Source organism: Urocampus carinirostris, chromosome 7, assembly GCF_059441175.1.
Source record: "Urocampus carinirostris isolate Australia breed hairy pipefish chromosome 7, RoL_Ucar_1.0, whole genome shotgun sequence".
NCBI lineage: Eukaryota > Metazoa > Chordata > Actinopteri > Syngnathiformes > Syngnathidae > Urocampus > Urocampus carinirostris.
In genome coordinates, this window is record NC_142355.1 from 34260139 (window position 1) to 34316080 (window position 55942).

General features: G+C 40.8%; 3 protein-coding genes across 10 annotated transcripts; 1 reads left to right on the forward strand and 2 right to left on the reverse strand.

Moving 5' to 3' along the window:
- Positions 1 to 2051: 2051 nt before the first annotated feature.
- On the reverse strand, positions 2052 to 17213 carry cat (catalase). Its single transcript, XM_088340666.1, has 13 exons — positions 17042 to 17213; positions 14950 to 15121; positions 13669 to 13779; positions 13327 to 13457; positions 11130 to 11234; positions 10846 to 10971; positions 9681 to 9872; positions 9032 to 9184; positions 7902 to 8040; positions 6911 to 7041; positions 6738 to 6845; positions 2655 to 2738; positions 2052 to 2545 (listed from the first exon to the last, which is right to left on the reverse strand). Exons 1-13 carry the CDS (start codon positions 17105 to 17107, stop codon positions 2483 to 2485), a joined length of 1581 nt encoding a protein of 526 aa, XP_088196792.1. The 5' UTR covers positions 17108 to 17213; the 3' UTR covers positions 2052 to 2482.
- Positions 17214 to 19147: 1934 nt separating this feature from the next.
- syt12 (synaptotagmin XII) lies at positions 19148 to 41983 on the reverse strand. 3 transcript variants are annotated; one of them, XM_088340670.1, is made up of 9 exons: positions 41921 to 41983; positions 41577 to 41775; positions 34374 to 34436; positions 32514 to 32707; positions 30078 to 30470; positions 27878 to 28093; positions 24562 to 24682; positions 23187 to 23320; positions 19148 to 21156 (listed from the first exon to the last, which is right to left on the reverse strand). In XM_088340670.1, the coding sequence occupies exons 3-9, from the start codon at positions 34417 to 34419 to the stop codon at positions 20983 to 20985; spliced, it is 1278 nt and encodes a 425-aa protein (XP_088196796.1). In that variant the 5' UTR covers positions 34420 to 34436; positions 41577 to 41775; positions 41921 to 41983; the 3' UTR covers positions 19148 to 20982. The 3 variants fall into 3 exon arrangements, with proteins under 3 accessions (XP_088196796.1, XP_088196794.1, XP_088196795.1); XM_088340668.1 differs by lacking the exon at positions 41921 to 41983 and having other exon boundaries at positions 41577 to 41892; XM_088340669.1 differs by lacking the exons at positions 34374 to 34436; positions 41921 to 41983 and having other exon boundaries at positions 41577 to 41892.
- A 2583-nt stretch (positions 41984 to 44566) lies between these two features.
- LOC148363124 (uncharacterized) lies at positions 44567 to 53137 on the forward strand. Of its 6 annotated transcripts, none has more exons than XM_088340677.1 (4): positions 44567 to 44717; positions 48235 to 48320; positions 48853 to 49007; positions 50568 to 53137. In XM_088340677.1, exons 3-4 carry the CDS (start codon positions 48884 to 48886, stop codon positions 52613 to 52615), a joined length of 2172 nt encoding a protein of 723 aa, XP_088196803.1. In that variant the 5' UTR covers positions 44567 to 44717; positions 48235 to 48320; positions 48853 to 48883; the 3' UTR covers positions 52616 to 53137. The 6 variants fall into 6 exon arrangements, with proteins under 6 accessions (XP_088196803.1, XP_088196799.1, XP_088196800.1 ...); XM_088340674.1 differs by lacking the exon at positions 44567 to 44717 and adding an exon at positions 46459 to 46782; XM_088340672.1 differs by lacking the exon at positions 44567 to 44717 and adding an exon at positions 46459 to 46771.
- The last annotated feature ends 2805 nt before the right edge of the window (positions 53138 to 55942 follow it).

Sequence of the window (55942 nt, forward strand, 5' to 3'; positions counted from 1 at the left end):
TTGAAAAGTTAATTTCAATATAAAGTAGTAAAACATTGTTTTGGAAAATAAAACATTTAAGTGTCTAACTTTAAAACATCACAACATTTAATTACAAAGTAAAATATGTATTGACAGGGGTGGTTGAAGGGGGAAGTAATGCATCTCTAGCTCCTCCCACAATTTCTTGACTTGGGCCAATGAGAAATTAAATGGGCGGGGCCAACCCTATTGTTGGTGTCGTGTTTTTTGAGAAAAAAATTAATTAAAAGCTTAAAAAATTCACCATTTAGCTGGAGTTTAAATTGGTATTTAATGGTTCAATACGGTATAATTTAGTGAAATAGTCGAAAAAAGACAATTTTAGTGTTTATTTCTCATTCAACATTTAAGTATTTATAGCTCAGCCCCCGTTTTGTCTACATGGACCAATGGGAGGCTAACTGGGCGGGGCCAATAATGTTCCGTGTGAGTTGAGTTTTAGTTTATGTATTTCAGATGTCAAATGCTAAATAATGTATAATGTAGTGAAATAATATAATAAATGGCCGAAAAAAAGACATTTTAGTTTTTTGTTCTAAAATTTTAAAATATCTGAAAATTTGATTAAAAAAATAACCACCCCTTTATCAACACATATTTTAATATATTTGTATTGTGTCAATTTCAATGTGACATAGTAGAAAGTCTTTTTTAAACTATAATTACAAAACCTTAAAAAATGTATTAAAAAAATGTATATGTAGCAAGGGGAGTGGTTGCCTGGAGACTGTGAAGCGTTTGTTCCTAACCTCGCCCCCAATTTGTCGACATGGGCCTATCGGGGCTTAAGTGGGCAGGGCTAACCATATTTTGGGCGAGTCAAGTTTAGTTTTTTGAGCTAAGGAAGCATTTTAAGTAAAAAAAAATTGAAAATTGACCATTAGCTCAAGTTTATTTGGCATGTAGCCGTCAGCACACTTCGTTAGCATGAAGCCATTAGCATGACTCGTAAGCATGTAGCCATTTAGCATGACTCATTAACATGTAGCCGTTAGCATTACTTGGTACCACTTTACTGTTAGCATGTTACTGTTAGCATGACTCATTAGAAAGACTCTTGAGCAAGTTGTCGTAAGAAAGTAGCTCTCGGCATAACTTGTTAGCATGTAGCCGTAAGCATATAGCAGCAGGCATAATGGATTAACATGTTTATTTTTTTTTAATATGCAAAGTTCAACACTGTATGATGTGGCGAAATAATATTACAATTATCCGAAGCAAAGATATTTTAGTGTTTTGTTTACTATGATTTTAAAATATCCCAAAATCTGATAAAAAAAAAAATGAAATATGTGTTGACAAAGGAGTGGATGCTGTGGGTAGGGCCAATGATGATTTGGGTGAATTCTATTTTTTAATGCTGTCTGAGCCAAAAAATAAATTGAAATTGATTGAAATATATTGAAAAAAAGTTAAACAATTGACAACATAGCTCAATTTTATTTGTGATTTTGTGTGTGTGTCAATTTTATGAAATTTGTGTTTTTTCAAACAATTATTCCTCATGCCATGAGGCTCTTTAACTCCACCTTGGGGAGTAAAAGCCCAAATTCAACCCCACCCCACCATTTGCATATTAACGTAGCACTCTTTAAATACTCTATAGCAAAACGTTATATTGGGTATTTTTTAATTCTATATCTTTACTTTATCATTTTATTTTTCAACACAAGGATACTGCTGGAAATGTGAATTTCCCTGCGGGGATGAATAAAGTATATATCTAGCTAAAAAAGAAAAAAATTCTCATTGGGTCATATTTTCAAATAAAAAATACTTAAATTGAGCAAAAATGTATCTATTATACACAATTCTTTCTTTATTTTTCCTAGCTTTGATAAGTTTTAACTTTTTTATTGAAATCAAATAATATTTATTATATTAGATTTAGGAAAAAAAAATGATATCTGCAGCCACCCAGTGGACCGGGGAAGAATTACAGCTACTCTAATCACTGAAAGACAATAGCTACTAGAAACAACAGTAGGCTCGATCCTTCTTTTTTTTGAATAAAAAAAATAAGACAATAATTTGCTGCTACGTATTTTAATATTAAAAACATCCCCGATCAAAGAGAGTTAACAAACAAAAAGTCAGAAAATTGCGTAACACCTCAAAAATCGATTACAACACATACAAGGCACAGTGTTTTCCCGAAAAGATTTATGACAAAAAGTTTTATGGCCAAATGTTTTCAGTCAAGCTTTGAGGCTAGCGCTTCAGTCGGTTAGGAAATCAAAACAATAGGTATTATTTGATATCTCTGAATAGCATTTTTTCCAATCGGGGGAGCGGTGGCTTCCCGTCAAATGGGGCGGCTAATGTTAGCACTGCTAGCACGCATGACAATTAGATACAATCGAAAATGTTCTTACAAGCGGACGGAAGGCACAAATCGAAATAGATTTTCTTAGTTGATTCCAAAGTTTAGTTAGCCAGAGTTTTGTTAGCTTTAGCGCGTTTACATCTTGGACGAGGCGGCCATGGCTGACGCTCCAGGACGGCTGTACACGTGGATGTTGTTCTAATACACAAAAGAAAATATAGATATAGATATATATATATTCATATGAGCGATCGGATGTTTAAAGTATGAAATAAAGATCTGTTTCCCGATTTCAGTCCGAATTTACCTTGTTGGCCTCAGCGTTGTACTTGTTGAGGAAGCTCTGGACTCGGTTTGCGTAGTCCGGATGGACGGCTCGCAGGTTCTCCACCTGAGTGCACGAATACGATTTTAAGACGAAGCAACAAAAGAAAATTATAAAGCGACCCTAAATGATGTGCAATAATCTTCATTTGTTTAAATAAAACCTTATTGATTCAAATAATAGGCAAAAACACATGTACTATCTGGGCAGCACGGCGGCGCAGCGGTTAGCGCTTGTGCGGCACAGTTCATGTCATGGGAACCTCCTGCGTGGGTTCAAATCCAGCTCCAGACTTCCTGTGCAGAGTTTGTATGTTCTCCCCGTGCTTGCGAGGGTTTTCTCCGGGCACTCTGGTTTCCTCCCACATTCCAAAAACATGCATTTCAGGTGAATTGGCCGGTCCAAATTTTCCCTGGGTGTAAATGAGCGAGTGAGTAGTCTGTCCCCGTGTGCCCTGCGATTGGCTGGCAACCAGTTCAGGGTGTCCCCTGCCCACTGCCCGGAGATGGCTGGGATGGGCTCCAGACCCTACTGAGGATAAGCGGTACGGCTAATGAGATGAGATGAGACATGTACTATCTATCTCATTAACTTGATTTTAGGTTTAGAAATTTGTCTTTATACTACACAACTTGAAGTTTGGCGGCTATCTCACTACTACGGAAGCCCAAAGGACCATTTTGTTAAGCTAGCTGGTACCAGTGGTGCTTTTGGCCAATGTTCCCTCTAAGCTGCGTGTGTGCGCAATTGCGCACTACCCAGAGCTTTTCCGCGCACAAGAAAATCTAACCAGCTCACAAAAATCAGGGCTCGAAATTGCTAATTAAGATGCGAAATAAGTCAAAGTTACAGTGCATGAAAGTAACAATACAAGGGTTCCCCTGACGTTGTGTTTTAAATGCGGTATTTGGAAGTCAAGGTCGAAGTAGAACGAAGTTGAGTAAAGTCAGTAGAGTTTTTCCGAGAACCGGCTTCTTCGGCTCGGCTCACTAAAAAGAACCGGCTCTTTAGGTTGTTTTTGCCGCTTTAATCCCTACACGACCAAATATTATGTAAAATTGTGCACAAAATTACTTAAAGGAAGGGGGGGAAATAGAACAAAAAAGAAAAAAAATACCAAAATGGAAAAGTAGTGAAAAGCTGAGAAAAAAAACTAAACAAAGGGAGAGAAAAAGAGAAAAAAGGAGAAGGAAAAATTCGGAAAAAAAGCCAGAAGAAAAGAAAGAATAGAATAGAATATGCCTTTATTGTCATTGTTACAACCTGGGATATATTGTGACAATGGAATTGGTCGACTCCAGTTCCACATTTTACAGTGAGGATAAGGAAACAAAGAGATAAAAGAACATAGAGGATGTTTTAACTGTCTTTGTTGTAAATAGGCTTTGTTTCCTCCGGAAGGGGGGTTGTATGAGGGGGGTGAGGGACAAACAGAGGTAATGGATAACCAAAAAGCAAGAGATAAGTAACAGCTAGGAAAAAATAAACACAATGGGATTTTTTTTAAAAGGAATGTAAAAGGAAGGTGAAAAAACAGGGAAAAAGAGAAAAAAGTTTGTGTTGCATTCAAATAATTTCCAATTATATCAAGTTAATCTTGTTGCCAACATTGTACTTCCACTAAAAAATGTAATTAAATACAGTTGTGTGTGCAACCGACTAAATAAGCCCCCCAAAATGTTAGTATTATGCGACAAAAGATACCAGGAAAAAAAAAGAAATGGATATCTTGTGAAAGAATTGCAAAAACAAATGACGTTTGAAGGCAGTACAACTCTTGCAATAGTACATAAGTCAATTCATTCAAAAGAGAAAAATAATTTTGCATTTCCGGAAACTCCGAAAAATGTAACTTGATGTCAAGTTTTGGACATGTTTGATAATTAATTATCTTGCCACACTTGGGATTATGGTTGCTCACTGTTGTTTCAAGCGTTGCTCACCGACTTTGTGTGAACGCTCAGACCCGTGGAAAATTAAAGGTAACATTGCTTTTGGCAGAGTTTAATAGCCATTACGACACACAGATGAACCTTACATGTGATGTTTGCAGAGTCCCAGGCATCTGATGCTTTTTTTCCTAGTTTCTTTCTACAGCTACTCAATTTAGCCAAGTGGCTAAAGGCTAAGCCTCAGTGCTAGCCACTTTTGTTTGCTGCTTCTGCTTCGTCCTTTAGTGCCATTCACGTTCGACAGCTGCTCATGCAAATGAACGTCGATAAGTTCCATCAGACATCGTAGAGTTTTTCTTTCACCGTTTCCTTCTCAAGCCACTCATTTTAGTCACTAGACTGCAGGTCAAGCCGCTATTAATATTGTTAGCCACTTTGCCCTTTAATGTCACTCACCTTCTACAACATCCTTCCATCCATTTACAGCACAGTTTATCCTCAGAAGGGTCTCTGGGGTGCTGGAGCCCACCCCAGCTATCTTCGGGCAGAGGACAGGGGACACCCTGAACTGGTTGCTAGCCAGTCGCAGGGCACACAGAGATAGACAACTCATTCGCTCATTCACACCTAGAGACAAATTGGACCAGCCAATTAACCTGAAACGCATGTTTTTGGAATATGGGAGGAAACCAGAGATCCCTGAGGAAACCCATGAAAACACAGGGAAACATGCAAACTCCAAACAGGAAGGTTCGATCTCATGAGCTCAGAACTGTGCTGCACACGTGATAACCACTGCGCTGCCGTACTGCCCCCTTCTACAACAGACATCGCTAATTTCTGTGATGAAGGCATCTTTTTCTTCCACTCTTACCTTCTCGAGCCACTCATGTTAGCTACTTGACAGCAGGCTATAGCTCGACACTAGCCAATATTGTTATTGTCGGTTGCTTTGTCCTTCTGTTATTTGAATATCACTGAGTTTTGTGATTCAGAGTCCCAATGCTTGATAACTTCTGGTTCGTTCTTGCAATATTTTTCTGACCTTTTTAGTAGCTTCTCCAGCTAGCCGCTAGAGTTAGCCACATAAACCAGCTCTGAACAACACCAGCTATTCATTCTTTTCAGCCGCTCCATTAAAACGACTCAGCTCCCATGTGAACTACAACAACCTACTGTGGTGAAAAAAAAATGTTTATGAGGATAGTACATGAGTGTTTGCTTATTATTTCAATCTATAGAGCTATAGTTGAATGACTAGGGGTCGCTATATGATACACACTGGCCCATTAAAGCATTTATACCACAATGTGAACAATTTCTGTGTTACGTTGTAATCCATGACGGTAATGACAATTCTTTTCTATTCCATTGTATTGTTGTTTTTGTTTTATAGACATATCTAATTGCATGGATACTGTGAATCACAACAAATATACAGTGGTACCTCTACTTACAAATTGAATCCGTTCTGAGAGTAGCTTTGTAACCTGAAAATTTTGTTGTATGGAAATGCGCTAATTCCTTCTAAGCCCCATAAAAGTACAGTATATTTTCTTCAATAAATCATGAAAGAGCATCAGAACATGAAACAAATACAGGATAAAATTAGATTACCGCACAATAAACAAACGACAGACACATAATGTAAAAAAAAAAAAAAAGATTAAAGGAAATAATAAAAATATTATTTTACCTTTGTGCCTAGCGTTTATTGAAAAACTGATCCAATGACGGCTGCTTTTGCTGAATTCGGACAATTTGACGAAAATGCTCGAGGCAGATAGCCTGACTTGTCAACTCTTTTTCCGGGTGATTCGACAAATTCTGAGACTTAATGGAATTTTTCTAAAATATCTTTTATTTGGGCTGATTGAATAATGGCTGTGTGTTGTCTGTTACACAAAGAGCATAATAGGAGCACGCATGCGCACTGGTTGCCAGGCAGATTTGAAGCGATAGCCAGTTTGTTAATGTGGGGCAGTTAGTGAAAAGCGTCACTAGTAGGTGCACTTGCACTGTCTTTTGTTAGGGAAAATCTGGGAGCGTGTACTGTACTGTATTTTTGACTTTGTAACTAGAGGCAATATTTTCACGTAGGGGTACTTCGTAACCTGAAACTTTCATATGTAGAGAAATTCGTAAGTAGAGGCAACACTGTCCACGCACTTACCATGCGCTTCTGTATGAAAAGCTGAGCCCCCTTGAGGGCACCCGCCATATTCTGACAAAGCCTCTGCCTCTCTTCCTCATTTAGCACCTCTGTGTAGAAGGTGCGAACCTGCAAAGGAACATACCACTTGTTAGCATCGTACCACTTCATCCATCCATTTTGGTTCGTTTTACCTGAGTAACATTATCCTCATCTTCACTGTTGTAACGTGCCACATCGGTGGTCACTTGAAAGGCAGATTCCACGCAGTGAGGCTGAGCGTCCGGTGCACTGAAGCTGTTGGGATAGTAGTTTGGAGCGCCACCTGGAGGACGGATCGGGTATGTGCGTTGAGTTCTTTTGTCAAGTCATGTTTATTTGTATAGCCCTTTATCACAAGGAGTCTCAAAGGGCTGAACAGACCACTGACTGCTACAGACTACTGACTATTATTAAACCATCCCCTGATCTAAAACCTACATGAGGGCAAGGAAAAACTCAAAAACCTTAACATGTTTGTTTATACAGGGTTCATACACCCTTTTCATGCTTAAATTCAAGCACTTTTTAAGGACCTTCAAAGGCAATTTTCCCAAATTTAAAAGAAAAATCCAGTGTGAATCGTGTATTTTGCAGAACCACATATACATTTGCAATTTACATATGCCATTCTTAATATTGTGTGTGCATTTATCAACACATGACTTTTAAATCTTGTGTAAATCGCAAATATATTTGTCTTTGAGACAAAATATAAGTCTTGGATAAAATGACAGTAATGTAGTTTACAGTTTTAGTTAAAAGAAGATGTTCCCATTACAATTTACCACTGGGAAACACTACCTCTTTTTGCATGGCTTATAATAACTATTCATAAAAAAAGCTCTGTCAGTACATAACGATATATTTGCTTCTCTGACACACTTCACTACCTACTCGCCATATGGGGCTGTCTACACACTTGATACAGGAACCAACACTAGGAAGTAGGGGCTCCCATAATGTGTGGACAAAGATATGATCAAAGTCACTCCTGACTAATGGTGAAATCATTACAGAGGCTTGATATTTACTGATGAACTTCCTCAAAGCCTTTATAATGCTTTCTAAAAAATAAAAATCGTAACTTATTTTTATGTTTTGGCACTGAATGACTTTATAGAAAAGATTGGAGAAAAGCTGGACCTTGGTTGTCATGCATGCACATAGGGCCGTCCCGCTGGTAGTTGGCCACTCGGGCCCTGTAGGGGCAGTTGACAGGAAGCTGCAGGTAGTTGGCACCCAGGCGGTGTCGGTGTGTGTCCGGGTAGGAGAAAAGGCGACCCTGAGGGCGGACACCAACCATAATGAGCAAGTGAAAATGGTTTATTATTTTTGTTTTTTTCTCTTTCAAAATGCACAGAAAAAAAAAATTAAAAGAAACGATAATAAAAAAAATAATAACAAAAAAAAACTAGTGAAAAAATGTAACACAAAAAAAAGATAACTATTGAGACTCAAAGTGAGCAAACCACACAATTTTCCCCTCCAGCCTTTTACAAGGTTTTTGTTTTTTCAGGGTACCCGTAGCAGCAAGATAGCCAGCAATCATGTCAGGATCCTCTTGGCGCGCCTCATGTTGTAAAAAAAATTGCAAATTTCTCGACCAAAGTATCAAAACAAAAAAGTTTGTATGCTTTGTACGATACATTTTTGCTAATTATTCAAATAAATTCCTAAATTTCTAAGGGATGGGCAGGGCACCCGTATGATGCGGCAGGGGTAAACCAGTGAAAGCTGTCAGGCCCTGCTGTTGAACAGAAGAGTGTGTTGTGTCACCTTGATCTGAGTGACATGGCCGCTTTCTCGTGTCCCGTTTCATCTGGAGGGACGAAAGCATGATCAACTTAGGTGCTGAGGTGCCTAACTTGTTTGGGTGTTTGGGCATTTGGGTTGGCCATGGGTGTTTTTTGCTATTTTTTTTCCCTTTTTTATTGTATGTGTTTGTCGTGCTGTCAGTCACACCCCTCTTGAGGGATATGACCAAGGTAGATAGATAGATGGATATTCAAATCAATTTTTTTTAAATGTATTTTTGTAAGAATTATCTTTTTTTCCACATAAGCGGCACTAAATAATACGCAATCTCGCTTTAAGTAAAAAATATGGGATGCATTATATTTATAGGGCCGATGATTATGAAACCGACCAAACAAACCACATTTTTTCTTTTTTTGTAATATTTTTTTCCTGTTCAATACTCAATGTCCATTCTGACTTGCGGTGTTTATGAACATTCCACAAATGCAGGAAACAACTGTGGACAAAGCGTATACCTGCAGCATCTTATCAGGGCTGGCTTCGATGCCAGGCGGCATGTTGCTGGGGTCGAACGCCAGCTGCTCCACCTCGGCAAAATAGTTGACCGGGTTCCTGTTCAGAACCATTTTGCCAACTGGGATCAGTGGGTACTCTTGATGCGACCAAACCTAAAAACAAAAACAGATAATTTAAATTTTTACGTTTTTTTTTTTTTTTTGCATATTTTTAACAGTAGGCCTCTCAGATTTTAGATAGGAGCCTTGAGCTGATCTGCTAGGTTGCTGTGAGCTTCTCTAATATGGCGCCTTCCTATCTAAAAGTACTCTTGCAAACATTATCCAGTTTGAACCAGTAAAGACCATTGAGCCTCAAATAGTCACATTATGGAGGTTGTGTGGGTGGGTGGCCAAGACAGAATAAGGCTTGGCACGAGCAGAGATATGACAGACTTCTTCAGCATCATGCTGAAAAAGGCTTCCAAACTGTGTATTCAATCTTGGCATCCAGTAAATAGTTACAAAAAATATGCAGTCTCCTGGTTATATTTCTAGCATAGCGAGCATTTAAGAGAAAAGAACCTGGCTGAGGTTCAGACAAACCTCGTTGTACTGTACAACGAGGTTTGTCTGAACCTCAGCCAGGTACAACTTGTACAGTACGTACCTTGGTGAGGTCAAAGGGATTGAAATGGAACTTCTCGGCCTGCTCGAAAGTCATGACCTGGATGTAGAAAGTCCAGGACGGGTAGTTTCCGTTAGCGATAGCGTTGAAGAGGTCTCCGATGGCGTAATCCGGGTTGGTGGCAGCCAAATGTTCTGCCTCCTCCACCGGCATGTTCTTAATTCCCTGGCCCGTCTGAAAGGAATCGCGTTTTCCTTGTCAGAGGTTGATTGCTGGTACAGGGCAGGGGAATTGAGATGGAATGCACACTGTGTATCCTTTTTATATCTGTTTTTATAATAAGATGTCTGTATTATTTTTTTATTTAATGTATTTATTTTTACATTTTAAATTGATTTATTTACATGTAATTAACTTTTTTTTTAATTTCTCCTAATTATTCGAATCATTGTTTTTTAAATATATATTTTTTACTCTTAATTTTTTTTTATGTAATCAACAAATGAATCCGTTTTTATTTCATTTTGAGGTGTATTTTTTAATGTATTAGTTCATATTTTTATTCAATTCTTCATTTTTATTTTGTTACATTTTTGTATTCAGTTTTTGTACTTATTTACTTTAATTTTTATTTTTTCATTGATTTTTCTAATGTAATGAGTCTTATCATTTTAGAATGTATTTTCTTTTCAAATTAATTAATTTATTTTCATTTAATTTTACATTTTTATTCAGTATTTTCTTGTATGTATATTTGTTTTCTTTTCATTTAACACTTTTATTTTGTTTCCCCCCAAAAAATTGGTATCCGTGTATATTTTTAATCTGAATGTTATTTCAGTTTTATGTCTTTTTTTTTTTTTTTAAATTGTATTGTTTTTAATTTTCATATCTATTTATATTATTCTTTTTATTTAATGGATGTTTATTGTTTCATCTCTAAATCAGTCATTTTTATTATTTTATTTATAATTGTGTATTTCAATGTAATTTTTCAAACGAAATAATTTTTTCTTATTTAATTTCATTGTATTAAATTATATTTTTATTTTTTTCTCCTAAATATTCTTATGATTTTTTTTCACTTTTTATTTCATTTTTTTCGAATTATGAATTTATTTTATTCATTTCATTTTTATTGTAGGTTTTTTTTTTTTTACATTTTATTTGCAATTTTTTCTTCTCTCCTTTAAGGGCAATACCCGACCTTGAAGTGGAACTTGCAGTAGACGGGCTCCCCTTGGGCATTGACCAGCTTAAAGGTATGCGAGCCATAGCCGTTCATGTGGCGGTAGCCGTCCGGAAGACCCCGATCGCTGAAAAGGAACGATACCTGCACAAAATCAACACCAAAAACAATTTTTCAACCCGTTCACTGCAGTTGCCGTCAACAGCGATAAATGAGTTCATGCAAAATTAGGTGACATATTAGTTCATAAAGACAAAACTAAAACAAGATAAACGTGGCCTCCATCCATCAATTTTCCGGACCTGGTGCAGGCTTTCGGGCCGCAAGCTGAAGAAGTCCCAGATCATGTCCGGGTCTTTCATGTGAGTCTGGGGATTGCGCTTCTGCGTGTGAATGAAGGACGGGAACTGTAAAAGGGGGGGAGAAAAAACGTCAGTTGACAATTAGTCTAATTACTAATGGGTAGGTATATTGTTTATCTTTCACCCACTAGTGGGACACTAAATAGAAATACTCCAGTAGAGGGGTCACCATCATGGTGCCCTCTGAGGACCGCTGAGGTGCCTGTGGACCTTGTCTAAAATTAGATCACCAGTGCTGGGTCATTGTGATTTTCAAGTACTGTATTTTCACAACAATAAGGCGCACATAAAAGTCTCCTTGCTATATATCCTGCAATGCATTGTGAGCGGAAGTTCTCATACAGTATATGCTAACGCTGTAGCATAACCGTAAGCTGAACAGAGTTGTCCCCCCCCAAATATGAAGCAAATCCGAAACCTCACTTTCCCTTCATTGAATGCTTTTCGTGTTTTCGTCAGCAAAGGTGTGTCGATTTCTACGCTACGCGAAGGCACATGGGAACCGAGCAGCCGCAAGAGAATTGAAAATGATTGAATCAGAGTTTTACTTTGTAATAAATTCCTTAAAAACACAACCAAACTCAGTTCTGCCACTGCTGTATTTCTAAAATTGTCTGTGTTGTAAGGCGGTGTTGTGCTGAAAAATACCCCTTGCGTCCCTGCAAACGTCTTTGCATCTAATTTTTGGGTGAATGTAATAGAACAGTAAAGCACGGAGCGTTTGCACCTTGTATGCACAAGGGGGAACATTTCATGCAGCGGGGGTTGTCATTTTTCAGCACAACAGCAACCGCAGTAGAGGGCACCTGCCCCTATCGCGCAGTGCGCCCTGTGCAGCGTTAAACACAGAAATAGAATCACCTACTGAGACTACGCCTTTTAACACGGTACGCCATATGGTTGCAAAAATACAGTAAAATTATTTTTTTTAGTGGCTGACTGAGTCTATTTAACTCCACTTCCAATATATAACCTGGTAAATAATAAAGTAAAGACATTGTAAGTTGTTATTTTAGAAATGCTTATTCAACTGGGGGCCTGTTTGCTAATTAGTAACAAAAAATAGCTCTCAGATTAAAAACGGTTGGAGAGCCCTGCTCCAGTACATATTGATATTTTAGCTTGTAAGACAAATATTTAATTTTGTATCCAAACGGCTGAAAAGAGAAAGTAGCTGGAGATGGAAACAGTTAAGTTAACGGCTAGCAGAAGAAGCTACTAAAAAGGACAGAAAAACATTGCAAGTGCTAGCTTTATTTACAAAGAGCAGCTAAGACTGAACCTTTGCAGACAGCCAATTGGCTAACTTGAGTGGAAAGGCAAGGAAACAGTGGAAAAAAGTTGAAGATGACAAGCACCGGATGCATTTCTTTAAGCCAAACCGAGATTCCATTACGATTGCTGTACTTTATTGTATTATTGCTATTATCATTACTAGAATGGTAAAACAAGGAGCAGATTCTCTTTAGTTGTGATTTTTCCCACAAAAACTAAACTATAAAAAAAATGACAATTTTTATCATGACATGATAAGACAAGATAAAAAGGTGAGAAAATAATAACTACTAGACTGCCCAAACAGATTATCTAGTACTATTGTTTATCTGTGTTTTTTTAAACTGATTCTTAACTCAATCATTTGCCCTGTGGTGTGGCAAATAGTGGAGGAAAAAACAAATGAAAATTACCAGTGTTGGAGAAAAAATAAAGTAACATGAAAAAATATCTGCCAAAGGACAATTGAAAACGTTTTTTTTCTCCCATAAAGAATACAATGTGCAAAAATATAGTAACAATTTTACATGGATTATTTGGGGATTAGAAAATTGTACATTCACTATAATTTTAATAAAATGAAAGTTGCTGTTGCATGAAAAACACTTTACAATGTTTTGTCGTTTTTATATGATGCAATCATGGAATTTTATAATGTAGCAAACTAAAATAAAAGACAAAACAAAAGAAGATAAGTATTTTCCAATGACGGCAAAGATTTCTGCTAAAACAAAAACTCCTTTGACTCTTGTTATTTTTTCGCAAATGGTTTCAGGGGTGTTCCCAAATTTACAGAATAACAAGCGTTACAGTAAAGCATTGTGTTGAAAGCTGTCCTTTCATTCCAAATTGCTCAATTTACCAGCATGGCGTCCCTGATGAAAAAAATAGGCGTGTTGTTGCCCGTCAGGTCCCAGTTCCCTTCATCAGTGTAAAACTTGACGGCGAAGCCTCGAGGATCCCGTACAGTATCCGCCGATCCGGATTCTCCCGCTGAAAAATAAAAGGTTTTAACGAAAATAAAAAACATTTTTGGGGTAAGTAGGCAACAGTTCCACTCCAACCCTGTAGGGTCAGTTATGACACTTTTAGTCTAAGATTTTGACGTTGATGCGAGTATGACACATAACCACATCATAGCACAGATAGCGTTAGCTAATAGTATCAGGTTCTAGAAATATAAAAACATCATTCACGCACGTACCCACGGTAGAAAATCGGACAGCGATGGGCGTGACTTTTCCCACATGCTCAAAAACCTTAGCCTTGCAGTAGCGGCTGATGTCGTGCGTCACCTCAAAGTGGCCAAACGCTCCTGCAAGAGGGAAAAAATGGCTTTTTAATGAGAGGTACATTTTTGGTGCCTGAGAACTTATTCTTTTGACCTTGGAAAGTGATTGCCTCTGAAAACAACTCAAAATCGTAAAACCACACACTTTGAGTATACTATAAAAATGTAAACGTACAAAGATAAGAGTACAAAAGTATAACAGTATACAAAAACACAAGAGTATAAAAGGCACATTAAAACCATAATTTCCCTTACACTGGATACACCTGGAGCGTTTGAAAAGAGCCAAAAGCTGGAGTTGGTCAGGGCCGACTACAGCGCCTAGCAGAATAAGCTAATAAAAAGGCCAGTAAAAGAAGGCAAGAGCAAGCTAGCAGTAAGCCATAGCCTGTAGCTAACATGAGTGACTAGAGAATGTTCTTTTTGGGTATGTTGATGTACTGTTGCTCTTTTTTTTGGTGGTTGAGGGTACATCAAGTTGGTCTTAATGTTATTTTGTCACCTTGGATCCTGCTATATTATTCTACAAACTTAAATTGAACAGGCCTGGATCAAAATGGCTGACCGGGGTCTCCATGCTTGGAATCTGCCACACTCAAATCTTGAGGCTGCGAGATTCTGTTGTTCTAGCTGTACCTGTCGCCAGGATGAGGACAACCGCTGTAAAGTCTATTGCCAAAAGGAGAAGGGACCTGGCTCCCTTCATTTTATTGTGAGCCCACAACCCCACACCCAGCCCCGAGGGAGCTCCTTTGTTCTCAGAGGTATGCAAGAAAAGATAAGGCAATAACCTGTTTTTGGTGCAGGAGCAAATGACCTTTCATTTCTGACACACTAAGATAATAATTCATTTAAATGAGTTAGTTATCTTGAAACCGGCTATGTTGATTAGTTCTTTCATCATTTTTACCAAATTCCTTACCCTGTTCCCCCTCTTTACTAAGACTGCAAGTGTTTGTGTCTATAATGTGTGTTTGATTCAAATTTCCTTGTCATGCAAATAAAACCTGGTTTATTGTTATCAAACCACGAGCATTATTTATGTATGTGCCAATATAATCTTCCTTCTAGACTGTCCAATCATTATCCATATCAATGAACTGTTTATAATTCAAAGTAATTTTCTCGACAACCACTAGGGGGTCGCTTTACGTAACACACTTGAGCGTTAAGTGCAATTGTGTTCGAACTCACCTGCCCCTTTGGCGTGCACTACCCGCTCTGGGATGCGTTCCCGGTCAAAGTGGGCCATCTCGTCAGTGAAGATCACATCTTGGACCAGGAGGGGACCCCGGGGCCCGGCCGTCATCAGGTTCATCTTGTCCCCGACGGGGTGGCCGGCGCCCGAGGTCAAACAATCTGGTTTCTGAGGAACACGAAATGGGCAAGAATGATCTGACATAAGATTCTATGCATGAAGAAAATATTCCCACTTCATTTGTACAAATTGAATTTTCATGTCTTTATTTATAAGGAACAATTCACGGCTTATCCATCCACCAATTATTTGAGCTTTAGTCTAGTTTTTGTTCTTTTCATTTTGCGTGGCGAGTTAGGGCAAAAACTGGTGGATTCATTTGTATTGAAACTGTTTAATAGATGAATTCATAACCACTTTTGGGCTTAGTCCAAAAATAAATGTCTAAAATTGGGTCACGTTTAGTCCAGATTTGGTCCAAAAAGTCATTTTTGTCTTTACCTTGTCCAATGTCTTTAGCCCTCGAAAAGTCAAGTTTTTTTGGTATAGCCCTCAATCACAATAAATCTCAAAGGCTGTACAGACTACAGACAACAATGTGTCAAAAAACAAAAAAACTGCAGAGCACCGCTACACCTTAGCTAGTGTTTTAGCGGCTTGTTACATTGAAAATAATGATGTCTGTTAAATTCAAATTCAGATAAGCACAGATAAATGGTGATCACCAGTGGCCAGGCGCTCCATGGATTGTTATCAGGTCCGGTAAGTGACCGAGGCGGCGCCAGCAGAGAAAGCAATATCCAGCTGCAGTTCCGGCCTACTGTGGCTAGGCTAATTAAATACTCTCACAAGCCACCCCTGCTGAGCCTGTATCTCGTCAACACCCGATCCATTACTCATTTAACAGATGACCTGGTGCTACAACTTGTGGGAAACTGCTACATTCTGTACGGTTGTATTTTAATCTCAAGCATGCAGGTAGCCAGACGGTCTTTATATCACTTTATTTTCTTTTGTTGTACTTTGGTATAATGACAATACAAACATTTCATGCAATTCTGGGTTCTTGTTTTTTATTTGTAGATCTATAGATGTAATTTTGTTACAGTAATATTTTTTCAGTCAGCAAGGATGTCATCGAAGTAAGTTTGACCCTTGGGGCTTTCATAAAGCTGCTACTTCTCAGATTTTCACTTTTAAGTGGGGGGTGGGGGCGGTTTCCTGGTCCACACTAACAGCAATTAGCGACATTGTTTTCAACCAAAACAAAAGAATTTTCGTGAGAATGAAACATTCATCCATCCATTATATGCACTGCCTATCCTTAGTAGGGCCACGGGGGTGCTGGAGCCCACCCCCCTGAACTGGATGCCAGCCAGTTGCAGGGCACACTGAGATAGACAACTCTCTCGCTCATTAGACGTTGGATTTTGGACTAGATCTGCCCCAAAAATCTGAATTCGTCTCAACATAAACATCTAAAATCAGGTTATGCTAGCCCCATCCAACTTGGACCGAATTTAGTCCAAAACGAGTCGTTAGTCCTCTTTTAATGGTCTTTTCGCCATTCTGAAAGAGACAGCTTTTTAACTTGCACTTTGAACAGAATCATAGCGTTTTTCAACAAAACTAGTAGAAGTATTTTCGACCAGATCTGTTGCAATTTGTACGGTTCTTGAGACTTGAGCTTTGAGACTTCTTGTGATTACGGGCTATACAAATTGACATCTCGTTTTTTACTTAATGTGCTGAACCAGATAACAAATAGATACATTTAATTGACTTGTTTACTGGATTAAATTGTGAAAACCATTGGCAGCACATTACACAATGTATTCACTCTGTTTTTTTAACAGTCAAGGTTAAAGTCCAATAACAATAAATTCCTGTACTCTAGGAATGTCCTAGGTGTATTTATTTAAATACTCTTTATTTTTTGTATGTTTAACAGCTTGTTTTAATTACTGATTTAAAGGCAAGAAAAGCGTTAGCATTAATATTGCGTCGTCAACGTGAAATTACCACATATTGTTGCATTCTAGCTAGCTTACCCTAAGACCCTTTCACCCATTTTGCTTTACTACAAACCTGCGAGCCTCGGCTTTGCTTCCATGTCTTCATTTGATCGGTCGCTTTGTCCCTGTTGTCGGCCATTTCGACAAAAACTGACAAAATTTATCCTCGAAGCACCTTTGACGGGTTTTGGGGCGCAACGACACGATATTTATATCTCGTTTCCGTTTACTTTGCTCGGTGGTCCCGCCCCCGTCTGTTTCTCCGTTTCTGATTGGCCGCAGCAGAATGATTGTTGACCTGCTTTTGGGGCGAGAAGAGAAACAGCTTCGTCAGTGTTATGTAAGGACAATTTCAGTTATTTAAAGGGATAGTGTGTAATATTTAACGCCTCCTAGTGGTGAGAATAACTTAATTCGTTTCAAAGAAAACAATACGGATTAACATAGTAAGTAAAATACATGGATGTATTTTTTTAATACTTGTAGGTAAGAAATTTGTATTTGTTTGACTGTGATGAGGCTCACCTGGATGGAGCTGACATCTTTGTCTGCTATCCTGTTTCTACAGGTGCTGCAAAAATCTTTTCTATTTTTCTGGCTTTTTTGATACTGTTTTTTAAATCTCATTTTATTCCCCTTTGTCCTTTTCTGTATAATCGCTTCCTTCCTTCCTTCCTTCTTCCTTCCATCGTGCCCTCTCTATTTCTTCAGATCTCCCTTTCTTTCTACTTTTCGTTCTTGATTTCATTTTCCCTTCCTTGCTTATATTCCCCCTTTCTCATTTTTCCCACCTTCTCTCCCGCTCTTTGCCCACTTTCCCTTCCCCTCCCTCCTTCTACCTTCTTGTCTCCCCTTACCCCCTCCCTCTCAACCTCCCTCCCTCTCTTTTGCCCCTGTCTCCCTTTCTACTTCCCTTTCTCCCTGCCTGCCTGCCTTTTCCTTTTTCTTAATTATTTTCTTTCTCGGGCAGCAGAGCGGCGCAGTGGTTAGCGCGTGTGCAGGCACAGTTCTAAGGTTTTGGGAACCTCCTGTGTGGGTTCGGACTTCCTGTGCGGAGTTTGTATGTTCTCCCCGTGCTTGCGTGGGTTTCCTCCGGGCACGCCGGTTTCCTCCCTCATTCCAAAGACATGCACTTCAGGTGGATTGGCCGGTCCAAATTGTCCCTAGGTGTGAATTAGCGAGCGAGTTGTCTGTCCCTGTGTGCCCTGCGACTGGCTGGCAACCAGTTCAGGGTGTCCCTTGCCCACTGCCCGAAGATAGCTGGAATGGGCTCCAGCACCCCCGCGACCCTACTGAGGATAAGCGGTGCAGATAATGAGATGAGATTTTCTTTCTTTTTCCTTTCTTTTTTCTTTTGTCCTGTTTTTTTCTTTCTCCTTGTCACTTTTTACATATTTAAAGAAAATTAAAGAACAGCAAAGAGAAATAAATAAAGACAGGAAAAGACTAAAAGAGAAAGAACTTAAGAGAGCAAGAGAGGGAAAAAACGGCAAGAGAGCAGAATGGAACGTAAGAAAGAAAGAAGAGAAAGATAATAAAGAAGGAAAAGACAGAAGAGATAGAAAAATAAGAAAGAAAGTAGGAAATAAAGTAAGAAAGAAGCTAAGTAGGGCAGCACGGCAGCGCAGTGGTTAGCGCTTGTGCGGCACAGTTCATGTCATGGGAACCTGTCGTGGGTTCAAATCCAGCTCCAGACTTCCTGTGCGGAGTTTGTATGTTCTCCCCGTGCTTGCGTGGGTTTCCTCCGGGCACTCCGGTTTCCTCCCACATTCCAAAAACATGCATTTCAGGTGAATTGGCTGGTCCAAATTGTCCATAGGTGTGAATGAGCGAATGAGTTGTCTGTCCCTGTGTGCCCTGCGATTGGCTGGCAACCAGTTCAGGGTGTCCCCTGCCCACTGCCCGGAGATGGCTGGGATGGGCTCCAGCCCCCCCGCGACCCTAGTGAGGATAAGCGGTACGGCTAATGAGATGAGATGAGAAGCTAAGTAAGAAAGAAAGTAAGAAGGAAAGAAAGTAAGAACAAAAGAAAGTAAGAAAGAAAGTAAGTAAGAAAGAGAGAAAGAAAGTAAGAAAGTAAGAAAGTAAGAAAGAAAATAAGAAAGGGCGAAAGAAAAGGAGAAAAGTAAAAGTAAGTCAGTAAGTAAGTAAGAAAGAAAACAGTAATAACTCATTGAGCTGGAGTTTCCCAAGTTTATTATTTGACTTATGCAGCATTTATATTCCATAAAATCTTCTTTAATACTTCATTTGTCGACAATACATTTACATTAAAACAATCCCAAGTGAATAATATAACAAGAAATAGAAAAGCTAAATAAAACTTGATGTTCAGACTGCACTTTATCCTTCCAGCCTGCTGAATATTCTGGAGCAATAAATTATACAAATCAAGCAAAAATCTCCGATTGTACCACATCCACCACAAGGGGAAAAGCCAAGTAAAAAAGTCACAAGAAAACTTGCCGGAAAATCAAAATAAAATCTTCTCTAGCCAAAAATATGTAAAGCGTTCTACACGCACTCATAAACATGAATAATTACTACTGCCATTTTAGATTATTCTGCTCATTTGAAGTAATATTTTTCTTACATCTTAAACTTGTAATACTCAAAGTATTAGTTGTCTTACTTTAGTAGAAAATAATTCTTAAGAAGTGATAAAAAGTACTTTCCCTCTACCATATTATATCATTCTGCTCATTTGAAGTAATATATTTCTTATATCTTAAATTTGTAATACTCAAAGTATTAGTTGTCTTACTTTAGTAGAAAATAATTCTTAAGAAGTGATAACAAGTACTTTCCCTCTACCATATTATATTATTCTGCTCATTTGAAGTATTTTTTTGTCACGGTTGCCATGGCGCCCAATTGGCCCCGCCCGTGTGGTGCCAGCTGCAGCTTGTTGACAGATTGGCTCCCTGTCAGTATTTAAACTCTGTCCTGCCAGTCCCCTTTCGTCGGTCCGTCTGTGAAACTCTGTTTTTACACGGCAAGCCCTTTTTTCACCTGTCCCGTTGTTTGCTCCTGTTTGCCTCCTGCTACGATCTGTTTTGATCTCGAACAGGTCTGCTCTCCCGTCCCGAATTACGGCCTGTTTTGATCTCGACCACGTCTGTTCTCCCGTCCCGAATAATGATCCGTTTTTTATCTCGACCACGTCTCCTCTCCTCTCCTGGCTTTCGACATGTTTCCGTTCCCGACCACATTTTTGCTCTTCTATCCCGGGTACTGACCCGTTTTTCCGTTCCTGACACCGCCATCGCTCGCCATGGAAGTGCCACTTCCGCGTTCAGAGCGACCTGCTTCCCGCGACCAGCGATCACCGGATCGTGTGTGCAATCCTTTCTCTTCTTCCCAATAAAACTCTGACAAACGTTACGCGAGTGGGTCCAGTCTCCGTTCTGGTCCTTATATTTTTTCTTGTTTTGATTATGTTTTTTAAACTTGTAATACTCATAGTATTAGTTTTCTTACCTTGGTAGATAATACTTCTTAAGAAGTGAGAGAACGTACCTTCCATCTGCCATATTAGATTATTCTGATAATTTAAAGTATTACTTTTCTTATTTTGGTCACATTTTAAACTTGTAATACTCATAGTATTAGTTCTCCTACTACGTAATGGAAAATAATTCTTAGGAAGTGAGAAAAAGTACCTTCTATCTGCCATATAGATCATTCTGCTCATTTGAAGTATTATTTTTCTTATTTTAAGAAGTAATCTCGCACGTCCTCTTGGGATTACTTTAATTTTAGGATGAAAATGGTAAAAGTAAGAAAAGGCCTGTTTGTACTAAAAGAAATGTCAACCCAATGATGAAAAAGGAAGTGTTCTTTCAAGCGCATACGAGAATTTTGCATCCTCGCACGTGCAACAAAAGAAGCTTGACAGAGGCTGCAATGATGAAAAGGTGTGAGCTTCCCTGGTCGGGAAAAAATGATAAATACGCATAAATTCAGGCGAGCCACCCCTGAAGGCGCCAGTCCCGACATGGTACTGAGATGGTTTCAGACCCTACGTAGCGGGTGCCACATGGAAACGGGCTTCCTCAGGGTGGCCAGCATCTGGTTCCAGTGGGTGATACCCATGCCGCCCGCCTCTGGGCCGATAATCACGTGACCCAAGTTTTCGCCACGCCCGTCCTCGGAGGCCTCGGCCACGGTTACTCGTAGGGACAGCTCCTGAGATAAAGAAGAGATTCAGGTGGACGATCAATGAACTGCATTGCATAAGCATGTTCTTACACAAGTCGTTACACCAGGGGTCCCCAATACCTATTCACGGAGTATCGGTGTCTAAAATATAAGAAAATTGTGCTGCGACTATTTTAAACATTGTATTTACAGCGATATAAATTAAGTGCGAAAAGAATGAAAAAATATACATTAAAACCTAAAAAACTGTCATGATGACTGATTTGGATCACCTGTACCGGCTTGTTTGGCGCCAACCGCTGCGGGTTATCTGATTGGTTCCCTGTCCTTTTTAAGCCCAGTCCTTCCACTCTCTGTTGTCAGTCCGCCAGCTAACCTCTGTTTCTACAAGGCAAGCATTTTGACTCTGACTCTCGGCGGTCCCGCTTTTTGCACCCGTTTTTCCACCCGTCCGTTCCTGATGTGCCCGTTTGTCTCCGGCTTTGACCTGTTTTTGACCCAGACCACGTTTGCTCTCCTGTCCCAGCTTTTGACCCGTTTTTGATCCCGACCACTTTTTGTTCGCCTGTCCCGGTTATCGACCTGTTTTTTTCGTCCTTGACACCGCCATCTCCTGCTCCGGAAAATCCACTTCCGTATTCGGATCACGATCCAATTGTGTGAGTGACTTGATTCCCGCGTCCAGCGAGCACCGGATCGCGGGCGCTGCCGTTCCTCTTTCTATCAATAAACTTGTGGTTAACGCTACGCATTTGAGTCTTTATTCCGTTCTGGTCGTGACAAAAAACAAAACAATAATGTAGCAGAGATCGATAATCTGAGAACTGTGACATATCACGGCGCATGAAAATCGCAGCCCCCATCTTGGGCGTCGCGAAGGTGTCAAAATCGTTTTTTGACTCACATAAACATGGTGGAAAAAAGGAAGAAAGCGTATAATTTTCATAGAGAATGAAAGGAATGTCATGCTGACCGATGTGAATCACCTGCGCCTCCTCATTTGGCGCCAACCGCTGCTGATTGGCTCCCTGTCCCTATTTAAACCCAGTCCTGTCAATCCCCTGTTGTCAGTCCGTCTGCGAACGTCTGTTTTCACAAGGCAAGCCTTTTTCGGCCCTGACTCCCACCTGTTCCGGATTTTCTCCTGTTTGTCTCTGGCTACGACCCGTTTTGATCCCGACCATGTCTGCTCTACCGTCCGACTTACGACCGGTTTTTGATCCAGAACACGTTTGCTCCCCCGTCCCGGCTTACGACCCGTTTCTGACCCCGACCACGTTTTTGCTCTCCCAATTCCGGCTACCGACCAGTTTTTCCGTCCCTAACACCGCCATTGCTCGCTGCGGAAGATCCATTTCCGTGTTCGGATCACAATCCAAGTACGAGAGTGACTTGCTTCCCGCGTCCGGCGAATATCGGATCACGTGCGCTGCCCTTCCTCTTTCTTTCCAAAAAATTGTGAAAAAACGTTACGCGAATGGGTCTACCCTTTGTGCTGGTCGTGACAAGAATTATTTTACTAACATGCAAGAAAACTTAGTCCTGTTTGCGGCAAGACTGTGGCTATGGCAAAAGTAGTGATTTGTAGAAAAGTGATCATATTTATTTCAAAATGAATTTGTTTTCATTAAGATTTACTTAATTTATCATTTGTACAAAGAGGGTGCAGAATTTGCAAAACTGAAACTGAAAGCGTATTAAAAAATGGTAATTTTTGTGATCAAGAGCGTCACAAAAAGACTTGACCTGACTTGAGGTTTTTGAGTTTTTCTTTGCCCTCATGTAGGTTTTAGATCAGGGGTTGGTGTAATAATACTCTGTAGTTTGTAATAATCTGTGGTCTGTGCAGCCCTTTGAGACTCCTTGTGATTAAGATTGTCACAAATAAACATGACTTGACTTTACTAAATACATCTGCAATTTGATTACGCCTTTTTTTCTGTCACTGTAATGGAATACAATTACATTTTTTGTATCCTTATTACCGTTACATGTACAATTACTCCCCAAACCCGCATACATACGACGTTACACTCGATATTACGGCAGAGTCGGACCTGCAGGACCAGGGACGGCACGGAAAAGATCATGGCCTCGTTGAAGATGGGGTTGGTGTCGTCCCTTTTTGTTGACGTCTTCTTTTTGCTTATTTTTCGTCCGTCTTGCAGGAGGTAAACCTTGACAAACGGGTCTGCAAAGGGGGATGGGGGGGTCCCACAATATAAGACAAAGAAGAAAAAAAAGACAAAAGACTACAAATGACATTCAAAAATGACATTCAAAAAGGTAGCAAAAAGAGATGTGATGGAAATAGAAAAAATGGATATCAATAAATTGAATTTATTTGTCTTTGCTGTCGTTGATATCAAATATCGAATGAAACGATGCAGGGTAAAACATGTAATAAAGACTTTAAAGAGAAAAAGATAAAAGATTATCAGAATAAATTGGACAAAAAATAATGACAACACAGTGCATAGAAAACAGGCCTAGAACATTTAGCGGAAACATAAAAACAGACAAAAAATAAAATCCTATTTTCACGGTTTTGTGCAATAGTATATTTTTCTCAATTTTATTTCGCAACGACAAAAAAAGAAAAAACCCAAAATAATTGGCACGTTTTGGGTGATGGCCCCGGAGAAGAAGCTCATTGATAGTAAAAAAAAAAAAAAAGAAAAAAAAATATATACATATAGGATGAAAATGGTAAAAGTAAGAAAAGGCCTGTTTATATATATATATATATATATATATATATATATATATATATATATATATATATATATATATATATATATATATATATATATATATATATATATATATATATATATATATATATATATATATATATATATATATATATATATATATATATATATATATATATATATATATATATATATATATATATATATATATATATATATATATATATATATATATATATATATATATATATATATATATATATATATAACCAGCTCAGTAGCCTAGATGGTAAGGCGCCCGCTTAGAGACTGGGAGGTCGGTGGTTCGCGCCCCGGCCGAGTCATTCCTAAGACTTAAAAAGTGGTCGGCGGCGCCCTCTGTTGGCTGCGGCTGCATCGGCTCGCTACAACGGGTCAGGTGCAATCGACATTTCGTTCTGTGTACATTGTTACACAGAATGACAATACAAGGAAATTATTATTATTATTATTATATATACATATATACACATACAGGTACACAAAAATTGAAAAAAATGGATTATATGTATTTAAAAAAATATATGTATATTTATAAGTAATCTAACTACAATTTTTGAATATTTTTTTGGGTTATGTTTTTATCATTCTTTCATTTATTTTATGTTTTATATATTCATAGATTTGCACGTTTCCTTTATAATAAAATAAAAAAGGAATAGATTGTAAATTGCCTGACCTGCAGAGTTCTTGCCGTTGGTCCACAACAGGTTCTTACATTTAGCCACCACCACCGTGAGGCGCTCTGCTGTGGGCAAGTAGCTGAGGGACAGCAGGATCTCCCCCACCGCATCTACAGCCTGATAAATACAAAATATGACATATCAGTTATCAACTATTGAGATACCCCCAAAAATTGGTTCTCATATAGGTCTGTTACAACGGCCCTGATGATTTTTGCGCGACACACCTTTTCCAGGCTTCAATTCAAGCAATTTTTAAGGTCCTCCAAAGCCAATTTTCCAACCATTGAGTGTGCATCTGTCACGGTTGCCATGGTGCCCAATTGGCGCCAGCTGTGTCTCGTTGACCGATTGGCTTCCCTTCTATTTAAGTTCAGTGCTCTCACTCACCCTTTGTCAGTCCGTCAATGAACCTCTGCCCCCGCTAGACGTGGGTTTTGACTCTGTCCGGTTTCCCGTTTGTGTATCCTGTCCTGTTTCGATCCCGTCTGTTTCGTCCTGTTTTGATTTCAGTCTCCGGTCACCAATGTCTGGTATCGTGCCCGTCATTCTCGTCCTGTCTGATATCTGTCTCTAGTCTCCTATATCTGTTAGCAATCCTTTTTATCCCGTTCTGTCCGGTATCGACATCATCTTTCTGATATTGGCTCGTGTAGCTGGTATCGATCTCGTCGGTTCTGTTGTTCTGTCTTTCTTCTTTCGCCCAGCGATCGCCAAATCGCTGGCGTTTCGTGTTTACGTGCATGACTGCCCCATTTCCCGTAAAATAAAAGATTGTGTGAGAAACGTCACGCATTTGGGTTCTCCTCCTGTTCCAGTTCTTGACAGCATAAAATATTCTGCAGAGTTGCAAATATATTTGTGATTTACAGATGCAATTTTTACTGTTTTGCGTGCTTTTATCAAGACTTTTTATCTTTAAATCTGTCTGATTTGAAAACAAATCTCTCCCCATTAGGTGTTGGGTAAAAGTGTCAATATGCGCTAATATGGTTAAACAATACAAAAGCAGGATAAACCAAATTTCCAGAGAAAAGGGGTGAATCTGCTTTGTGCCCCCCTCCCCTCCCATTGGTATGTTTGATTATGCCCCATTCGTGAACACCTGAGCAAACATGGCCTCCAAATGGCAGCAAGAGTCAAGAAGAAAGGAGATGAAGCTCATGTGTCACTTGCTGGTAGTCAATTTTAAATAAAAAAGCTCATTATCGTACCGTAATTTCACACCCATTTGGCGCACTGTTTTAAATGGCGCACTGGCCTGTTAGTCTCATGCGACCAAAACAAGGGTGCATATTAAAAGGTAAAAAAAAATAAAGCACCACGAACAAAACAGAGTTTGATTGTGGTTTAGTCAAGTGTTTATCACAAAGAATACCACAAAATTGTAGGAAAAATAAACATAAAACAGATTGGTAATCACATTTTCTTAAACAAAGCCCTCAAACTCAGATAGTGGATAGTGTTAGGCAGGTAGTGAAAAGTGTCACTAAGAGGCGTGCTTTCACCGTCAGTGGCAGACTGTCAGTGAAAGTTTTGGACTGATAAGGTGAGTACGAATTAATATTTGGTCTATGTAAAATATTATTGTCACAGCACTAAATTTTTAAGACAAATCTCATACTACATATTTTACTAAGACAACACTATAAAACGTCCTCACCTTATTAATCCAAAATAAATAAAAGAAAAAAACTTGCTGTATTTAATTATCGTTTTGGTTGATAGTGTTATGTACATAAACAAATAGCTCTGAGATGTTCAAATGTATTTATTTTTTCGGGGTGGATGGAGGTGGTTAGGGGGCACCATAAAGCATTTGTGCTTAGGGCACCCAAAAGATTCGCAATGGCCCTGTGTAATTCTTGCGCTAATACACATTTCATCATGCCCTGGGCAAAATGACCATTCATAAGACTATCTCTTAATGTATTTTTTATTTTATACATCTAAAATTTTCCAAATGAAACTGTTTCTACACAAACCTTACTATTCAATGCAGGGGTGTCAAACTCATTTTAACTCAGGGGCCACATGATTGAACAAAAATTCTCCAGGGGCCGGACTAGTAGATTAGAGAGAAAGTAAAAGAGAGAGAGAGAAAGAAATAAGAGAAAGAAAGGGAGAGAAAAAGAGAGGGTGGGACAAAGAGAGAGAGAGAGAGAGATAGAGAAAGAGAGAGAGAAAGAGAGAGAATGTGAGAAACAAAGAGGTAAAACGAGAGGGCATAAAGAAAATAAGAGAGAGAAAGTAATCCAAACAGAAATTGAAAGAGGAAAAGAGAGAAGGTGAGAAAAGAGAAGGAGAGAAGGGGAGAAAGAGAGAAGGGAAAGCATGACAGAGAGAGAAAGAGAGGAAAGAGAGAAAAGGAAACAAGGAAGAAAAAGCAAAAGAAGGTAAAAAGACACAGAGAGAGAAAGAGACAAAGCGGAACAAAGCAAGAGAAAAAGAGAGACAGCGAGAGTGAAAGAGAGAGAGAGAGATAGTAAGAGAAGAAGGGAGAAAGAGAAAGAGAGAGAGATTGAGAGAAAAAGTACAGTGCGTGTGAGAGGCACCTGGCTTTGGCAACATCAAGTGGACATATTTCAACCTGCAGCTCTTTTTTTCTCTTGCGCTTCCCTCAGCGTTGTCTCGCGGGCCGGATTCAATCCCTTAGCGGTCCTGATCCGGCCCACGGGCCGCCTGTTTGACACCCCTGATTTAATGGAACAATTTTATTGATTTTTTTTTAAATTTCATTTTTTATCTTTAAGGAACCACTTCATTTGTATACATCTCATTATTTATTTGTGTTAATACATCAAATAATGGATATCAATTCAAAAATAAAGGTGGTCTGTGCAGCTTTTTGAAACCTTTTGTACTTAAGGGCAAATAACCTGATTTGACAATGCAGTACAAACTAATGCCAGCAACCGTTAATCACTAGGGGAAAAGAAATGCAATGGCACAGCGAAGCCACAGGAGAGCAGTGTCGGCATCATTTTTGAAAAATATTGCAACAATTTCAAGCATTTGCAAGCACTTCACCCAAAATTCAAGCACCTATCCTTAAAAACACCACATTAAAATTTGAGCAATTTCCAAGGGTTTCAAGCACCCCGAAGACAATCAAGTCGGTTCACATTTAGTAGTATATTCCTTAATCACAAAATGTTTCAAAGGACTGCACAGGTCACAATGACACCATCCCCTGATCTGAAACCAACATGCGGGAAAGGGAAAACTCAAAAACCTCAAGGTGAGTTAAATAAGAAACCCTGTGGTAATCCTCCTTCCACACACCGACAACAATAAGACGCTTGGACCTACTTTGTTAACGTCCTGCAGGTAGAGCCAAGCGTTGAAGGGTCTGAGGCCGAGGTCCAGATCGGAAAGTTTGAGTTCGGCCACTCCGGCGCTGATGTTGCGTTCGTCGCTGTCGATCCCGAAAGCTGCGAAACGAAGGCTGCACTCCTCCAAGGCGCACGCGTCCAAGCCCACCGAGAAACGCTCCTCGAAGATCACGCTGAACGCGTTTGTCTGCACCTGTTAGCAAAGTATTTTCAAATTGCGTTAAAAAAATGCCGCTCCTATTTGTTTCGGTTGTCATTTAAAGACATTTAAACAAAAATATTGAAAAGAAAAATGACACAGAGATATAATACAGGGCATTAGATCAAATTGAAAAATGACGACTCGCTGACGCCATCGTCTGGCTGATGTCATCATTGCAGCCTCCATTCATTTCCTTTCGCGGCGCATGCAAGTACGTGCATTTCTTAGTCACGTTCGAATAAACTCTTATTTTCTCATCTTCTTGGGGGAATGGCTTGATCATTTGGACTGTATTCAAAACAGTCCTTTTCTTACTTTCATCATTTTCATGCAACACCACCAGAAAACCACAAACACGAGAATGAAATCCCTCTACACGCCCCTCCTGCTCCCCAAAGTGTTGCGAGTCCCGAACACCTCTGATAAAAGTAAGAAAGACAGATAGGTGTGCTGAGGAAAAAAAACAATATATATAAAGGCTCTTTAAACTAAGTTGGGCATTGTTAACACATACTTCATACTACTTTCCACCTTTTAAGGACACCTCAACAATCCACTCCACCTTTAAGAAATGTATCAAAAGAAACATCAATTAAGATGTTTTCACTGCTGCGTGACTGGATAGAAATGCACAGTTTGTCACGGTTGCCATGGCACCCAATTGGCCCCCGCCGTGTGGCACCAGCTTCTGTCACGGTTACCATGGCGCCCAATTGGCCTCGCCTGTGGGCGACAGCTGATGATTGTTGAAAGATTGGCTCCCTGTCAGTATTTAAACTCTGTCCTGACAGTCCCCTTTTGTCGGTCCGTCTGCGAATCTCCGTTTTTACACGGCAAGCCCTTTTTTGCCTGTTCTGTGTTTTTGCTCCTGTTTTTTTTTCCTGTTTTAAGATAGACCATGTCTGCTCTACCGTCCCGAATTATGACCTGTTTTAAACTCGACCTCGTCTGTTCTCCCGCCCCGAATAACGATCCCTTTTTTCATCTCGACCACGTCTACTCTCCTCTCTGCCTTTTTCCGTTTCTAACACCGCCATCGCTCGCCACAGAAGTCCCGCTTCCACGTCTGAGCAACCTACTCCCCGTGACCGGTGATCTCCGGATCGTGTGTGCGATCCTTTCCCTTCTTCCCAATAAAACTGTGAATAACATTACGCGAGTGGCTCCTGTCTCTGTTCTGGTCGTGACACAGTAAACATTTCTGACTCTTAAATCGTTTTAGAATTTAAATAATGGTACTTGTATTTTGTTGAAAGTTTAGTAAAATGGATAAGAGACTTTGAACGGGTAAGTTTTGAACAAAATAGAAACATTTTGTTGAACATTACCCAACTTTTGTTATGAAATCAGGTTAATTTGTAATACAATTCATCCATCCATTATCTGCACTGCTTATCCTCAGTAGGGTCACGGGGATGCTGGAGCCCATCCCAGCTATCTTCGGGCAGAGGACACCCTGAACTGTACAAGGAAATCTCCCTAAATAGAATATCATTATAACGGAAACTTTCTTTTTGTGCTACTAACTTTCAACGGTTGAAAACTCCCATAATCTCTGGCACCTTCTCTTCTTTTTCCCCCTATTATTAATTCTTTGTTAATAAATTGTGTGTTCGATTTCAATCTGCCTGGTTCATTGAATCCATTTTCTTGGGATTAGTAATTCATATCAGAACTCAAAGTAATAACATATTTTTTTTTATCAGAGTAGTAAATTCTAGCATCCTTCTGAGAAAAAAGTTTTATGTTGAAGCACAAGCAACACCCAGAGGCAAATTCGTTTACTGATTGCAGTAAAGAATAATTTGTTTCAATCCTAACGATTTTCCTAATGAAAGCTTTAAAAATCCCTGCAATATCTATGACAATAAAGACAATTTAATTCAAATGAAAAAGTCACCGATAAACACAAAGAAAAACAGAGCCCAACAAAGGAAGAACTTCCTCGGCGAGGGTGCTATTCTGATCATCTCACCCTGGTGACCCCCACGTTGATGTCTTCCGGCCCCAGGGAGATCCTGACGAAGCATCCCGGGAAGTCTCCCTCCTCTCGCTCCAGAAGGTCCTTTCCCTGGTGGGCCGTGATGTGCAGCGTGCCCTGGCCGGCTTGCCGGGAGCTCTCAAACTCCAGCGTCACCTCCAGCTGGCCCACGGTGAAGTCGTGACCAAAGTTGTTGGCCACCGAAGAGACGGAACTCAGCGAATCGGTGGAGATGGAGCGGTTCAGTTGGACGCTGGGGTCCAGATCGCGGCCCATGAGCTCCAGTTGTCCCAGTTCCCGAAGGACGTCCGGGGTGTCGCTCAGTCCCAGGCTGGCCTTGCGGCTGGATGCCGTGGACAAACGCCGGTGGTTGTTGGCAGCCACTCGCTTTGCGGAGAGAAACAAAACACAATCCAATAAACCCTTGGGGAGAGCTGGGTCGTCAGGGCCTGCTAGTCCTTCTCTGCTGGCCTAATTAACATCATAACAGCTCCGTGTTTTGCTCTTTTCGTCATTTATTGTTTTAAGTGTCTGCTTCTATCTTCAGTTAGTTTGCCGCCCGTTTGACAAAAACACTTTGGATTACTTTCTTTCCTATAGACATGGGTTTTAACGCACAAAAATGTGTTTATTCGAGGAATCAACTCCTTGCGCTGAGGGGGCCGGAGCTAGCTAAGCGGCTAGCGGCGTTATAATTCTTCGGTACTGTCCGTAATCATGGTAAATGTGTACCCTCTACCAAATAAGACAGACGAACTGGCTATGTTGGTGAAAAACATCAAAGCGTACAGGGAGTGCAGTTTCCTGTGTTTTACGGAAACGTGGCTCACGTCTAGCATCCCGGACGCTAACGTGGAGCTACCTGGCTTCAGCGCTGTTAGGGCAGACAGAGACACAAAAGCCTGCGAGAAGCAGAGAGGAGGCGGACTCGCTATCTAAGTGAACACGAGGCGATGTAACCCTGGGCACAAAGATTTCCATCTGCTGCAGGGACGTCGAACTTTTGGCCTAGCGTGGGTCGTCATTCACTCCGCTGTTGCTAAACTACAACACAGCACCCTGAGGCCATCCTGTTAATCTGTTAATAAGCAACACAAGGATACTGCTGGAAGTGTGAATAAACTATCTATCTATCTATCTATCTATCTATCTATCTATCTATCTATCTATCTATCTATCTATCTATCTATCTATCTATCTATCTATCTAATCTATCTATCTAATCTATCTATCTATCTATTATGTCCATGAATACTTATTAAATGATTTCAAGCTGTTTGTGAGCTTCCTTTCACCAGAGACAAAATTGTAGAGCTCCACAAGGCTGGAATGGGCTACTTGCAGCTGTATGACACAAATGAATTGTTGAAAAAAAATCATCCATTGTGATTTCTGAATTTTTCTTTTTAGTTTATCCCTCTCACAGGGGACATGCACCTACCTACGATGAAAATCTAAAACCCCTCCATGATTTCTAATACTTGTTTGTTTCACTGTAGATATAGATATACTGTATAGATATATAAATGGAAAGAAATCAGAGTTCATACACATTTTCAAAGGCCAAATTCAAACACTTTCAAAGGACTGTCAAAGCCAATTTTTGGATTTCTCCAGTATCAAAAAGAAATCCTGTTTGTATCATGTATATTGTGTTTCTAGATCTTGTGTAAATACTGTACACATATATTAGTGTATCTACACCAGCTCGGTGGCCTTGGGGTATAGCGCCCGCCCAGAGACTGGGAGGTTGAGGTTCAAGCCTCGGCCGAGTCATACCTAAGACTTAAACATTGGTACCCGTTGCCTCCCTGCTTGGCGTTCAGCATTAGGGGTTGGAATTGGGGGGTTTGGTCACCTCATGACTCCCAACACCTCAGTTGGGTTGAGCGAGGGGGCTGGGAATCCCCTCCTCTGAATCAATCTCCCAAAAAAGGACTCTAGCCACCTCCCACTAGGGGGATATGGCTGTGGTATATATAAACCATACTTGTGTAAGTGTTTTTGAGATATTTGGTGCTGGGTAAAACGGCAGTATTATCTAGCTTACATTTTCAGTTGCAGGAAGTTCTTCCCATTAGAATTTACCACTGGGAAATGTTCCCTTCATTTTTTGCATGGACCCTAATGACCATGAGTGATATGCAATCGTTGCACTAATACGAATTACATAGTGCCCTGTTTAGGTGTAGCATGCGACCTGTAGGGGGCGACGCCTCATAGGACAATGGCGTACAAACTAATTCCAGCTGCCGTGAATCACGAGTGAAGAAGAAACACAATGGCAAACTGAAGCCACCAGAGAGCAGTGTCGGCTTCATACTGAATTACACTCGTTGTGAAACACGGCAACAATTCCGTGCATTCACAAGCGTTTTTCAACCCTCAAAAACGGGACATAAAATTCAAGCGTTTTCAAGGATTCCTAACCTTCTGTCGTACTTCCGAGAAGGAAGTTCCGTATTTTTCCTGCAGGTACCGGTAGTCAAAATTGGGGAAGGGCGAAGGTGCGGGGAAGCTGCCCGACCTCCACAGCTTCCAGATGTTGAGGCCCGCCGCAGCGAGCAGGACCCCGAAGCCCAGCAGGTAGATGGCCACCTCCCAGCCCGGCGGGTTTCGCACCACTGAAGAAGAAATAGGTCGTGTTAGTACAGTGAAGGGGGAAAACGGCGGCCATTTTCAGCATTATTTTTCAATGGTTTTACTGTTATGACATGTATTTCTTATCAACAGTAAGAATTGAATGAGAAAAAGAGAGTAAATAACAGTAAATAAGTAAAAGAATATCACTTTATATTATTTAATTTTCATTTTATTTTATTCTTTAAAAAAATATGCTGGTAAAAATGGGAAAATGGATGGCAGACGGTAGACAAGCTTGCTGATTTGATATTTGATAGTTCTGGATCGAATATAAGTTCTTGAAAAGAGTTTGTTACCTAGTATGGGGTGTATCTCATTTAAGAATGAATTTTTCCAGAGATCTGAGTTAACATTTGCTAAAATATGAAAGAAATGCTTGGAGAATAAGAGACAAAGTAAAGAGAGGGAAAGGGATGAAGAGAGGGAAAAATAATGAAAATAAAGAAGTGGGGCAAGAGATGAGGTTGAGAGAAGGAAAGAAAGCAGGAAAGCAAGAAAGCAAGAAGGCAAGAACGCAAGAAAGGAAGAAAAAGAAAGAAAGAAAAAGAAAGAAAGAAAAAGAAAGAAAGAAAAGGTGAAAGCAAACAAGCAAGATTAAAGAAAACGAGAAGGCAAAAAGAAAGAAAGGAAGAAATAAATAAATGAAGGAAGGAAGAAATAAAGAACTAAAGAAAGAAAGAAAGAACTAAAGAAAGAAAGAAAGAAAGAAAGAAAGAAAGAAAGAAAGAAAGAAAGAAAGAAAGAAAGAAAGAAAGAAAGAAAGAAAGAAAGAAACAAAGAAAGAAACAAAGAAAGAAACAAAGAAACAAAGAAACAAAGAGACAAAGAAACAAAGATACAAAGAAAGAGATTAAACTAAACGAGAAATAAAACAAGCAAGAAAGAAAGATTAAAGAAGGAACAAAAGAAAGAAAGAAAGAAAGAAAGAAAGAAAGAAAGAAAAAAGAGAAAACAAAATATAAAAAGAAAAAAAGAATGAAAGAAGGAGAAAAAATATAAAAAAATCAGAGAAAATAAACAAAAGAACTAAGCTAAATAGCTAAAGACAGAAAACGAGAGAAATACAGAGGGAGAAAGAAAGACAGTCGCAGGTTCGATTCCCAGCTCCTCCAGGTTAAATGTCAGACTGTCTTTGGGCAAGACACTGAATCCCTAATGCCCCTGACAAGCAGGTAGGTGCCTTGCTATCGGTGTGTGAGTGTGTGTGTAAATGGGTACGTGTGAAGCACTTTGTTAAGCCCTTTGGGAGGTCTTCATTGACTTGGAAAGCGCTATAGAAATCCAGAAAATTAACCATTTACATAAAGGCAGAAAGAGAGCGAAAATATAATGGAGAAATGCATAAAAAAATGGGAGGATAAGAGGGGGATGGAGGTGTAAAAAGAGTAAGAGAAAATAGGAAGAGAATCAAGTAAAGAAAGAAAAAAGAAACAGAGAAAGAAAGAAAGAACAGGAGAAAAGAAAAAGAGAGTGAGAGTAAAAGAGATCTAAAGTGAAATAAAAAGAGAAAGACACAAAGAATAAAGAGAGAAAGGAAGGGGTGAAACACGTTTAAATGAGATACCAAAAAATACAGGAAGAGAGAGAGAGAGAGAAAGAGAGAGAGTGAGAGAGAATTTTTTTTCCATTTCTGGGTTATCAACCGACCACTCAGGTGATACCCCGAGACGTCCCCGCTGGTTGGAGAGGACATGGCGTCGACGCAGCACCCTGCATGGTGAAACAAATACAGAAACTTATCACAGGTGTTGAGGATGCGGGCTGAGAAGTACGAGAGAAAAATGAGCTGCAGTTTTAAGATGTCCACTTGATATCGCCCAAGACACTGGAGCTGTATTTCGCTCTCCGTCTCTTTCTTTTTCTTTTTCTCTTCACTCGTTCCTTCTGTCTTTTTCTCTCTCCTCATTTCTCTCACTCCCTTGTTTTTCTCTTTCCAACTTTCCTCTTCTCTGTATTTTTTTATCCTTTTTGTGCTCTCTCTTTTCCTCTCTCTTTCTCTCCCTCTCACTTTCTCTCTCTCTCCATCTCCCTTGATCACCCTATCTTTTAATTTTTGTATCTCTTTTTCTATTAGTCTTTCAAACTCTTTCTCTCTCTTGTTCAATTTCTCTCTCTCTCTTTGTCTCTTTCTCTTCTCTCGTTCTTTTTGTCTTTTTCTCTCTTCTTATCTCTTTCGCTCCCTTGTCTCTCTCTTTCCAACTTTCCTCCTCTCTTTCTTTATTTCTTTCTCACTTTTGTGCTCTTGGTCTCTCCCTCTCTCTTTCTTTTTTTAATCTCACCCTCTTTTTCTCCCCTTCTTACTTTCTTTATCTCTTTCATCGACTATTCTGAGATGTTTTTTCCAGCACGTGACATCCCCTGGAACAAACGATCGAATAACCCCAGCAGGGAAAAACAGAAGCAGAACGGAGAAGGAAAGGATCTTCGATGCTCAAATCGTTACGAGAAGTAAAAGGGATCGCTAGCAGGAAGCCACGGGGATTGTTTTTAACAATAAACTGAGAAAAACTGGCAGCTTGTTTATAAGTATGCACGAATATACACTGCTTAACTAAATAACACACATCCCATGTAAATGGGAGGGGGGGTGGGTGGGGGTACGTAACTCATTCCTCCCTCAAGAAGCTTCTCATCCTTCCTTTTGGAATCTCCCCGGGAGAGGGTGGGGGGGGGGGGGGGGGGGGGTTGCAGAGCATTACACTAATGAGTGGGAGGGAGTGGGGGGGGGTCTACGCTGGGGGTGCACCAGTCAAGTCAGCGTGAAGCCGTGCGGCCAAATGAAAATGGCTGACGCAGTGCAGAATCCACTGACGTCCGCTGATGTTTTCCTGCTCTTTCTGATACATCGATGGGTGAGAGAGAGAGAGAGAGAGAGAGAGAGAGAGAGAGAAAATCGAGGGGAGGGAGGATTATGGAGAACAGCCAAAAAGGAAAAGAGACTGCGTGGGCGTCCAGAACACCAACAGACAAAAAGGTCGGGTCAGTTTTAAAATTGGACAACATTATCTGCACAACCTGCCCTGCGACTGGCTGGAAACCAGTTGAGGGTTTCCTCTGCCCACTGCCCGAAGATAGCTGGGATGGGCTCCAGCACCCCCGCGACCTTACTGAGGATAAGCGGTGCAGATAGTGGATGGATGGATATCCGTACTGATTAAATATGAAGCCGACACTGCTCTCTGGTGGCTTCAGTTTGCCATTGCATTTATATTTTCCTCGTGATTCACGGCAGTTGGCATTAGTTTGTAAGCCATCGTCCTATGAGGTGTCGCCCCCTATGGGTCGGATGCTACACCTAACCAGGGTACTATAAAATTTGTATTAGTGCAAGGATTACGTATCAATTATGAACATTTATTACAGTCCCTGCAAGTAAAAATTAAAAAATGTCATGATTACTGATGTGAATCACCTGTGCCCGCTCCTTTGGGGCCAACTGCCTCGGACTCTGATTGGCTCCCTGTCCCTATTTAAATCCTTTCTGTCACCCGTTGTCAGTCCGTCTGCGAACCTCAGTTAACACTAGGCAAGCCTTTTACGGCCCTGACTCCTACCTGTTTTTTTGCTCCCGTCCGTTCCCTGGCTTTGGCCCGTTTTTTATCCTGACCACATCTACTCTCCTCTCCTGGCTTACAACTCGTTTCCGACCCCGACCATGTTTTTGCTCTCCTGTCCCGGCTACTGACCGGTTTTCCTGTTCCCGACACCGGCATCACTCGCCACGGAAGTCCCACTTTTGCGTTGAGAGCGACCTGCTTTCCGCGCCCAGCGATCACCAGATCGTGGGTGAAACCCTTTCCCTTTCTTACAATAAAACTGAGAGAAATGTAACGCAAGTGGGTCCTGTCTCCGTTCTGGTCTTGACACAAAAATACTGTGGTTTCTAAATATTATGGGATTCTTGATTGTTACTGTAAAAAAGTAACTAGTTATAGTTACTCTCTACTTCCGAAAAATCCCTTCTCAAGGTTTCTTTATTTCCTCATGCTGAGGTTTTGAGTTCTTCCTTTCCCTCATGTAGGTTTCAGATCAGGGGATGGTGTAATCATAGTCTGTAGTCTGTCCAGCCATTCAAGATTTCTAGCAGTTAAGGGCGTCACAAATATACATGTCTCTCATCTCATCTCATTAGCTGCACCGCTTATCCTCATTAGGGTCGCGGGGATATACATGATGTGATTATAGTAAAAGTAACTAGTTACTAGGGAAAGTAACAATTTTTTTTGCTTTAAAAAGAGGTTGTGGTGTGTCAAAGAATTTATGAAACACCGGAATTTACTTGTAGAGATGGTAATTTTGACTGTTTTGAGAGAATCGGCTTTTTCAGCTCGGCTCACTAAAAAGAGCCGACTGTTTTGGGTCCTAAACGGCTCTCGAGGTTGTTTTGGTTGCTTTAATCCCTACATAACGAATTAGCATAATATTATCCACGGAATCTCGGATTCAGGAGGAACAGTGTGGTTTTCGTCCTGGCCGTGGAACACTGAACTAGCTCTATACACTCTGCAGGGTCTTTGAGGGTGCATGGGAGTTCGCCTGGCCGGTCTACATGTGTTTTGTGGACTTGGAGAAGGCATTCGACCGTGTTCCTCAGAGGGCCCTGTGGGGGGTGCTCCGGGAGTATGGGGTGCCGCACAGTCTTATCCGCATACCCTGTATGCCCGGTTCCAGAGTCTGGTGCGCATTGCCGGCAGTAAGTCGGATTCGTTCCCGGTGAGGGTTGGGCTCCGCCAGGGCTGCCCTTTGTCACCGATTCTGTTCAAACTTTTATGGACAGAATTTCTAGGCGCAGCCTTGGTGGGGATGAAGTCCGGTTTGGGGGCCTCAGCATTGCGTCACTGCTTTTTGCAGATGACAGGGTGCTGTTGGCTTCCTCAGGCCGTGATCTTCAGCTCTCGCTGGAGCGATTCGCAGCCGAGTGTGAAGCGGCCGGGATGAGGATCAGCACCTCCAAGTCCGAGGCCATGGTACTCAGTCGGAAAAGGGTGGTATGTTCCCTCCGGGTCGGGGAGGTGGTCTTGCCCCAAGTGGAGGAGTTCAAGTATCTTGGGGTCTTGTTCACGAGTGAGGGTAGGATGGAACAGGAGATCGACAGACGGGTCGGTGCAGCGTCTGCCGTCATTCGGACCCTATACCGGTCCGTCGTGGTGAAGAGGGAGCTGAGCCGAAAGGCAAAGCTCTCGATCTACCGGTCGATCTATGTTCCTACCCTCACCTATGGTCATGAACTTTGGGTCATGACCGAAAGAACACGATCCCGGATACAAGTGGCCGAAATGAATTTCCTCCGCAGGGTGGCTGGATTCTCCCTTAGAGATAAGGTGAGAAGCTCAGTCATCCGGGAGGGACTCTGTGTAGAGCCACTGCTCCTCCGCGTTGAGAGGAGCCAGTTGAGGTGGCTCGGGCATCTGATAAGGATGCCTCCTGGACGCCTCCCTCGGGAGGTGTTCCGGGCATGTCCCACCGGCAGGAGGCCCCGGGGGCTACCCAGGACACGTTGGAGAGACTATGTTTCTCGACTGGCTTGGGAACGCCTCGGGGTCCCGTCGGATGAGCTGGAGGAGGTGGCTGGGGATAGGGACGTCTGGGCTTCCCTTTTAAGGCTGCTGCCCCCGCGACCCGACCTCGGATACTTTATATTGTCATCTACCCGCAAACGAGTCGGTTGCCGCACCAATGACAATAGTCGGAATTCCCATCTCTACAAGTAAAGAACAAATTACTTTTAAAGTAACCGAAATAGTTGCTTTCCCAGGTAACTAGTTACTTTCCGGAAAAAGTAGTGAGTAACTGTAAGAGAAATTATGGTTTAAATGTGCTTTTTATACTCTCGTATTTTTATATGCTTTTATACTCTTATACTTTTGTACTCTTATGAATTTATTTTATAGTATGCTCAATAAGTGTATGGTTTTACACTTTCGCAAACACTTTCAAGGTCAGGAGAATAAGTTCTTGGGCACCAAGGGATGAGCCTCTAATGAAAAAGCTACAACTTGATGGCCACTATGAGGCCTGATAGCTGCTCATCAAAATGCCCTCGCCTCCCACATTCCTTTCTTCTTACATCGACGCGTTGTGTTTACAAAGTTTCACTTTCCCTATTGCTCATTTATTATACTCGTACGCCATCTAGCAACCAACATTATACACTGCATTTAAATATGTGATTCCTGTCTAAACATATCAGATTCATTTCCTGTGATCATATAAACCAATCAGACGTGTAGTTTCTTTCTTGCGTTTCCCAATTAACAAGCCTTCTGCCATGCGAGAAGCGTGATTTCTCCCTGATCCGATCCTGGAAACACACGCCTCTGATGGAAGGAGCTATCAAAAACTGAAGTTTCCAAATCAGAGTGTGTTCTTTTCTTCTTTCTACTACAAGTTTGAACTTTGACAGTAACTAGAACTATGTTTTCATAGTCACGCGCCCAACACTGAAGACCACATGCTGGCCTGATCCACCAGCTCAGAATGCTGAGCTGACCAGGAGGGAGTCGAGTATCGTACTGCTACATCTACCATTCACCTCTGCGGGTTTCTTGTCTACTTGAGTCAGCCGGGAGTCAAAAATATACAGGAGTCACCGAATTATATTATAGTTATACTGAAGAGCACCAATAAAAACAACACACACACAATGTTTTTTAAAAAATAAAATAAAAAATAAATGAGTTAATGATAAATCTGAAAAAGTAAATATATATATATATATATATATATATATATATATATATATATATATATATATATATATATATATATATATATATATATATATATAGTCTATGTATATTTTATGTATTTCTACAACAGGGGTCCTCGGTGTGGTGCCGGTACCCCCCTGAGTTGGTTCTAAAAATAGCTCACATGCAAGTACATTGGTTTTCAAACTAACATAATTCTATATTGTTTAACTTAACTTTGGGATAATTATAACCCGGTAAAATAGTAACAATATAGTAATAACGTAAATTGGTATTTTAAAAATGTATATCAAAATGGTGAATCAAAAAGTAGCCTCCGGTTCAGAAAAGGTTGGTGAGCCCTGATATACATTAATTGAATGAACAAATGAATTTATAGGGTTTTATTCAATTGTTTTTTGATTTTCGTACTGTCATGGTTGCCATGGCACTCAATTGGTCCCCGCCATGTGGCGCCAGGTTCTGTGACGGTTGCCACGGCGCCCAAATTGGCCCCGCCCACTGACACCAGCTGAAACGCATTGACAGATTGCTGCCGGACTACTTGCCTGGTTGTCAGAGCGTCTGTGAAACTTCTGCAAGACTCCTTTTAGACTCTTTATGAAATGCCTATTTCTGTGAATTTGCCTATGTTTGATTCTGTTTTATTTTTGGCCCGATTTGTTTGATTTTGACAACTCTTTTGTTCGGGTTTCAATCCACTTCCTCGACCATCGGTCCCCGGATCGAGTGTGCGCACATTCCTCCTCTCCCCAATAAACTGTGAGTAAGTTGCGCGATTGGGTTCTCCATTCCTGTTTCCTGTCCTGCTCCCCTACACGTACTTTTTAAATTCGAAATTAAATGGTGAAAAAATATTTGAAAACTAGTTTGGCTTCCAAGTATGTGTATAGATAAATACATAAAAAACAATACTATGTAAATTATATGGTCCAAATCCAAACTTTTTCTGTAATGAAGGAAAAATGTAATATTGACATCATGAAAATACCCATTTGCGTTTGGCTGGATGACTCCCCCCAACAAAAACTTCATTTTTCTTTGTTCAGTTCAGAATCTCAGGTCACAAACTATAATTTGTTTACCTATGGGTCCCAAAACTTGCAGTGATGCTAAATGAAGAAGCAAAAAAAAAGTTAATCGTTGAAACAAAGCTTGACATAATAAATAAATATGAAGAAAGCACAAACAAACGCACGTTATTAATCTAGCCAATCGATGCTCAGAACTATTTTTAAGAATAAGAAGGCGATTAAAGCAACAACGTAAACCAAAGGCAGGACAATCTTCATAGGTGAAAGCTTGAAAATCTGTTTGAATTTTTACACGTCATCTCCCTTCTGCATGCACCCACTACTCCCGTGTACCAGCTCAAGTCAAATCACTCCAAAGGTAAATAAAATGTCATTTTTTCATACTTTATATTGTCATCTACACGTATGTAGTGCTCACAATAAACTACATTTCTTCTCCCATCAACTAATTATGTCGGGTTTCTAGCCCCCGTGTTAAGGCAATTCCAGTTTGCGATCTCAGAATGGATTGTATCCTGGGGGTAATTTGTATTTTGTATTCCAAAGTGTCAAACTAGTGAGCATGGACAATTTCCAGACTGGGTGACGTTGTGCAGATACAGGGCGATGGAGAAATAGAATTGAAGCGCCGATTGTTTTTATTGCAACCTGCTGGATTCTGATGGATAGCGTCATCTCCCTCCTGCATCCACCCATTACTCCAGTGTACCAGCTCAAGTCAAATCACCCCAAAGGTAAATAAAATGTCATTTTTTCATACTTTATATTGTCATCTACACGTAAATAGTGCTCACGGTATACAATATTTCTTCTCCCATCAACTAATAATGACGGGTTTCTATCTCCTGCGTTAAGGCAATTCCAGTTTGCGATCTCAGGACGAATTGTATCCCGGGGGTATTTTGTATTTTGTATTCTAAAGTGTCAAACTAGTGAGCATGGACAATTTCCAGACTGGGTGACGCCGTGCAGATACAGGGCGATGAATAAATAAAATTGAAGCGCCGATTGTTTTTATTGCAACCTGCTGGAGTACGATGGATCGATACCCGGGCCCGTTCTGATGCGCAGCTCCCCATTTAATAAGCGAGCTTTCATTTCCTTACCGGGACTTTTCTCTTTGCTGCAGCGGTCGGAGGAAGAAGGATGGACGACGCAACTCCGCCGTTCTCCCTTCTCTTCAGGCGCCGCTCTCCATCCGGTGCCAGAGGAAGAAAGAGAAGGAGAAAGGAGGAAGGGAGGAACGAAGACAAGAAGAGGAGAGCTGGAGAGGAGCAGCTTGCCTGTGCCGCAGCTCGCCGGAGTCTGCGAAGAAAGATGCTGCTGAAGGCATTTCGGTATCATGCGCACACACAAAGACACACACAAAGACACACACAAAGACACGCACAAAGACACGCACAAAGACACGCACGCACACAAACGAGCTCCCTGCAGAACAAGTTCTCACCTCCTCCGCTTTCTCCTCTTCGTCACAAGCACAAGGGAAGACATGCAAGGGAGGATCAAAGAGACACGAGGCAGATTAGGAAAATTGTGACTAGGGAGGATTTCTTTTACCGTATTTTCCGGGCAATAGTCGTTATTATGAAGGAAAAAAACAAGTTGCACTGGAGTATAAGTCACATTTTTGGGGGAAATGTATTTGCTAAGCACTCAGGATGTAGATGCCATCTTGAAAGGCAATTTGAAATGTTATTCAGATAACACTCGCATAAATAACATAAAATTGTCACGATTACTCATTGCCCTCACCAGTGCCCACTTATCTGGCGCCAGCTGCTGCTCCTTGCCTGATTGATTTCCCTCCTATTTAAAGTCAGTACTCCAGTCACTCCCTGTCAGTCCGTCAACAAACCTCTGCACTTGCAAGACGTGTATTTTTACCCTGTCTGGTATCTTGCTCCAGTAACCAGTATCCGGTATCAATCCTGTCTGTCACGTCCTGTCCAATATCTTGCTCCAGTATCCAGTACCCGACATCTATCCCGTCTGTCCCGTCCTGTCCGGTATCTTGCTCATGTAACCAGTATCCAGCATCGATCCCGTATGTCCCGTCCAGTCCGGTATCTTGCTTGTGTAACCAGTATCTGGTATCGATCCCGTCTGTCCCGTCCAGTATCTTGCTCCAGTATACGTATCGATCCAGTGTGTCCCGTCATATCCAGTATTTTCCTCGTGTATCCAGTATCAGGTATCAATCCCATCTGTTCCATCCTGTCTGGTATTTGTTTGTGTATCCTGTATCTGGTATTGATCCCGTCTGTCCTGTATGGTATCCTGCTTCTGTATCCAGTATCGGGTATTGATCCCGTCCGTCCTGTATCTTGCTCGTGTAACCAGTATCCAGTATCGATCCCGTCTGTTCCGTCCTGTCCTGTATCTTGCTCGTGTAACCAGTATCTGGTATCGATCCCGTCTGTCCCGTCCAGTATCTTGCTCCAGTATACGTATCGATCCAGTGTGTCCCGTCATATCCAGTATTTTCCTCGTGTATCCAGTATCAGGTATCAATCCTATCTGTTCCGTCCTGTCTGGTATTTGTTTGTGTATCCTGTATCTGGTATTGATCCCGTCTGTCCTGTATGGTATCCTGCTTCTGTATCCAGTATCGGGTATTGATCCCGTCCGTCCTGTATCTTGCTCGTGTAACCAGTATCCAGTATCGATCCCGTCTGTTACGTCCTGTCCTGTATCTTGCTCGTGTAACCAGTATCTGGTATCAATCTCGTCTGTCCCGTCCAGTATCTTGCTTCAGTATACGGTATCGATCCAGTGTGTCCCGTCATGTCCGGTATTTTGCTCGTGTATCCGGTATCAGGTATCAATCCCATCTGTTTTGTCCTGTCTGGTATCTGTTCGTGTATCCTGTATCTGGTATTGATCCCGTCTGTCCTGTCCTGTACAGTATTCTGCTTCTGTATCCAGTATCCGGTATTGATCCCGTCCGTCCAGTACCTTTCCTGTGTAACCAGTATCCGGTATGGATCCCGTCTGTCCCGTCCAGTATCTTGTTCCAGTATATGGTATCGATCTCGTGTTTCCTGTCATGTCCGGTATTTTGCTCATGTATCCATTATCAGGTATCGATCCTGTCTGTTCCGTTCTGTCCGGTATCTGTTCGTGTATCCAGTATCTGGTATTGATCCCGTCTGTCCTTTCCGGTTTCGATCTTGTCTGCCTCTGGCTTCCTGTTTTCCCACACAGTGTCTTACTTCTTCCACCCAGCGATCGCCGAATCACTGGAGTTTGTGTTCACGCGCACAACTGCCCTATTCCCGTAAAATAAAGCTTGTGTGAAAACGTTACGCATCTGGGTCCTCCACCTGTTCAGGTTCTGACAAAAATATTTACTTTGTCGAAATGACGCCTAAAACTTGCACATTCTTGTCCCGATTAGTAAAATTAGGTTGTGTTATTTCGCCAAAGGAAATATTTTGAACTTGCTCTAAAGTGATTCCGAACAAGGTGCAAATTATCTGAGTTTTATTGTTCTACAGCCACGAGCAAAAATATGGAATCGCCACCTTGGGAAAGCCCTCACTCAGACATTTTATTCGGTAGAAAAAAACTCACAGACATGACCCAAAACTTTAGAATATATATATATATTTTTTTTTTATATTTTTTGTGTTTTGGAACTCTGCTTCTGAAATTGTATCTATTTGTTATGGCACTGAATGAGTTAAGTGAAATACTATGGAAGTTAATGGGCTTCCTTGGACTCATAATGGGAGCTGCAGTACCGCTGAAAAAAAATTAGAAGAAATAAATATAAATGCAAGAAACAGGAAATAAAAAATGGGAAAATAAGAAGAAAAAGGAAAGAAAACAGAAGGAAAAAAGAAGAAAAAGGAAAGAAGACAAAATGACAAAGGCAAGAAAAAAAATGAATGAAAATAGAAAAATGAAGAAAGAAGACAAGAAAAAGGGAAAAAAGAACAAAAAAAAGAGCCCAAAAAAGGGAAAGTGTCACAGTTGCCATGGCACCCGTTGGGACCCATGTGGCGCCAGCTGCAGCTCGTTAACAGATTGGCTTTCTGTCTATTTTAAGCTCAGCGCTCTCACGCTTCCTTTGTCAGCCCATCAACGACGTGGGTCTCGACACGGTCCTGTCCCTGTTGATATTTCCTGTACGGTATTGTTCCCGTTTACTTTGTCCTGTTCCATATCGGTTTTCAGTTAAGGATACAATGCCGGCTCACTGTGCGGCCTATGGGTGCACTCAACGCCATAAACTTTCATAGGTAAAGAATTTTTGGGCTCGAATTTTTTATTTTTATTTTTATATCTCATCTTGTTGAAAGCTTCAGAAGATACTTGGCTATGCAAAAAGCTAGCTGTTTGACAAGAAAAAACAAACCTTGTAAAACAGTCCTCTTTCAGGGGTTCTAGAAACATTTTATAATTTGAACCCTTCATGTGGCAAGTCACTGTAACCCTATTGCGCTGCACACTTGAAAGAAAAAACTAACTTTTATACCTGGAAATAAGCCGCAAAACAACAGGCGATCACGGCAGCGCAGTGGTTAGCGCTTGTGCGGCACAGTTCATGTCATGGCAACCTCCTGCGTGGGTTCAAATCCAGCTCCAGACTTCCTGTGCGGAGTTTGTATGTTCTCCCCGTGCTTGCGTGGGTTTCCTCCGGGCACTCCGGTTTTCTCCCACATTCCAAAAAACATGCATTCAGGTGAATTGTCCCTAAGTGTGAATGAGCGAGTGAGTTGTCTGTCCCCGTGTGCCCTGCGATTGGCTGGCAACCAGTTCAGGGTGTCCCCTGCCCACTGCCCGGAGATGGCTGGAATGGGCTCCAGCCCCCCCGCGACCCTAATGAGGATAAGCGGTACGGCTGATGAGATGTGACAACAGGCGATGCGAGCACACCCCCTACTGATGCTTTCACTAACTGCCCATAACATGATCGTACTGCAGAGGTGACCAAACTTTTCAGGAAGTGGGCCAGATTTGGCAAGCTGAAAATGTCTGAGGGCCAACTATTTAGCCTGGCATTCTTTGAAACCGTCCTTAATAAATTCACCATTTGTGAAAGGTTTGCAGTGCTTGGCGTTTACCGTTGCGACCTCGTAGCTCGCCTTACTAGCAGTTTCATTTGACTGGCAGAGTCTTGTGAAAAAGTGCTGCTGAACTGTTAAAACAGCTTCCAGTTGCTTCACCTTATCAACACAGTTTCCCGTTAACTTTTTGTAGTCAGCATGGTTTGTCCGTCAGTGCTTGATATTATATTCTTTAAAAACGGCCGACGCAATTGTCTTGGATTTCGGTAAAAAATATTTCACAAGCTGTGGCCCTCACAGTCAACTTTCCTTTTTTTTATTTACAGTCATGTCAGAAATTAAGGTGGGCTAAAATTCTCGCAAAAAAATTAATGAAGAGCAAGGTGGCCAAAGGGCTCCTGCCATCATCCGGTGAAAGTTTTTTTTTTTATACAAATTTATTTTATACAGATGTCAACATTACTGGCAGGCCACATATTATTAACTTTATGACAGAGGCCGTGGGCCAGTAAAAATTTGATCATGGGGCGTAACAGGCCCCTGGGCTGGACTTTGGACATGCCTACCAGACTGTATCATACGTGGTCACTTCAGTAGACATATAAATTTGATGAATAACTTCCTTTAGTTTGTATTTTTTCTTTTTAAAATATATATTTTTTAAATATAACATAAATGATAAAATTATAAAATATGCTTTTAACACCGATTTTGAACTGTAGTCTTTTTCAATGAGTGTCATACAAAATGTTAGCATTTCAATGCAGTTGTTTGTAACTTGGATTGTTTTTAATGAATTGTTGTTTTGATACATTTTTCGTTTTTGATAACATTTAAAATACGTTTTAATTAATTCTCGTGTTGACATTGACAAAAAAAAGTTGCGTACAGTACCTCAATCGGGATATTGACCCGACCAATGTGACCGTGACGTAGGCACGCTAGTCAACGCGTCGATGTATATGTGAGTAAATTGACTACAACCATAGCTCGCACAGCCTCATTTCAGTCAACCTTTTCTTTAGGTTTTGCTGAAATCCAGTGGGTAAAGCCTACACTGTATTTTCTGCCGATTATGTTATGTTGTATTTGGTGTATTATGTGACTCCTAACACCTATCAAATTTTGTTTTAAGTCGGACCCCTATTTATATAACATATTGTTTTAGGTCGGAACTTTTTATATAGAATATTGTTTTAAGTCGGAACTTATTCCAACACGGATGTCCGGTTTCACTTCCAACCTCTGCAATGCCAGCACCATGAAACTTGCTCGTAATCTTGTCCGTGAGTAACGCGTATGTCTTTATTTTAGCTCATAATTGTCATGTTTTTGTTTAAAGTGACCAAAAGTTTGTTGTGTCGATCAAACTCACCGCCAAACTGGCTTTGTGGGTTGACATCGTAGTTCATTCATTCATTTGAGGCAGTTACATTCTTTTAACACATGTCAATATATCTTCAATGCATAACAGAATCACTGAAAACGTATTAAAATGTATCCCTTATTTAATACAAACAAAACCCAAATTAAATTTCCTGCAACCCTCATTGGACTGTCATTTACAGCAGATGCGAGACAAGCTGTACAGTCAAGATCAACACATTTCACATTTCCAGCAGCATCCCTGAGCTGAGACAATACAATAATAAAGCAAAAAGAATACAATATACAAATACCCAATGTGACGTGCTAATACCCACTGTAGCATGTTATATAGAGTATCTAGATAGTGCTACACAGAATACATATTGCAGTAAAATTCGGTAATATGCAATGTAGGGGGTGTGGTTTACTGTGGGCTTTTACTCTGCCGGGTAGAGTTAAAGAGCCTCATGGCATGAGGAAGAAAAGATCTCTTCAGTCTGTTCGTAGTACAAGACAGTGACAGCAGTCTGCCGCTGAAGCTGCTCTTCTGTCTGGAGATAATGCTGTGTAGTGGATGCGATGGATTGTCCATGATTGACCGCAGCCTCTGCTACTGTTGTCAGGCTGTCCAGCTCTGTGCCCACAACAGAGCTCGCTTTCCTCGCCAGTTTATTGTTTTGTAACAAGGAAAATATTCATAATTGTGTTACTGCAGGTAACAGACATATAATATTACATAGTAACACTTTATATATATATGTATGTATGTATGTATGCATATATATGTATATGTAAACTTTTTCATTATTAAAAAATGCCTTTGGGAATTACCTTTGTTTATAGTCAATTAAAATACAGAGACTTAATACAATGTACTAATGCCATTTATTTCTTCGATCTTACAACAATCCAAAAATGATTCTATCAGGAAAGGTATTCACTTATTTTTTGATTTGTGGTTAATTGTTTCCACAACCACCCATACCAACTAAATGTCTGCTAAGTAGATACCATATAGGCCCTATATCAGGGGTGTCCAAACTGTTCAGAAAGCGGGCCAGATTTAGGAAGCTGATTACATGTGTGGGCGTTCTATTTAGCCCTGCGTTCTTGTAAGTGTTTTAATAAATTCACCCTTCACAAAAGGTTTTCAGTTCTTGGCGCGCAGCTCGCTTTTGTAGCATTTTCATTGGACTTGCATTCGTTTTCCTTTCACTTTTGTAGTCTGAGTGTTTCGTCCGGCAGTGCCTCTTGATCATATATTTGTTGAAAACAGCTACAGTCTCTTGGCAAATGCAATATTTTTGGATTTGGGTGAAAAAAATACTCAAATTCCCACTTGCCCTCACAGTCAACTTTCCTTTTTTGAATTTATTTACAGTCGCCATGGCAGAAATGGGCTGGGCTCAAATTCTCACAGCCAATCGCAAGGTGGTCAAAGGGCTACTGCCATCATCTGGGGAAATGGTGATTTTTACATTTTTTTTTTGGTATGAATCCATTTTATATTGCGGTCAACATTACTGGCGGGCCACGTATTATTAAGTATATGACAGAGGCCGCAGGCTAGTAAAAATGTGATCACGTACTGTAACTTGCCCACGGGCCGGACTTGGACATGCCTTTCCTTTATGGTTATATGGCTATAATATGGTGAACACAATTACCGGAGTCCGTTTACTCACGCGCATTACTCCACACACCCAGTTTCCTTCATCCAGGATAATTTCTATGCCGCAAAGCACTCTTGGATGAATGATACATGCAAACTCCAGCTCACTCGTTATAAAAGTATATTGGTTGATTTGAACTGGAGGTTTCCATTTCATCTTCTGCTCCCACAGTAAGAATGCCTAAGGTGTATTCAATCATATATAATGAAAGTCCACAATTGTATGCATCCTTGAATGGGAGACGCCACAGTTGGAGCCATATACTATATAATGGATGGCAGTTGTTCCAATCCGTATGTAGTATACATATATATTTGACTTGGCAGAAAACCAGCGTGATCTTCTCACCTGAGTAAAATGTGCACGAGGACCTCAGGCAAGTTTCAAGAGGAGCTTGAGAGAGCGCCAGAAGAGGCTGAACCAGAACGTGGACGTGCTGAAACGCCTTGCAAGAAGCTTCAAGTTGTGTGGGACGGAGCAGGTTGGTTACTGTAGTTCCTGGGACATGTTTGATTTGATGTTTGTTTTTGTTTTGTTATTTTAAGATTATTTAAAAATATCTTAAAATAACTTCGACTCATATTGGAAATTTGGAATTGTCAAAAGTCCTCCCGATATTTTGTTATTGGTTTGAATAGGGATTACAATTCAAATTGTCGATATTGTCATTGGTGGCAACACAGTGAGCAGTATTTATAAGGGAATTAGAAGTGGAACTCGGGGGGATATTTGCTCAGAACAAAGATAAGGGATTAAGCCGGGATATGATGGTTATTTTGTCTTACTCGGTTGCCTGAAAGCAGATTAAATTGATCTCTGCTCCGTTACAGTAGTAACTCTTGTGATAAGTTTACTTGTAATTAGTGGTCACAGTCAGCTTTTATCTTCATTAAGGTGCATTTTATGTTTTCACACATATGAATATAGAGAGCGGAGAAGGGGTTTGGGCTCTGTGAGAAGGATAATCTATGTGTTTTAGCAAAGTCCCGTAGCTGACAGATCCGAAAAAATCTGAGCCATTCAAATCGAATGATATGCGTGATTAATAGAAATTTGCAAATGCATTCTCCAAATAGCATTCCCCGACACAGCACATGCCATGCTGCTCCAGTGCTTGAAACATAGATAGTGTGCAAATATAATTATGACACAGTTTTCAGGGCTATGCTGATCACCTCCTGGAGTGCAGATTTCTGGCCTGCTGTGCAGCAGGTGAACCACACACAGGCACAGTGCTACTGGTGACCAAGAGCCTCAGGAATAGAAGCAAGACAAGATTCGTCTAGCAAAAATAAAAAAAAGTTTAAAAAATCTATTTGTAAGGTTAATGTCTACTGAAGTGACCACATATGATACAGTTCTGGAGTCCACACTGTGATTCCAGTTTTCCTCTGTCTTTTGGGCTTCTAGTTTGGTGTTGGGCACAAGATTTGGCCCTGCCTTCTGCCTGGTAGGCAGGATGAGCAGCAGGCCAGGTAGAGAGTTTTTAAAAGTGCCTGTCAGACACAAAGCAACGATGCAAGAACTTTTCAGCGCTCGATTTTTCTGGTAGAGTTATCACATGATTCCAGTCGGCATAGCGATCGTGTTTCCTCTTGCAGCACGAAACATCCCTCTCTGACCAGATGATGACGATGGGACTTTGCCATCTTTTTGTGAAAAAAATAAGCTCTGTTCTGTCACCACACTGCTTCAGTACACCTACTCGCCATTTGGGGCCGCCCACACACTGATTCGCCGGAACAGACAGCAAAACTAGAAAAGAGGGGCTCCCTAGATGTGTGGACTAAGATCTTATTAAAGCTACTCCTGCTGTCCTAACGATGATTTTTAATACACAAATCAGTCCCAGAGGTTTGATATTTACTGATGAGCTGCGCCAAACTCATTATGTTTTTTAAAATAAAACAAAAAAAAACCTTTTTACATGTTGCCACCCAAGGACAATTCTCCTGAAAACATATTAATACGTTATGGTACTGATTGAGTCAAAAAACGATGTATACATTTTATAAAACCATTTATGTCTTGTGTCCCCCAGAGGTCAGCGAAAATGACCTGCTTCCTTGTCTGCGGGAACCAGAGTTGCCCGGCGTCAAGAAGGAGGAAGAGGAATGGCGGTCCGTTGACATAAAAGATGAGAATCACTTCAAAGGGTTGACCGGAACTTTGAGCAAAGGAGATGAAGAAGAAGTGAAAGAGTCGGTGAGATGCAGCTCCAGTCAGCCCGTGACCACCGACGATGACGACAAGTCACGCTCTTCACACGCCGATGCCGACCAAAAGTCGGAAGGTGATGCCGCGAGTCAGGCTGACGGTAAAAGCAGCACGTGCACTCAATGCGGCAAAAGGTTTAAAACTAAAAGTTATTTGAAATTGCACATTATGATCCACAATGGTGAAAAGCCTTTTGCCTGCTCTTTTTGTGGTCAAAAATTCTCTCGGAGTGGTGCCCTGAAGGTACACACACAAACCCACACGGGTGAGAAACCTTTTGCATGCTCCGTTTGTGGTCGAAAATTCACTCGGAATGAGGCTTTAAAAATACACATAAGAACTCACACGGGTGAGAAGCCTTTTGCCTGCTCCGTTTGTGGTGAAAAATTCACTCGGAGAGAGGCATTGAAGATACACACACAAACCCACACCGGGAGGAAAACTTTTGCCTGCTCCGTTTGTGGTCAAAAATTCACTCGGAGTGAGGCTTTAAAAATACACACAAGAACTCACACAGGTGAAAAGCCTTTTGCCTGCTCCGTTTGTGGTTTAAAATTCACCCGAAGTGAGGCCTTAAAAATACACACGAGAACCCACACGGGGGAAAAACCTTTTGCCTGCTCCGTTTGTGGACAAAAATTCACTTCGAGTGGGGCCTTAAAAATGCATGCAAGAACCCACACCGGTGAGAAGCCTTTTGCCTGTTCAGTTTGCGGTCAAACATTTACACGGAGTGGGGCCTTAAAAATACACACACAAACCCACACAGGTGAGAAGCCTTTCGCCTGCTCGGTTTGTGGTAAAAAATTTGTCCAAAATAGATCCTTAAATATTCACACACGAACCCACACGGGCGAGAAATCATTTCCTTGCTTGGTTTGTGGTAAGAAATTCACTCAAAGAGGGCACCTAAAAACCCACACACGAACCCACACGGGGGAAAAGCCATATGTTTGCTCGGTTTGTGGTCAAAAATTTGCTCACAACGAATCCTTAAAAATACACAGACGAACACACACGGGTGAGAAACCCTTTGCGTGCTCAATTTGTGGTCAACAATTTGTTGATCCCGGGTACTTAAGAAGCCACACTGGTGAAAAACCTTATGTTTGCTTGGTTTGTGGTAAAAAATTTGCTCATCGTTCGCACTTCAACATACACACACAGACTCACACGGGTGAGAAACGTTTTCCCTGCTCAATTTGTGGTCAAAGATTTAGTGAAAAAGGGAACTTAAAAAAACATACAATGAAACACACTAGTGAAACGCCATTCGCCTGTTGCATTTCTGGTCAAAAATTCACGAGTAGTGGCTCTTTTAAAAGTCACACTAGAACCCACACTGGTGAGAGAACTTTTGGCTGCTCAATTTGTGGTCAAACATTTGCTGAGAGTTACATCTTAAAAACACACATCACAACACACACGGGCGAAAAACCTTATGCATGCTTGGTTTGTGGTAAAAAATACATCACTAATACAAACTTAAAAATACACACACGAACCCACACAGGCGAGAAACCTTATACCTGTTTTGTTTGTGGTAAGAAATTCTCTTTAAACGGGGCTTTAAAAAGACACACGCGAACCCACACAGGTGAGAAACCTTATGCATGCTTGGTTTGTGGTAAGAAATTCATTACTACATCAAACCTAAAGAGACACGCGCAAACCCATTCGGGCGAGAAATCCTTTGCCTGCTCAATTTGTGGTCAAAAATTTTCTCATAGCGGATCCTTAAAAAAACACACACGAACCCACACGGGCGAGAAACCTTTTGCCTGCTCAATTTGCTGTCAAAGATTCTCAGATCAGAATAAAGCTCAAAGGCACAAGTGTGCTGATGAAAATAGCAGAGATCACTCTTCTTGATGGGTACTCATTTATTGCATTTTGAACAAATAATCCACATTTATAATCAGTCGCACAGATTTGTGTACTCTTAGCTTTCCATTAGCATGATTTGGTGTTACAGGTTGTCTTTTTTTTTGAATAATTAATTTTAAAAGATAAGAACTTAGATCAGTGGCATTATTCCATGCTCCAAATTCCAAACTACAAAAGTTTTTATGTATTACTCATCATATATTTACTGTGTAAAGAGGTCTCCATTCATGCTACCACGAGACACGCAAGCTACGTGACGCATATAATATGTTCACTACACGTTAACTCTTTTACTAGCATTATGATAAGCTTTTGGGAAAACCGCCTATTACAGGTGGACTATATGACGTGTTATGATCATATTAGTGTGTTTGAAAATTAATAAAAGGCTTGCAGAAGTGATCAATTGCTGAAAGAGTTGTAAGCGATGCCGCTCTATCCCGCATTTGTAACTCAAGTTCAAGTGTCTGTTGTTAAATAAACTTTGCTGCCTTAGGATCAAGACAATGTGCTGTGGTTAATGGAACAAAGAATTCTAGTGTTAACAAGCAGATATTGAAGGGGAATGTCTGAACACTTTTATATCATGCAGCAGGACAACGATCCGAAATAAAACCGCAAGTCCACCTTTGAATGGCCCAAAAAACCCCAAAAAGGAGATTGGAGTGTCCAAGTCAAAGTCCGGATTTAAATCCAATTGCTGTGGCGTGACCTTAAACCGGTAGTTCATGCTAGAAAACCCTCCAATATGGTAGATTTGAAACAATTTTGCAAAGAAGAGTGGGTTAAAATTCCTCCATAGCATCGTGAGAATAGTTACCAATTATCGCCAACGTTTGATTTATGTTATCACTGCCAAACTCGCTATTAAGTTTAGGGGGCAATTCCTTTTTCACACAGGGCCGTTTTTTTTTCTTCGTACGGTAATAAATGCAATCAACATTTCAAAAGTGCATTTTGTATTTCCTTGGGTTGTCTCCGTGTGATAATAAAATCAGTTTGATGATCTGAAACCTTTGTGGAGTGATACATATGCAAAACGCAGGTATCAGGAGGTGAGCAAATACATTTTCTTGGCACCGTAGGTGTTGGGTAAAATAATGGTAATACGTAGTTTACATTTTCAGTTGCAGGAAGTTACAATTACAACTTACCATTAGGCAACGCTACTTTAATTTTTATTTGCATGGCCCATCATAAATGTCCATAGGTGATGTGTAATTCCTGCTTTAATAGACATTTTATAGCGCCATGTTTAAGTGTAGAATGCATCTGTCTCCTTGGTCGCGACCCATAGGTCAATGCCTTATGGTACTAATGCCAGCTGCCGTTAATCACAAAGAAAGAAGAAATACAATGGTGGAGCGAAGCCACCAGACAGCATTGTTGGTGTCGTTTTGAAGCAGACTTGTTCTAGACTGCTGAAAACATGGCAACAAATTCAAGCATTAACAAGCACTTCAGCAAAAATTCAAGCACTATGTAATTCTTGAAAGAACATCATTAAAATTCAAGCATTTTTATGCTATTATTACATACCAAAAATATTGCACAAAAATACACTTGAATAATAATTGATAAACACTTCTGTGAAAATAAGTACTTCCTCCCAAATAAAATACTCCACAAAAGTCAAATAAAAAAAACAGGTACTTTTTAAAAAAAACAAGTATTACTGGTGCAGTGAGGCGGTTGCGTGAAAAAATTAAAGCGAAAGAGAGGTGTGATGGGCGTTTATGGATTTAGAGAAAGCATATCCTCCCATCTCGGGCTTAACGTTGACAAAACCAAGGAGAGGATACAAACCTCCCCCAAGCAGAGGAAGCTGGCTGAGGCAGTCACCACCAACATCCAAGGGAAGGAAGTGAAAATTGTGAATACGTGCAAATACCTGGAGACTACATTCAACAGCGTGCTGAAGTTCTCTTCGAATGTTGAAGAGATGCTCAAGAAATGCCAACAAAGACTGTATCTACTCAGGAAACCAAAACCTTTTGTGGTCAGTAGTAACAACCTCACCACCTTCTACTACTCCTTCATTGAGAGTGTGATCACCTTCTCCTTAATTTCCTGGTCCTAATCCATCAGTATACACAAAAGAAACCGCCTGTTGAACACTGTTCCTAAATAATAAGCTAGCCTCTAAGAACTCTCACAACCCTGTGTGAGCACCAAATCAGCCCGCAGAATCCTTCAGGACCCTACACACATCCTGTTCCCGGAGTTCGTTTGGCTGCCGTCAAGATGCAGACTTCACTGCCCAGGCAGCGGGGCTCAAAGGAGGGAGACCAACTTAATCCCCAGGGCTGTTCAGCACCTGAACTCACAGCCCCCTAGTGTTCAGTGTGCATCATTCACGACAGTGCACTGATTCCTATATATTGGTACTTTTTAGACATTTTATTCAGTCCTATTTATTGTATGAACTTCAGCACTTCACGATTGGACATTGGATGATTGTATGTATGTGGGTGGGTGGGTCGTTGTATGCTTCTCTGTGTGCCCTTTAATTGCCCCTTGGGGACAAATAAAGTGTTTTGATTGATTGATATGGCAGGCTAAATCAAGCCATTGTGGCAAATGTTGAGGATATATGGGGTCGGTGGCGGCTTGCTGCATACTGTGCAAATCTTGTATAAGAAAGATTAGAGCTTCCCGCTAAGAGTGGGTTTGAGGCATAGTGTGTGTGAATTTGTATATGGATGGAGTAGTGAGTGTAAGAATATGGAGATACGGCATAGTGTGTGAGGGTGGGTTGCATGTAAGTCAGCTGTTGTTTGCAGATGACACTGCTTTGGTGGCTGACTGCAGCAGGACTGAGTGCTTTGGTAGTTAAGTTTGATGATGTGTGTAAGAGAAGGAAGCTTAAGTTGAATGCAGACAAGAGTAAGGTGTTCCAGACGTGATGCAGTAGGTGGATTAGAGATTTTGTTGAATGGTGTAAAGTTGCAGGATATTTATGGTTTTAAGTATTTGGGTTCGTATGTCGCAGCAGGTGGTGGTTTGGAGGAGGATGTGAAAAGGAGGGTGAGTGAAGGGTGCTAAGCAATGGGTGTGCTGAACGGATTGTTCAAATGTAGAAATCTGCGAACGTATGCCAAGTGAGGATCACATGAAGGTGTGGTGGTACCAACAGTGATGTATGGCTCAGGGGCGTGGGGTTTGAGAGTAAATGAGCGTATTAGGTTAAATGTCTTTGAAATTAGATGGTTGCGTAGTATAAGTTGAGTGAAATGATTGGATAGGTTAAAGAATGAGGAAGTAAGGAGAAGAACTGGTGTGGTGAGAGTTGATGAAACTGTTCTGAGAGGG

Coding starts and splice junctions, on each gene's coding strand:
- cat (XM_088340666.1), bottom strand. CDS start 17,107: ATGGCCGACAACAGGGACAAAGCGACCGATCAAATGAAGACATGGAAG. Junction 13,780..14,949: donor AGTGCACGCCAAAGGGGCAG/GTGAGTTCGAAC, acceptor TCCCTCTTGCAG/GAGCGTTTGGCCACTTTGAG. Junction 6,846..6,910: donor ATGAGGATAATGTTACTCAG/GTAAAACGAACC, acceptor GTTCCTTTGCAG/GTTCGCACCTTCTACACAGA.
- syt12 (XM_088340668.1), bottom strand. CDS start 41,814: ATGATACCGAAATGCCTTCAGCAGCATCTTTCTTCGCAGACTCCGGCG. Junction 34,437..41,576: donor CAGCAAAGAGAAAAGTCCCG/GTAAGGAAATGA, acceptor TTCACCATGCAG/GGTGCTGCGTCGACGCCATG. Junction 21,157..23,186: donor TGCCGTCCCTGGTCCTGCAG/GTCCGACTCTGC, acceptor TCTTTATCTCAG/GAGCTGTCCCTACGAGTAAC.
- LOC148363124 (XM_088340677.1), top strand. CDS start 48,884: ATGTGCACGAGGACCTCAGGCAAGTTTCAAGAGGAGCTTGAGAGAGCG. Junction 49,008..50,567: donor AGTTGTGTGGGACGGAGCAG/GTTGGTTACTGT, acceptor TGTGTCCCCCAG/AGGTCAGCGAAAATGACCTG.